Raw genomic sequence first — 72089 nt, 5'->3', positions numbered from 1 at the left:
GTGTGACCTAAGTGTAAGTAGAAGTAGCAAGACATACCTGAAATCTTGCATGTTTATTAAACAGAAAAAGACACCAGCAATCCTACCATCATGTAAAACTATTACAGGCTTTCGTTTGACACTCACTTGGAAGGACGGTAGTACCTCCCTGGGTCAAATCCATTCGTTCCCTAGGCTTCCTCAACTTATTAATCTCACTCCAGAACTTTTTCCTATTTTCAACAAAATTTGTTGATAACATCTCATGCACTCTCTCATTTGCTCTCTTTTTACAATGCTTCACCTTTCTCTTAATCTCTCTTTTTCACTCCATATACTCTTCCATTCTTGCATCAGTCTACACAGTTTTAGGAGTAGGTATTACAGGGTCCATGAGTGTGGGGATAGGAAATCTGGCAAGTAGTAAGTTGAGAGATTGGGCCAGGAGCTGAAACTCGGCTCCTGCAACAACATATACGTTAACCCCTTGACTGTCGCAACCCCAAATCTTGAGGTGTTTCCTGGTGTCGAAAAAAAATTCTTATGAAATGATGGAGAATCTTTTGCCGATGGTAATGACAGCAAAAGAACAAAATTTGTTGGAAAACTTACGGAATTATGCTCACTTGAAGTTAGTAACCTCTGCAGTATTTACGAATCTGCGATTTCGCCCACTTTGAGCCCTATTTTCGGCTAAGTCCATTGCTCCAGTCGACCAAACTCGTAGCTATTTCTTTATAACTCCATTTGTTCTATCGACTGAGTACAAGAAACTGCCCATTTACTGATTACAACTACCCAATAATGTGGTCAGAAATTTGCAATTTGGCCAATTTCACGAAAATTAAAAAAACATGCCAATTTCAAAGTAGGGTCCAGAATGAACAATGTAGACATTTCTGGCTCTAAAATAACATTTTCTTTGTTCATCAGTCACATCTCCAGGCCCCTCTGATATTACTCTTGCTTTCTATTTTGAATTTTTATTCAAACAAAAAATAGAAGTTTTACTGTTATGCAGACTACTACAATATTGTAATAATTGTATAAATAATGTCAACCCATTCATGATTGCACATTAGAATGGCTAGTTGGACATTTAGTGGACAACGACATCATTTTACTTTTGAACATCGGCAAAAATCAAACATTTCCCCTACTTTGAGCTCCATTTCAAGGTTCTTTTCATAGTAAAACCAATCAAAATCACCTCTATTTCTATAATATGTTTCCCATTCTATCAAATGAGACCAAGAAAACGAGACTACAACCACAAATACTATACGAAAATACACCACAAAGTCGACATTTTAATCCAAAAAAACAGTCGTTTTTTTTCTCATTATGCACTGCGTGATGCAGGATTTTTTATATGGTGCACACTGACTACACAGACCCATTCTCTCACATGTGGGCCTACCAGCTTTCTCCTACTTGATTTGAAGCCGCTAGAATTTTCGAGTATATATACGTCAAACACGGTGGCTCGTAAGACGTACATATACGGCCGAAACAGTCAAAGGGTTAAGTATATATAAGTGAGTACATATGGATAAGTCGAGTAACTACAGCACAGACTCATGTGACTCAGCAAAAACATCATCCTTAGTGCAACACCATTTTTTGGATCCCACACAGCAGCTCACATCACTGAGATTATGCAAAAAGCAATGCAGGAATTCGATATAGTACCAGCTTCCAAAATTCATTTGATAATAGTGCTAATGTTATCAAAGGGATTGAAGGGAGAGCATACAATAGTTTTCCATATGTTCTAGCTACACTTCAGCTTGTTTCCCATTCCTGTATTCTGAAGCAGAAAATACAAAAAAAGATATCATTTTGAGCCACTTCACTCACCTCTAGCCTGGCGTAAACTAGAAGCTCGTCAAGAACATAATGAATTACAAAAGAACAAGCTCATTTAGAAAGTACCTACCACTGGAATAGCACTCAGTGTTAGATTACATCTATGTGAAAGAAAGGGGCATTGCAATGTACTGCTCAGATAACACACACCTAGCATCATTTGATTCAAACAACTAGAATCTTATTGAAGACTGAGACACTTATGCAACATATGAGAATCTTTATTAAGGAAAAGTTTTCAGCTCATCGTATGCCAAAATTATCGGAAGGCAAATTAATTTTAGGGAGTCACTGGTCAGAGAAATAGCAAACATCGAACTTAAGCTAAAGGAATCTTACAGGAGTCAGGAATCGAAGGAAGAACTAAAAGCCATAAATGAAATCGAAAGAAACCCAAAGTACAGTGAACCCCTCCCCATAAGATATAATGGAAATCAAATTAATCCATGCAAGACACCCAAAAGTACTATGAAAAAAGTTTTACCACATGAAATATTAAGTTTAATGCACACAAACTGAAGAAGACATGCACAGTTAGTAGTACTCTACTAACAATAGAATACATGACACTTACCTTTAATGAAGATCTGGTGATGATTGATGGGATGGGAGGAGAGGAGAGTGTCGAAGTTGTTAATGTTTAGAAAGGGAATCCCCTTCCATTAGGACTTGAGGTAGCAAGTCCTTTTCCGGGGTTACTTCCCTTCTTCTTTTAATGCCACTAGGACCAGCTTGAGAGTCACTGGACCTCTGTCGCACAACAAATCTGTCCATAGAGCTCTGTACCTCCCGTTCCTTTAAGATTTGTCTAAAACGGGCCACAATATTGTCATTGTAATAGTCACCAGCACGGCTTGCAATAGCCGTGTTAGGGCGATTTTCATCCATAAAGGTTTGCGGTTCAACCCACTTTGCACACATTTCCTTAATTTTTAAAGTAGGCACAATAGATTCCACAACTGGCATAGGCTTCTCAGGGTTAGCCCCAAACCCTTCAAAATCTTTCTTAATTTCCATACTAATTCTCACCCTTTTTACCACAGGGTTGGCACTAGAAGCTTTCTTGGGGCCCATGGTGACTTAATTTGCAGAAACAAGCACCAAAAACACTGTGATAATATGGAATGTACCGAATGTATGCTTAGGTGCGAGCACACGGGCTGGCTTGTAAACACTGGCATGCACAGGGCAGTTCAGGCCTCACGTGGACGCGTCCCGGACGAATCGCGTGTAGCAGGTTTTTTAACAAGTGGCGAGGCAAAATTTTTGCGTTAAAATGTATCAATACCGGATTTAACGTATACCGATGCCATCAAATGCCGGGGGTCCACTGTATTTCTTTTCTTATGCCAAATCAAAGTCGAGAAAAGCATCCAGTATTAGGCCCCTACTTAAACAAGATGGGTCCTACACAGATGACAGCAAGGAAATAAGTGAGCTATTCAAGTCCCAATATGACTCAGTTTTTAGCAAGCCGCTAACCAGACTGAGAGTCGAAGATCAAAATGAATTTTTTATGAAAGAGCCACCGAATTTGGTTAACACAAGCCTATCTGATATTATCCTGACGCCAAATGACTTCGAACAGGCAATAAATGACATGCCCATGCACTCTGCCCCAGGGCCAGACTCATGAAACTCCGTGTTCATCAAGAACTGCAAGAAGCCCCTATCACGAGCTTTTACCATCCTATGGAGAGGGAGCATGGACACGGGGGTCGTCCCACAGTTACTAAAAACAACAGACATAGCTCCACTCCACAAAGGGGGCAGTTAAGCAATAGCAAAGAACTACAGACCGATAGCACTAACATCCCATATCACAAAAATCTTTGAAAGGGTCCTAAGAAGCAAGATCGCCACCCATCTAGATACCTTTCAATTACACAACCCAGGGCAACATGGGTTTAGAGCAGGTTGCTCCTGTCTGTCTCAGCTACTGGTCCTAGATGCACTAGAAGACAAAAAGAATGCAGATGTAATATATACAGACTTTGCAAAAGTCTTCGACAAATGTGACCATGGCGAAATAGCACACAAAATGCGTGCTAAAGGAATAACAGGAAAAGTTGGTAGATGGATCTATAATTTCCTCACAAACAGAACACAAAGAGTAGTAGTCAACAGAGTAAAGTCTGAGGCGGCTACGGTGAAAAGCTCTGTTCCACAAATCACAGTACTCGCTCCCATCTTGTTTCTCATCCTGATATCTGACATAGACAAGGATGTCAGCCACAGCACCATGTCTTCCTTTGCAGATGACACCCGAATCTGCATGACAGTGTCTTCCATTGCAGACACTGCAAGGCTCCAGGCGGATATCAACCAAATCTTTCAGTGGGCTTCAGAAAACAGTATGAAGTTCAACGATGAGAAATTTCAATTCCTCTGATATGGTAAACATGAGGAAATTAAAACTTCATCAGGGTACAAAACAAATTCCTTCCACAAAATAGAGTGAAACACCAACGTCAAAGACCTGGGAGTGATCATGTCGGAGGATCTCACCTTCAAGGACCATAACATTGTATCAATCGCATCTGCTAGAAAAATGACAGGATGGATAATGAGAGCCTTCAAAACTAGGGATGCCAAGCCCATGATGACACTCTTCAGGTCGCTTGTTCTATCTAGGCTGGAATATTGCTGCACACTAACAGCACCTTTCAAGGCAGGTGAAATTGCTGACCTAGAAAATGTACAGAGAACCTTCACGGCGCGCATAACGGAGATAAAACACCTCAATTACTGGGAGTGCTTGAAGTTCCTGAACCTGTACTCCCTGGAACGCAGGTGGGAGAGATACATGATTATATACACCTGGAAAATCCTAGTGGGACTAGTACCGAACTTACACACGAAAATCACTCACAACCAAAGCAAAAGACTCGGCAGATGATGCAACATCCCCCCAATGAAAAGCAGGGGCATCACTAGCACATTAAGAGACAATACAATAAGTGTCAGGGGCCTGAGACTGTTCAACTGCCTCCCAACATACATAAGGGGGATTACCAATAGACCCATGGCTGTCTTCAAGCAGGCGCTGGACAAGCACCTAAAGTCGGTACCTGACCAGCCGGGCTGTGGCTTGTACATTGGATTGCGTGCAGCCAGCAGTAACAGCCTGGTTGATCAGGCTCTGATCCACCAGGAGGCCTGGTTACAGACCGGGCAGCGGGGGCGTTGACCCCCGAAACTCTCTCCAGGTAAACTCCAGGTAAACTAAAATAACACTAGGTAGTAGGTTGGTGGACAGCAACCACCCTGGGAGGTACTACCATCCTGCCAAATTGAGTGTAAAATGGAAACCTATAGCTTTTACATGATGGTAGGATTAGTGGTGTGTTTTTTTCTGTTTCATAAACATGCAAGATTTCAGGTACATCTTGCTACTTCTACTTACACTACACATGTGTGCATCTGTATAAAGCACTGTACATGGCTGATGACGTGTTGAGATGTGGCTTAACAAGATTCATTCCGACCAGTGAATGTGAGGAAATATGCTAGCTCTTGTTCATTTGTTATTTCAAACAGCAACCCGAGTCTGATAGTTTTACCATGATTATGCCATCACGTGTAAAACACCAATTGTTATCATGTTTAAGTTTTCGAAGTCTGTATAGTAGGTTCTGTCACTTTCTAGTCAGGGACTCATTAACATACATATTACTCTTTTTCTTGATGGAAGAATTATTAGATCCTTTTTTACATCAATGGAATTGAATCTTAATTAATGTAACATTTTGCTTTTGACCCAGCCTGCCTTGCAGTTGGCCCTCCTTGCTATGGCTGGTTTCAACATTAATATGTATCTCGTCTTTTATTAGCTGAAGTGTTTTGTTGGTGCAGTTGTCATGGTTTGTATCTGATGGTAGGTTAGAGCTGGTTAAAATAACAGAGTCTAGGAGCTTGTCTTGTTCAATCATGCCCCTTTGATACTGGAAGCATGCACTCCATTGGGATTCCATGTTTAGCCTCCAATCTTGAGTAGCTTCTGACAGCTTAGTGGTAAGAGAATCTATCTGCTCAGTATGTGTGGCTACAGTTGTGTGTAAGTTTGTGTGTTGCATGGTCGTGTTTGTTAAGAATGTCAGTTTGTCTTCTAATTCACTAATCCCTAAGTTTTGTGTCATTAGACGGCACTCTAGGTCGCTAATCCTTGTGTTTTGAGTAAATAGAGAGCACTCTAGGTCTGCAGTCAGTTTTTCATGGGTTTCATTTTGCTGCCTCAGCATACTATTTTCCTGTAGAATTTTATCAATGGTGTCGAGTCGTTGTTGAGGACTGCATACCTGAGCTATACCTTTGGGTGTTGAGTTGTAGTCGAAGATGCCGTTTGGGGTGAAGAGGTCTCAAGTGTTTGCCATAGTTGTGAAAGAGAAGTCAGCTTGGGTGTGAGACATGGGTGAGGATGAATGTTGATCGAATCCAGAGAAAGTTTTGGAGTTGTCCGCCATTGTTGTTGTTGTGTTGGTCCAGGCTGGGGTTGGATGATGTGCTGGAGTCTTTCAGGGCAGACATTATGGGTAACAGTTTTCTAGGAGTTTTGGTACATCTTGAAACTGTTTCTTCTATTTTTCCATCCCATGAGAACACTAGCGCAGTTGATATGGAGGTATGTACTGTAGCAGTGACCGTTGCTTGGCTAGTGTTACGTCTGGGAGCAGGCTGGTGTTTGGTATGCCAGGCAGTCCTCTTTTAGTCGTAAATGGACAGCTTTTCTACATCACTAACAGTCTTTTCTTGGTCATTTTTGGTTCCATGTGGGTCAGTGCAGCAGTACAAGCATTTAGGCCATAATTGGAGCTTAGATCAGACCAGGGGACTGCAAAGATATGGGAGCAGCCACTGATGTTGTCACTGCTGCTGCTGAGAGGTGGTTCCAGTTCTGAACTATGTATAATTTTAAACTTTTAATTTTACAATAAAGCACTTTTTATTTCAGTTCTCAAAGTGTTTTTAACCCTTTCAGGGTTGGTGCCATACTAGTACGGCTTGCACGCCAGGGTTGGTGCCATACTAGTACGGCATGCACGCCAGGGTTGGTGCCATACAAGTACGCATAAATTCTAGCACCTTCAAATCTAGCGTGAGAAAGTTGGTAGGCCTACATATGAAAGAATGGGTTTATGTGGTCAGTGTGCACAGTATAAAAAAATCCTGCAGCACACAGTGCATAATGATAAAAAAAAAACTCCGACCATGTTTTTGCTTTAAAAACAGCGACTTTGCAGTGTATTTTTGTATGCTATTTATGGTTGTATTCTAGTTTTCCTGGTCTCATGTTATAGAATGGAAGACATATTACAGAAATTGAGATGATTTTGATTGGTTTCACAATGAAAAGTATCTTGAAATTCAGCTCAAAGTAGCAGAAATGTTTGATTTTGCCAAAGTTCAAAAGTAAACAAATCACGCCACGCATCCAATACACGTCAACAGGCAAGTCTAATATTCTTTCACAAGTGCGCTGATATTATTTATACCATTTTTACACTAATGCAGTAGTCTGCATAACAGTAAATCTTCTATTTTTTTGTGAGAATAAAAATTCAAAGTGGAAAGCAAAAGAAGTGCAAGAGAGGCCTGGGGATGTGACTAATGAACAGAAAAAAATATTATTTTAGTGCCAGGAATATCTGTCTTGTTTATTCTGGACCCTATTTGGAAATTGGCATCTTTTGAAATTTGTGTGAAATTGGCAAAATTGCCAATTTCTGACCACTTTACTGGATAGTTAAAATGGGTAAATGGGTGGTTTCTTGCACTCATTTGATCGAGAAAATGAAGTTCTAGCGAAATAGTTATGATTTTTGACGACTGGTACATTGGAATTGGCCGAAAATAGGGCTCAAAGTGGGCAAAATCGCCAATGTGTAAACATCATCATGACCGCTAACTTCGTGAGAGCATAACTCCATACGTTTTCCATCTCCAACCCACCCACTAGAAGTCTCGCTCATCATCAACACCCTTAAAAACTACGCAGGAGACAAACAGCTTGCCTGCTTTTATGTACAAAACAGCTTCTCAAGTATTGTCACCAATTATTGCAACACGACTTATGTCATCTCCCACCCTAATCTTGCCACCCTCAACACCATTGTTAACGAGGAGCTGCTCAAAATATCGACTTGGATGACAGCCAATAAACTTACACTTAACACTGGCAAAACCTACTATATTATGTTTGGTAGCAGAGCAGGTGTTGCACAACTTAACCTTAAGATCGACAACACTCTAATTGCCAGACATAATAAGGGCAAATTCCTTGGCCTATACCTTGACAACAACCTAAATTTCAGCACCCATATCCAACACATAACAAAAAAAGTATCCAAAACGGTGGGGATCCTCTCCAAGATACGATACTACGTGCCGCAAACTGCCCTTCTCACACTATACCATTCACTTATATATAAATACCTCACCTATGCTATCTGTGCTTGGGGTTCAACTGCAGCAACACCCCTAAAGCCAATAATAACCCAACAAAAAGCCGCAGTAAGAATAATCACTAAATTCCATCCCTGGCAACACACCCCCCCCACTCTTCATAGATCTAAAATTACTCCCTGTTCAGAACATCCACACTTACTACTGTGCAATCTATATCTACAGGACCTTAAATTCCAATATTAACCTTGACCTAAAATGCTTCCTTGATAGTTGTAACAGGATCCACAGGCATAACACCAGACACAAACATCTCTATGACATTCCCCGTGTTCGACTAAACCTTTACAAAAATTCAATGTATTTCAAAGGACCTAAAATCTGGAACACCCTACCTGAAAACTCTTAGAACTGCAGACACATTCATCACTTTCAAAACTACAGTTAGAAAACATCTTATCTCCCTGATCCACCCTGACAACTAACTACATAACCACCTGGTGGTTCAAAATTACATTCACTCACCCACTGACTATAAACCCAGAAATACTAATCTTAATCTTAAAATAATAAATCCTAACTAGTCATAAGTTTGCCTATGATACTCAAATATAGACACCTTGTATTGTGCCAAAACAAAAGCATTCACATTGCTAAACTCACAAATTATGATGTAGTCACTTAGCCTTAACCCTTTCAGGGTCCAAGGCCCAAATCTGGAGTCACGCACCAGTGTCCAAGAATTTTCAAAAAAAAAATTTTTATTTTTTCTTATGAAATCGTAGAGAATCTTTTTGTGAAGGTAATAAAACAAAAAGTACGAAATTTGGTGGAAAATTGACGAAATTATGCTCTCGCGAATTTTGATGTGTCAGCGATATTTACGAATCGGCGATTTTGCCGACTTTGACTCCCATTTTAGGCCAATTACATTATTCCAATCAACCAAATTCTTAGCTATTTCACTAGTATTACTTCTGTTCTATCGATTGAGCACAAGAAATCGCCAAGTCAACTGTTTCAACTACAAAATAAAGTGATCGGAAATTGTTAATTTGGCCAATTTAACACAAAGTTCAAAATATTCCAATTTCAAAATAGGGTCCAGAATGAACAATGTAGGCATTCCTGGCACTAAACTAACATTTCCTCTGTTCATTAGTTATGTTTTGAGGCTTTACAAATAAATTCCATTTTTATTTTTTATTCACATAATGAATTTTTATTCACACCAAAAAATAGAAGATTTACTGTTATGCAATACTGTAATAATTATATAAATATCATCACCATATTTGTGAATGTATATTAGACCCACCAGCTGGCGTGTATTAGACGTGTGAGGTCGTTTGTTTACTCTTGAATATCAGCAAAAATTTAACATTTCTGCTACTTTGAGCTCAGTTTCAAGCCATTTCCATTGCTAAAACCAATCAAAATCATCTCTATTTCTGTAATATGTCTTCCATTCTATCAAATGAGACCAAGAAATCGCAAATACAACTATAAAAAACATACAAAAAAACACTGCAAAGTTGCTGTTTTAATCGAAAAATCATGATTTCATTTTTTTTCTCTCATTACACACAGTGTGCTGCAGGATCTGTTTTATGTGGTGCACACATACCACATAGATGTATTATCTCATATCTAGGCCCAAATGTACCACTCACAGTTTATCAGAGTGAGCTGAGCTCATGGCGTAGATCTACGGTTTGGACCCTGAACGTAAAGCCGTAGATCTACGGGACGGACCCTGAAAGGGTTAATACCATAATCTGTAAGGATTTAATGTTAAGAATTAATCTAAGTCTGCTGGAAATGCCTAGCCATGCTAGGTGTCCTAGTGGCCCCCTCTGTAATTAGTATTTTATAACATGTAAACCACAAAATACCCAAAACCTGTAAACCCCACATTGTAACCATTATAGAGAATGAACTTGAATTGAATTGAATTGAATTGAATTGGAGTCATCTACCTTCCCAACAATCCTCAAAATAGCAAGGGGTCACTCCAATCCATAAAGGAGGTGACCAAGCTGACTTGAATAACTACAGACCAATATCTAACTTACCATTGCTCTATAAAATCTTTGAAAAATTAATTCATAGACGGATCTAATCCTACCTCATCTCACACAATATATTAAACCCTTGTCAGTTTGGATTCAGGAATAATAAAAGCACAAATGATGATATCATACACATGCTATAACTAATATATACTGCACTCGAAAGGAAAAGTCCCGCTGGGCATTTTCATTGATTTACGTAAAGCTTTTGATACAGTCGACCATGAACTGCTGTACTCCAAATTAACGCACTATGGTATCAGAGGCCACTCCCTCAACTACCTAGTCATACCTTGGTAACAGAACTCAATATGTGTATGCAAATGGTGCAAACTCTTCCACCCAACCAATCACAGTAGGAGTCCCACAAGGAAGTGTCCTTGGACCACTCCTCTTTCTCATCTACATCAATGATCTATCGAATACATCACAGCTACTCAAACCCATATTATTTGCAGATGACACTACATACGTCTTCTCTCACCCAAACCCAGTCATACTAGCAAACACTGTCAATGTCGAATTGCAGAAAATATCTGCCTGGATGATGACTAATAAACTTACCTTGAATACTGATAAAACAAAGCTACAAATGATCCAATTAACATAACACTAAACGGATTATCAGTCACAAGACTCACAGAGGGAAAATTTCTAGGTATCCACCTTGACAGTAGCCTTAAGTTCCGGACACACACACAACAAATCACCAAGAAAATCTCTAAGACTGTAGGTATACTATCAAAGATAAGGTACTACATTCTACAATCAGCTCTCCTGGCATTGTACCATTCACTCATATACCCTTATCTCACCTATGGAATTTGTGCATGGGGATCAACAACATTCAATCACCTAAGACCTCTAATAACCCATCAAAAGGTAGCAGTCAGAACGATAACAAATTCCCACTCCCGCCAGCATACTCCACCAATTTTCAAAAGTCTGAATCTGCTCACCATTAAGAACATCCATACTTATTCATGTGCCTACTACATACACAGAACAATACATGCAAATATAAACCCTTCACTCAAACTTCTCACCAACCTTAGCAGGACACATGACCATAACACAAGACACAGATCTCTTTTTGATGTACCTCATGTCCATATTACACTGTGCAAAAACTCTATACACATAAAGGGCCCCAAAATATGGAATTCATTACCAGAAGATACTAAAGTAACCCGGTCTGAAAATCAATTTAAGATTCTTCTCAAAAGCCACTTAATCACCCTAGACTAAATGCTAAATACTCAGTACTCACATACTCACTTATGTATTCCCACATCATAATTTCAACAATTACTTTGAACCTTTTATCCATTGTTGACAGGAATATAACTGAATCGTTGTTTTATGACATAATTCTTAGTGTTAAGTAGTCTGTAAGCCAATAATGTTAAGTCGGCACATAATGCCTAGGCATAATAGAGGCTCTCTTTGCATTGCAACCCATTGTTGTAAATATAAAATCTCAAGGTACTAATTGCAAATAAATAAATAAATAAATAAATAAATAAATAAATAAATAAATAAATAAATAAATAACTAAAATAAATTTCATACTTTTGGTGTCATTATGATTGGGAAAAGATTCTCTATCATTTCATAAGAAATTTTTTTTTTTTTCGAAAAATTTCTGACCCTGAGAACAAGTTTAGGAGAGGGCCTGTCGACCCTGAAAGGGTTAAAGCTTTAAATTAATAGTACTGTGAGTAATGGATAATTTACTTTCATGTTTCTAATATAACTGAAAATTATTCACTTATTTTTGTAATTGATTTCTGTTTTATGTTACTAAATATATAGAGCAATTAGAATAAAAAAAATTCATGTAATTTCTTTTCAATTTGAAAGCCTCATGGAATGCTGTAAGCAGTAATAACACTGACATCTTAGAGAAATTGTTATTTAATATTTAACCTTTCTGGGTTACAATACCTAACAAGCAATAAGCATTCCATTATATGCTGAATGCAGATATCATAATTTTAAAAATAAAACATAGCAAAAGTACTGTTAGCAGAATATTTGGCATTGGTATCAGCAAACATTTTGGTATTGTCCTATCTTTAATTCATACACTACTCACTACTCACCTTCAGTACTACAGCAGGATGGAAGACAGCATTTTTAAATTCACTTCGAAGAGTGAAGGCTTTCCCCAGGTCATTTCCATTCTTGCTATAATGTATCTCCATAGTATCTAAGTTGAGGTAGCAACCAATGACATCTTTGAGCCCAAAAGTCTCACCATAATCATCAAACTGCTTGCAGTTCGATTTTTTCCCGGTGCCTCCAAATCCAAATCCCGATTTACATGTTCCAAGATCTAAAGCAGCCTGAAAGAAAAGTTGTTTCTTACTTTATTAAAGACAATAAATCTACATTTAGGTAGTAGGTTGGCAGACAGCAACCACCCAGGGAGGTACTACCGTCCTGCCAAGTGAGTGTAAAACGAAAGCCTGTAATTGTTTTACATGATGGTAGGATTGCTGGTGTCTTTTGTCTGTCTCATAAATATGCAAGATTACAGGTACGTCTTGCTACTTCTACTTACACTTAGGTCACACTACACATGCATGTACACGTTTATTTATACACACTCATCTGAGTTTTCTTTGATTTTATTATTATTGTTCAAGGCCCTTAACTATCTTTTGCTAACTAGTACCAATTACCTCATATATTTTTTTTCTACTTTTTTTTATTCTTTTGCTACCTTAACTTGTATATTTTATCTTGTCAATTTAAATCTAGTTATACTCTAATTCTTGTAAACAACTTATATAAGACCTTAGTGCAATTACAATTGAGAGTCTTGTGCCTTTTTTATATTATAAGATTAAACTCAGTTGTACTATAGCTCATTCTAGCTCAATACATAGTCAGTACCAAATTCATTATATTAGACCATAGTGTAATTACTAGTGAGAGTCTGGTGCTATTTTTAATTTCTATTTTTATATTATTAGATTAAACCTAGTTGTACTATAGCTCATTCTAGCTCAATATATAGACTATACCAAAGTCATTACATTAGACCTTAGTGCAATTACAAGTGAGAGTCTTGTGCTATTTTTAATTTGTATTTTTATATTATTAGTTTATACCTAGTTGTACTTTAGCTCATTCCAGCACAACACATAGACAACACCAACTTCATTATGTGTATTAGTGACTATACTCTACATGACCAAAATGCTATAGCTATACACTTGTCCAAACTTCCCACCACTACAGATATCAGTACTAGAACTCAACACACAACTCAGGATATAAATAACCATAATTTAAACCTAGAAGATGATTGATCACTTTGACCTTGACCTAAACCTCCATAATCTGACACCCAATCAAAACCTATTGGAAAGTAACTGCCTTTACTACACAGCATCACAAGCCAGCACTATCCTAAACAATGCTAAAAGTCTATCAGTACTTAACTACAACATCAGGTCCTTAAGCAAACACTATGATGACCTCCTGGCACTCCTTGAATCACTAAAGACACCCTTCTCCTGCATTATTCTTACTGAGACCTGGCTTAAGCAGGACACAACAGATATCTACCCCCTACCAGGATACACAGCAATCCACAACTGCAGACCATACCAAGTTGGGGGTGGTATTGCAATCTATTACTCTAACCAATTATCTTGTATTAGCACCACTTGCTTTAGTGATGAATATGGAGAATACATTTTTGCTAATTTTACTGTAAAAAACCTTAAGACGCCTATAACAATCGGTGCCATTTACCGGATACCTCACACAAACATCCCAAATTTCAGTGAGAAATTAAAGGAACTAATGACAAACAGACAAATGAATAAACACCACCTTCTCTTAGCTGGAGACTTCAACATCAACCTTGGCCTACTAGATGATCAGCCTGTAACTGATTTCATCAACAATATGAACAACACACTTCTCACACCAACAATAACTAAACCAACCAGGCTCACTGAAACAAGTGCAACCATAATAGACCACATATGGACCAATATACTAGCCCCCCTTAAATCAGGGATAATCACAGATAGCACTACAGACCACTACCCTACCTTCCTCTTGACAAACATTAGTAAACCACCACTTGAATACAACAAAGTTTCATTTAGACTCCATGATGAGGCCTCAATAAGGAAGTTCACAGCTGACCTAGAGACTGTTGACTGGCCTACAGAATTCTCCAAGGCCAATGGTATTGATGACTGGACAGACATTTTTCTTAACAAATTACTTAGACTATACAACAAACATTGTCCTATAAAAACGAAACAGATCACAAGCAAACGGCTTGGTTCCCCATGGCTAACCAGCACCATTCTGAAATCCATTGATAAGAAACACCAATATGAAAAGCAATATAGACAGGGCCTAATACACAAAGATATTCTTAACCCTTTGAGGGTCGACAGGCCCTCTCCAAAACTCGTTCTCAGGGTCGGCCAAATTAAAAAAAAAAAAATTATTTTCTCTTATGAAAAGATAGAGAATCTTTTCCCGATCATAAAGACACCAAAAGTTTGAAATTTGATAGAAAACTTACGAAATTATGCTCTCGCAAAGTTAGCGGTCTCGGCGATGTTTACGCATCGGCGATTTTGCCCACTTTGAGCCCCATTTTCGGCCAATTTCACTGTACTAGTCGACAAAAAACATGAATATTTCGCTAGAACTCCATTTTTTCTATCGAATGGGTGCAAGAAACCACCCATTTATAAATTCAACTATCCAGTACAGTGGTCAGAATTTAGCAATTTTGCCAATTTCACACAAATTTCAAAAGATCCCAATTTCCGAATAGGGTCCAGAATAAACAAGAAAGACATTCCTGGCACTAAAATGACATTTCCTCTAGTCATTAGTCACGTCTCAAGGCCCCTCTTATATTCTTTTGCTTTCCACTTTGAATTTTTATTCTCACAAAAAATATAAGATTTACTGTTATGCAGACTACTGCATTAGTGTAAAAAATGGTATAAATATTATTGGTGCACTTGTAAAAGAATATAAGACTCACCAGTTGACGTGTATTGCACGCTTGGCACGATTTGTTTACTTTTGAAGTTTGGTAAAAATCGAACATTTCTGCTACTTTGAGCTCAATTTCAAGGCACCTTTCATTGTAAAACCAGTCAAAATCATCTCAATTTCTGTAATATGTCTTCCATTCTATAAAATGAGACCAAAAAAACTAGAATACAACAATAAATACCATACGAAAATACACTGCAAAGTCGCTGATTTATTAAAAAAAAATGGTCAAAGTTTTTTTTTTCTCATTATGCACTGTGTGCTGCAGGATTTTTTTTAGACTGTGCACACTGACCACATAGACCCATTCTTTCATATGAAGGCCTACCAGCTTTCTCCCACTAGATTTGAGGCCGCTAGAATTTATGAGTACTAGTACGTCAAAAACCCCTACGCGTAAAACGTACTAGTACGACCAAAACCCTCAAAGGGTTAAACACTATTCATCAGTACTCACCAAAGTAATAAAGAAAGCCAAACAACTATACTACTGCAGTAGATTCACAGACACTAGAGGAGATATAAAAAAGACCTGGAAAACACTCTCTCAGATTCTAGGGACCCAAAAACTGAAAACAACCAAGAATATTGTCCTAACTAAACCTAATGAAACACCACTGCATCCCACTGACACAGCTAACAAGATAAACGACTTCTTCTCAACCATAGGTTCTAATCTCGCCAATAAAATCCCACGTACCAATGCCCATGCCGGGGACTACGTAGATGGGAATTTCCCAAATTCCTTCTATCTTGCTCCAACTGAGCCCACGGAAGTCACCGAGATTATAAAGTCACTTAAAAATAACTCAGGGAATCTGTCTCATGTCCCACCATTATTGTACAAGAGAGTGGCCCATGTCCTCTCGCATGCTATCTCATTACTTTTTAACAAGTCACTAGAAACTAGCACCTTCCCGAAACTACTCAAGAGGGCAAGGGTTACACCAATACATAAAGGTGGTGACCCTACAGATTTAAACAACTATAGGCCAATATTAAACTTACCATTGCTATCCAAAATCTTCAAGAAACTCATGCACAGGACTCTATATTCATTTATAACGGCACAAAACATACTCAACCCCTGCCAATTTGGATTCAGGAAAAATAAAAGCACTAACGGTGCAATCATAAAAATGCTAGATCTGCTTTACACAGCATTGGAAAATAAGGAATATCCACTAGGAATTTTTAATGACCTAAGAAAAGCTTTTGACACAGTAGACCATGGCATCCTACTCCACAAACTTGGCCACTATGGTATAAGAGGCCACGCGCTTGCATATTTCAAATCTTACCTTACTAATAGGTATCAGTATGTCACCATTAAAGACACAGCATCAACAACACAGCCACTTGATACTGGAGTTCCGCAGGGAAGTGTCCTTGGTCCCCTGCTCTTCCTCATATACATCAATGATCTTCCAAACGTATCTCAACACCTGAACCCCATTCTCTTTCCTGACGACATGACTTATGTCATCTCTCACCCTAATCTTGCCACCCTCAACACCATTGTTAATGAAGAGCTGATCAAAATATCGACTTGGATGACAGCCAATAAACTTACGCTTAACACTGACAAAACCTACTACATTATGTTTGGTAGCAGAGCAGGAGTTGCACAAATTAACATTAAGATTGACAACACTCTAATTGCCAGACATAATGAGGGCAAATTCCTAGGCCTATACCTCGACAACAACCTGAATTTCAGCACCCATATCCAACACATAACCAAAAAAGTATCCAAAACAGTTGGGATCCTCTCCAAGATACGATACTACGTGCCGCAAACTGCCCTTCTCACACTATACCATTCACTTACATATCCATACCTCACCTATGCTATCTGTGCTTGGGGTTCAACTGCAGCAACACACCTAAAGCCAATAATAACCCAACAAAAAGCCGCAGTAAGAATAATCACTAAATCCCATCCCTGGCAACACCCCCCCCCCCACTCTTCATAGATCTAAACTAACCCCCTGTTCAGTACATCCACACTTACTACTGTGCAATCTACATCTACAGGACCTTAAATTCCAATATTAACCTTGACCTAAAATGCTTTCTTGATAGTAGTGACAGAACCCACAGGCACAACACCAGACACAAACATATCTATGACATTCCCCATGTCCGACTAAACCTTTACAAAAGTTCAATGTATGTCAAAGGCCCTAAAATCTGGAACACCCTACTTGAAAATTCTAAAACTGCAGACACATTCATCACCTTCAAAACTACCATCAGAAAACATCTTATCTCCCCGATACACCCTGTCAACTAATTACACGAATACCACCTGGTGGTTAACGCTTACACTCACTCACCCATGTGACCATAAACAGACATATCAATCTCAATCTCAAAATAATGAATCTTAACTAGTCATAAGTTGGCCTGTGATACTCCAATACTGAAACTATATATAGTGCCAAAACAAAAGCATTCACATTGCTAAACTCACAAACTAGTATTTAGTCACTTAGCCATAATACCAACTTACCTTACTACATGTAAACCACACAATAACCAAATTCTGTTAACTCAGCATTGTAATCCTTATAGAGAATAAACCTTGAATTTGAATTTGAATTTAATAGTTCTTGGTCTTATTACTTTTCCTTTTATATCCATGGGGAAGTAGAAAAAGAATCTCTCCCCCATAAGCCATGCGTGTTGTAAAAGTCAACTAAAATGCCGGGAACAATATATATATACGTATTTATATATATATTTATATATATTTATATATATATTTAAATATATTTATATATATTTATATATATATATTTATATATATTTATATATTATTTATTTATTATCACACTGGCCGATTCCCACCAAGGCAGGGTGGCCCGAAAAAGAAAAACTTTCACCATCATTCACTCCATCACTGTCTTGCCAGAAGGGTGCTTTACACTACAGTTTTTAAACTGCAACATTAACACCCCTCCTTCAGAGTGCAGGCACTGTACTTCCCATCTCCAGGACTCAAGTCCGACCTGCCGGTTTCCCTGAACCCCTTCATAAATGTTACTTTGCTCACACTCCAACAGCACGTCAAGTATTAAAAACCATTCGTCTCCATTCACTCCTATCAAACATGCTCACGCACGCCTGCTGGAAGTCCAAGCCCCTCGCACACAAAACCTCCTTTACCCCCTCCCTCCAACCTTTCCTAGGCCGACCCCTACCCCGCCTTCCTTCCACTACAGACTGATACACTCTTGAAGTCATTCTGTTTCGCTCCATTCTCTCTACATGTCCGAACCACCTCAACAACCCTTCCTCAGCCCTCTGGACAACAGTTTTGGTAATCCCGCACCTCCTCCTAACTTCAAAACTACGAATTCTCTGCATTATATTCACACCACACATTGCCCTCAGACATGACATCTCCACTGCCTCCAGCCTTCTCCTCGCTGCAACATTCATCACCCATGCTTCACGCCCATATAAGAGTGTTGGTAAAACTATACTCTCATACATTCCCCTCTTTGCCTCCAAGGACAAAGTTCTTTGTCTCCACAGACTCTTAAGTGCACCACTCACCCTTTTCCCCTCATCAATTCTATGATTCACCTCATCTCTCATAGACCCATCCGCTGACACGTCCACTCCCAAATATCTGAATACATTCACCTCCTCCATACTCTTTCCCTCCAATCTGATATCTAATCTTTCATCACCTAATATTTTTGTTATCCTCATAACCTTACTCTTTCCTGTATTCACTTTTAATTTTCTTCTTTTGCACACCCTACCAAATTCATCCACCAATCTCAGCAACTTCTCTTCAGAATCTCCCAAGAGCACAGTGTCATCAGCAAAGAGCAACTGTGACAACTCCCACTTTATGTGTGATTCTTTATCTTTTAACTCCACGCCTCTTGTCAAGACCCTCGCATTTACTTCTCTTACAACCCCATCTATAAATATATTAAACAACCACGGTGACATCACACATCCTTGTCTAAGGCCTACTTTTACAGGGAAATAATTTCCCTCTTTCCTATGTACTCTAACTTGAGCCTCACTATCCTCGTAAAAACTCTTCACTGCTTTCAGTAACCTACCTCCTACACCATACACCTGCAACATCTGCCACAGTGCCCCCCTATCCACCCTGTCATATGCCTTTTCCAAATCCATAAATGCCACAAAGACCTCTTAAGCCTTATCTAAATACTGTTCACTTATATGTTTCACTGTAAACACCTGGTCCACACACCCCCTACCTTTCCTAAAGCCTCCTTGTTCATCTGCTATCCTATTCTCCGTCTTACTCTTAATTCTTTCAATAATAACTACCATACACTTTGCCAGGTATACTCAACAGACTTATCCCCCTATAATTTTTGCACACTCTTTTATCCCCTTTCCCTTTATACAAAGGAACTATGCATGCTCTCTGCCAATCCCTAGGTACCTTACCCTCTTCCATACATTTATTAAATAATTTCACCAACCACTCCAAAACTATATCCCCACCTGCTTTTAACATTTCTATCTTTATCCCATCAATCCCAGCTGCTTTACCCCCTTTCATTTTACCTACTGCCTCACGAACTTCCCCCACACTCACAACTGGCTCTCATATATATATTTATACATGTATATATTTATATATATTTATATATCACATTTCATCTAATATGACATAACAAACAATATGAATAACATAGAAACATGATATATACTCTAGAATGAACAAAATATGTCATTATGTAACAGGTGAAGGCAGCCAAAACCGCTCCCTATTTGTTGTGGTAAACACTGCCATCTAGTGACGGCCTTTTGAAGCCGTCTATTATAATTATTATATGTAGTTCATTATTATTATATATGAAGAGATGCAAGGAGGGAAGAGTATATGGAGAAAAAGAGAGAGGTTAAGAGAGTGGTGAAGCAATGTAAAAAGAGAGCAAATGAGAGAGTGGGTGAGATGTTATCAACAAATTTTGTTGAAAATAAGAAAAAGTTTTGGAGTGAGATTAACAAGTTAAGAAAGCCTAGAGAACAAATGGATTTGTCAGTTAAAAATAGGAGAGGAGAGTTATTAAATGGAGAGTTAGAGGTATTGGGAAGATGGAGGGAATATTTTGAGGAATTGTTAAATGTTGATGAAGATAGGGAATCTGTGATTTCGTGTATAGGGCAAGGAGGAACAACATCTTGTAGGAGTGAGGAAGAGCCAGTTGTGAGTGTGGGGGAAGTTCGTGAGGCAGTAGGTAAAATGAAAGGGGGTAAGGCAGCTGGGATTGATATGATAAAGATAGAAATGTTAAAAGCAGGTGGGGATATAGTTTTGGAGTGGTTGGTGCAATTATTTAATAAACGTATGGAAGAGGGTACGGTACCTAGGGATTGGCAGAGAGCATGCATAATTCCTTTGTATAAAGGGAAAGGGGATAAAAGAGTGTGCAAAAATTATAGGGGGATAAGTCTGTTGAGCATACCTGGCAAAGTGTATGGTAGTTAATATTGAAAGAATTAAGAGTAAGACGGAGAATAGGATAGCAGATGAACAAGGAGGCTTTAGGAAAGGTAGGGGGGTGTGTGGACCAGGTGTTTACAGTGAAACATATAAGTGAACAGTATTTAGATAAGGCTAAAGAGGTGTTTGTGGCATTTATGGATTTGGAAAAGGCGTATGACAGGGTGGATAGGGGAGCAATGTGGCAGATGTTGCAGGTGTATGGTGAAGGAGGTAGGTTACTGAAAGCAGTGAAGAGTTTTTACGAGGATAGTGAGGCTCAAGTTAGAGTATGTAGGAAAGAGGGAAATTATTTCCCAGTAAAAGTAGGCCTTAGACAAGGATGTGTGATGTCACCATGGTTGTTTAATATATTTATAGATGGGGTTGTAAGAGAAGTAAATGCGAGGGTCTTGGCAAGAGGTGTGGAGTTAAAAGATAAAGAATCACACAAAGTGGGAGTTGTCACAGTTGCTCTTTGCTGATGACACTGTGCTCTTGGGAGATTCTGAAGAGAAGTTTCAGAGACTGGTGGATGAATTTGGTAGGGTGAGCAAAAGAAGAAAATTGAAAGTGAATACAGGAAAGAGTAAGGTTATGAGGATAACAAAAAGATTTGGTGATGAAAGATTGGATATCAGATTGGAGGGAAAGAGTATGGAGGAGGTGAATGTATTCAGATATTTGGGAGTGGACGTGTCAGCGGATGGGTCTATGAAAGATGAGGTGAATCAAAGAATTGATGAGGGGAAAAGGGTGAGTGGTGCACTTAGGAGTCTGTGGAGACAAAGAACTTTGTCCTTGGAGGCAAAGAGGGGAATGTATGAGAGTATAGTTTTACCAACGCTCTTATATGGGTGTGAAGCATGGGTGATGAATGTTGCAGCGACGAGAAGGCTGGAGGCAGTGGAGATGTCATGTCTGAGAGCAATGTGTGGTGTGAATATAATGCAGAGAATTCGTAGTTTTGAAGTTAGGAGGAGGTGCGGGATTACCAAAACTGTTGTCCAGAGGGCTGAGGAAGGGTTGTTGAGGTGGTTCGGACATGTGGAGAGAATGGAGCGAAACAGAATAACTTCAAGAGTGTATCAGTCTGTAGTGGAAGGAAGGCGGGGTAGGGGTCGGCCTAGGAAAGGTTGGAGGGAGGGGGTAAAGGAGGTTTTGTGTGCGAGGGGCTTAGACTTCCAGCAGGCATGCGTGAGCGTGTTTGATAGGAGTGAATGGAGACAAATGGTTTTTAATACTTGACGTGCTGTTGGAGTGTGAGCAAAGTAACATTTATGAAGGGGTTCAGGGAAACCGGCAGGCCGGACTTGAGTCCTGGAGATGGGAAGTACAGTGCCTGCACTCTGAAGGAGGGGTGTTAATGTTGCAGTTTAAAAACTGTAGTGTAAAGCACCCTTCTTGCAAGACAGTGATGGAGTGAATGATGGTGAAAGTTTTTCTTTTTCGGGCCACCCTACCTTGGTGGGAATCGGCCAGTGTGATAATAAAATATTATTATTATTATACATATTATTTTTCTTCTTATTCTTTTTAGTAATCTTTACAGGAAAAGGGGTTACTAGCCCATTGTTCCCTGCATTTAAGTTGACTTTTACAACACGCATGGCTTACGGAGGAAAGATTCTTATTCCATTTCCCCATGGATATGAAAGGAAAGGTATTAAGACCAAGAACTATTAAGATAAAAATCAAAGAAAACTCAGATGAGTGTGTATAAATAAACGTGTACATGTATGTGTAGTGTGACCTAAGTGTAAGTAGAAGTAGCAAGACATACAGTGCATATTTATGAGACAGATAAAAGACACCAGCAATCCTACCATCATGTAAAACAATTACAGGCTTTTGTTTTACACTCACTTGGCAAGACAGTAGTACGTCCCTGGGTGGTTGCTGTCTACCAACCTACTACCTGTAGTTGTAGCTACAGTTAGAGTAAGAGGTAGATGGGACAAGAGGAAGGTGGCAACAACAAGTAGGAGGGAAGTGAAAGTGTATAAACTAAGGGAGGAGGAAGTTCGGGTGAGATATAAGCGACTATTGGCAGAAAGGTGGGCTAGTGCAAAGATGAGTAGTGGGGGGGGTTGAAGAGGGTTGGATGAGTTTTAAAAATGCAGTATTAGAATATGGGGCAGAAGTTTGTGGTTATAGGAGGGTGGGGGCAGGAGGAAAGAGGAGTGATTGGTGGAATGATGAAGTAAAGGGTGTGATAAGAGAGAAAAAGTTAGCTTATGAGAGGTTTTTACAAAGTAGAAGTGTTATAAGAAGAGCAGATTATATGGAGAGTAAAAGAAAGGTGAAGAGAGTGGTGAGAGAGTGCAAAAGGAGAGCGGATGATATAGTGGGAGAGGCACTGTCAAGAAATTTTAATGAAAACAAGAAAAAATTTTGGAGTGAGTTAAACAAGTTAAGAAAGCTTAGGGAAAGTATGGATTTGTCAGTTAAAAACAGAGTAGGGGAGTTAGTAGATGGGGAGAGAGAGGTATTAGGTAGATGGCGAGAATATTTTGAGGAACTTTTAAATGTTGAGGAAGAAAGGGAGGAGGTAATTTCATGCACTGGCCAGGGAGGTATACCATCTTTTTGGAGTGAAGATGAGCAGCATGTAAGTGAGGGGGAGTTACGTGAGTCATTACATAGAATGAAAGGGGGTAAAGCAGCTGGAACTGATGGGATCAAGACAGAAATGTTAAAAGCAGGGGGGATATAGTGTTGGAGTGGTTGGTATTTTTGTTTAATAAATGTATGAAAGAGGGGAAGGTACCTAGGGATTGGCGGAGAGCATGTATAGCCCCTTTATATAAAGGGAAGGGGGGACAAAAGAGATTGTAAAAATTATAGACGAATAAGTTTACTGAGTATACCACTAAAAGTGTACGGTAGGGTCATAAATGAAAGAATTAGAGGTAAGACAGAATGTAGGATTGCGGATGAGCAAGGAGGTTTCAAGTGGGTAGGGGATGTGTAGATCAAGTGTTTACATTTAAGCATATATGTGAACAGTATTTAGATAAAGGTAGGGAAGTTTTTATTGCATTTATGGATTTAGAAAAGGCATATGATAGAGTGGGTAGGGGAGCAATGTGGCAGATGTTGCAAGTTTATGGAATAGGTGGTAAGCTACCAAATGCTGTAAAGAGTTTTTATGAGGATAGTGAGGCTCCGGTTAGGGTTAATAAACTGCCTGTTAATTATTAGGGTTTTAAGTTGTCACTGAAGGTGTGAGTACAGTGGACCCCCGCATAATGTTATTAATCCGTTCCTGAGAGCTCAATGTTATGCGAAATTATCGTTAGGCAAATTAATTTTCCCCATAAGAAATAATGGAAATCAAATTAATCCGTGCAAGACACCCAAAAGTATGAAAAAAAAAAAATTTACCACATGAAATATTAATTTTAATAAACACAAACTTAAGAAAACATGCACAGTTACATGACACTTACCTTTATTGAAGATGTGGTGATGATTGATGGGATGGGAGGAGGGGAGACTGGATGGTTTTAGTGTTTAGAAGGGGAATCCCCTTCCATTAGGACTTGAGGTGTCAAGTCCTTTTCCGGGGTTGCTTCCCTTCTTCTTTTAATGCCACTAGGACCAGCTTCAGAGTCACTGGACTTCTGTCGCACAACATATCTGTCCATAGTGGCCTGTACCTCTCGTTCCTTTATGACTTTCCTAAAGTGTTTCACAACAGTGTCAGTGTAATAGTCACCAGCATGGCCTGCAACAGCTGTCTGAGGGTGATTTTCATCCATGAAGGTTTGCACTTCAAGCCACTTTGCACAGATTTCCTTAATCTTTGAAGTAGGCAACTTCTTCAATTTCTCTCTCCCCTCCTCCGAAGCAATTTCCTCAGGTGTGGCCTCTTGCTGTTGAAGATGATCTAGCAGCTCATCAGTGGTTAGTTCTTCATTGTCCTCCTCCACCAACTCTTCCACATCCTCCCCACTAACCTCCAATCTCAAGGACTTCCGCAATGCCACAATTGATTCCTCAACTGGCATAGGATTCTCAGGGTTAGCCTCAAATCCTTCAAAATACCTTTGGTCTACACATTCTGGCCACAGTTTCTTCCAAGCAGAGTTCAAGGTCCTCTTCGTCACTCCTTCCCAAGCCTTACCTATAAGGTTTACACAATTGAGGATATTAAAGTGCTCTCTCCAAAACTCTCTTAGAGTCAACTGAGTTTCTGAGGTCACTACAAAGCACCTTTCAAACAGAGCTTTTGTGTACAGTTTTTTGAAGTTTGCAATAACCTGCTGGTCCATGGGCTGCAGGAGAGGAGTAGTATTAGGAGGCAAAAACTTCACCTTAATGAAGTTCATGTCCCCACAAAGTCGCTCTGCCAAGTCTGTAAGATGACCAGGGGCATTGTCTAACACCAGGAGGCACTTAAGGTCTAATTTCTTTTCAGTTAGGTAATTTTTCACAGTGGGGGCAAATGCTTGGTGTAACCAGTCATAGAAAAAGTCCCTAATGAACTATGCCTTATAGTTTGCCCTCCACAGCACACACAAATTAGCCTTGAGGATATTCTTTTGCCTGAATGCTCTGGGAGTTTCAGAGTGATACACTAATAAAGGCTTCACTTTGCAATCACCACTAGCATTGGCACACATGAGAAGAGTAAGCCTGTCTTTCATAGGCTTATGTCCTGGGAGTGCCTTTTCCTCCTGAGTAATGTAGGTCCTGCTTGGCATTTTCTTCCAAAACAGGCCTGTTTCATCACAATTAAACACTTGTTCAGGTTTCAGTCCTTCACTGTCTATGTACTCCTTGAATTCATGCACATATTTTTCAGCTGCTTTTTGGTCCGAACTGGCAGCCTCACCATGCCTTATCACACTATGTATGCCACTACGCCTCTTAAATCTCTCAAGCCAACCTTTGCTGGCCTTAAATTCACTCGCATCACCATTAGTTGCAGGCATTTTTCTAATTAAATCCTCTTGCAACTTCCTAGCCTTTTCACTTATGATCGCTTGAGAGATGCTATTGCCTGCTATCTGTTATTCATTTATCCACACCAATAACAGTCTCTCAACATCTTCTATCACTTGCGATCTCTGTTTCGAAAGCACAGTTAAACCTTTGGCAAGAACAGCTTCCTTGACTGCGGTTCTCTTGGACACAATAGAAGCGATGGTTGATTGGGGGTTTACTATACAACCTGGCCAGCTCGGAGACACGCACTCCACTTTCATACTTAGCAATGATCTCTTTCTTCATATCCATAGTAATTCTCACCCTTATTCCTGTAGGGTTGGCACTAGAAGCTTTCTTGGGGCCCATGGTCACTTATTTTTCACGTGAAATCACTATAAAAAGGCTGTAATAATACGAAATGTTCCGATTGTATGCTTGAATGTTACCGCGGAGGCTGGCTTGTAAACAATGCCACTGGCAGAACAAGTGAGGCTGGCTCAGGCCGCATGGACGTGTCTCGGACGAATCGCGTTGAGCGAATTTTTTAGCACTATGCGAGGCAAAATTTTAGCAATAAAATGTATCGCTATGCGGATTTAACACTATGCAATGCCAACGTTATGCAGGGGTCCACTGTATTAGTACGAGGTAACTTATAGACTGCTCTAGCTGTAACTGGGGTCTTAAAATTTTTGGTTGTAAATTAAGTAAATATATATTCCCCATGTTAATTCTTAATACATATGGAGTTAATACACATTAGTTCATTATAGTAGTAGACTGAAGAACCTCTCCCTATCTGATCAAGCCTACAGTTATATGGCTATGTACCTAGGTAAGGCAAAGATGTCAGTTACGTCATGTTTAGGCCAGATTTTAGTAAGAATAATAAGAGACATGTTAGCATTTAGAGAACCGAGGGGTACCGAGAGATCTAACATTTTAACTAAATACTAATATATTCTCTGAGGAACTGCTGACTTAATGTAAAAGACATTTTCAGAAGAATATTGTTGGTCACTGTGGTTAGACAGAAGATTAAAATTTGGGTCAATATCTGCATTCAAGAGAAAGGAAGTAGGAAGTGTAAAAGGGAAGAAAGCTGAAATGTAGATGGAAAAAGGACAGGAGAGATTAAGTAGAAAATAATAAAAGGCAATTAACTAGTACAACTTAACAAAGTCATTTAAGAGAATATAGACAATGTCTAGAGTAAAAAGTTTTGATAATGAATGCTATTTAAAATTGATTTTGACTTTGGTTTTGATCGCATGTTTACAGTATTACCCAATATTACACAACTGCTAACAGTGAAAACAGCTGACAACAACAGTAAGAGTATTAGAATAATACAAAGAGTATTTAAACACAACAAATTAATACAGGTGGTAAGTTACTAAAAGCTGTAAAGAGTTTTTATGAGGATAGCGAGGCTCAGGTTAGGGTGTGTAGAAGAGAGGGAGACTACTTCCCAGTAAAAGTAGGTCTTAGACAGGGATATGTAATGTTACCATGGTTGTTTAATGCAGTGGACCCCCGGTTAACGATATTTTTTCATTCCAGAAGAATGTTCAGGTGCCAGTACTGACCGAATTTGTTCCCATAAGGAATATTGTGAAGTAGATTAGTCCATTTCAGACCCCCAAACATACACGTACAAACGCACTTACATAAATAAACACACTTACATAATTGGTCGCATTGGGAGGTGATCGTTATGCGGGGGTCCACTGTATATTTATAGATGGGGTTGTAAAAGAAGTAAATGCTAGGGTGTTCAGGAGAGGGGTGGGATTAAATTATGGAGAATCAAATACAAAATGGGAAGTGAGACAGTTACTTTTTGCTGATGATACTGTGCTTATGGGAGATTTTAAAGAAAAATTGCAGAGGTTAGTGGACGAATTTGGGAGTGTGTGTAAAGGTAGAAAGTTGAAAGTGAACATAGAAAAGAGTAAGGTGATGAGAGTAAAAACTGATTTAGATAAAGAAAAATTGGATATCAAATTGGGGAGGAGGAGTATGGAAGAAGTGAATGTTTTCGGATATTTGGGAGTCGACGTGTCAGCGGGTGGATTTATGAAGGATGAGGTTAATCACAGAATTGATGAAGAAAAAAAAGGTGAGTGGTGCATTGAGGTATATGTGGAGGCAAAAAATGTTATCTATGGAGGCAAAGAAGGGAATGTATGAAAGTATAGTAGTACCAACACTCTTATATGGGTGTGAAGCTTGGGTTGTAAATGCTGCAGCGAGGAGGCGGCTGGAAGCAGTGGAGATGTCCTGTCTAAGAGCAATGTGTGGTGTAAATATTATGCAGAAAATTCGGAGTGTGGAAATTAGGAGAAAGTGTGGAGTTAATAAAAGTATTAGTCAGAGGGCTGAAGAGGGGTTGTTGAGATGGTTTGGTCATTTAGAGAGAATGGATCAAAGTAGAATGACATGGAGAGCGTATAAATCTGTAGGGAAAGGAAGGCGGGGTAGGAGTCGTCCTCGAAAAGGTTGGAGGGAGGGGGTAAAGGTGTTGTGGGCGAGGGGTTTGGACCTCCAGCAAGCGTGCATGAGCGTGTTAGATAGGAGTGAATGGAGACGAATGGTATCTGGGACCTGACGAGCTGTTGGAGTGTGAGCAGGGTAATATTTAGTGAAGGGATTCAGGGAAACTGGTTATTTTATATAACCGGACTCGAGTCCTGGAAATGGGAAGTACAATGCCTGCACTCTAAAGGAGAGGTTTGGGATATTGGCAGTTTGGAGGGATATGTTGTGTATTTTTATACGTATATATACTTCTAAACTGTTGTATTCTGGGCACCTCTGCAAAAACAGTGATTATGTGTGAGTGAGGTGAAAGTGTTGAATGATGATGAATGTATTTTCTTTTTGGGGATTTTCTTTCTTTTTGGGTCACCCTGCCTTGGTGGGGGACGGCCGACTTGTTGGAGAGAAAAAAAAAGAAAAAAAAAATCAATACAGTACTAAAACAGATAATTTGCACAAAATATTTGATTTGATTATGATGTAGGATGTCACTAATAGTAACGTATATAGATATAAAAAGACAAGTTACAGGTTGAGGGAGGACAACAGTAAACATGGAGTTTAGTGGGTACAAACTGCATCTTATTCTGCCTTGGATATGTCAGCAATACAGAAGAATTCTGATAGATTATATTCTTAGCTATGTAGTAACTCTTGCCTGTGCAAGATTTCCTTACAACAATTTTACCACGGAGTCTCCTTAGTCTATAGAGAAGGTGTCTTCTCTCTGCAATTAACTCATTTACATAAATGTCATGTTTCATACTTAGGTGTGACTGAATTAAGTTTTTGTTTTCTAGAGCAAGAGTAAAATTTTCGAAATACAGTTTTTTCCACATTTGGTTAACCTATTAATCTTGCTTCATTGATTTCATCATATTAGATGTTTACTTAAAGCTTTTCCTTGATGATTTGAAGAGTGGTCCTGAGACAAGAATCTTGAGCAATGGAGTCAGGAAGATGATTTGCTATTTACTACAACAACATTTGATAGCTGCTGCTGCTGCTGCTGCTGCTCAAGTTAGTCTTTATAGTTTGGGATGAAGCTGATGAATTATAATCCATGCTCGACTTTTCTTCCTTAACCGTTTCATTGTCTGGGCCATAGTACTACGGGTCTGAAGTCACTGTTAGTGACATAGTACTACGTCACAAGCTCAGCTCACTCAGATAAGCTGTGAGTGGTAAATTTGGGCCTGGATATGAAAGAATGGGTCTATGTGGTAAGTGTGCACTATATAAAAAAAAATTGTGCTGCATGCAGTGAATAATGAGAAAAAAGTTGACAGAGTTTTTGGTTTAAAACAGCAACTTGGCAATGTATTTTTGTATGTTTTTATGGTTGCATTTTCGGTTTCTTGGTCTCATTTGATAGAACGGAAGATATATTACAGAAATAGAGATGATTTTGATTGGTTTCAGGACTGAAAGTAGCTTGAAACTGGCCTCAGATTAACAAAAATGTTAAAGTTTTGCCAATATTCAAGAGTAAACAAATCACGTCACTCATCCAATACACATCCAACTGGTGGGTCTACTATGCAGTCACAAATGTGCTGATATTATTTACACAATTATTATATTGCATAACAGTAAATCTCCTAGGTAGTAGGCTGGTAGACAGTAACCGCCCAGGGAGGTACTACCGTCCTGCCAAGTCAGTGTAAAACGAAAGCCTGTAATTGTTTTACATGATGGTAGGATTGCTGGTGTCCTTTTTTCTGTCTCATAAACATGCAAGATTTCAGGTACATCTGCTACTTCTACTTACACTTAGGTCACACTACACATGTACAAGCATATATATACACACACCCCTCTGGGTTTTCTATTTTCTTTCTAGTTCTTGTTCTTGTTTATTTCCTCTTATCTCCATGGGAAGTGGAACAGAATTCTTCCTCCGTAAGCCATGCGTGTTGTAAGAGTCGACTAAAATGCCGGGAGCAAGGGGCTAGTAACCCCTTCTCCCGTATAAATTACTAAATTTAAAAAAGATAAACTTTCGTTTTTCTTTTTGGGATACCCTGCCTCGGTGGGATATGGCCGGTTTGTTGAAGAAAAAAAAAAACAGTAAATCTTCTATTTTTTGTGTGTGAATAAAAAATCAAGATGGAATTCATATGTAAAGCCTGGGAATGTAATTAATGAACAGAGGAAATGTTATCTTAGTGCCAGGAATTTTTTTCTTTTTAACACATCGGCCGCTTACCACCGAAAAAGAAAAACTTTCATCATCATTCACTCCATTACTGTCTTGCCAGAGGCATGCTTATACTACAGTTATAAAGCTGCAACAATAATACCCCTCCTTCAGAGTGCAGGCACCACACTTCCCATCTCCAGGATTCAAGTCTGGCCTGCTGGCTTCCCTGAATCCCTTCATAAATTTTACTTTGGTCACACTCCAACAGCACATCAAGTCATAAAAATTATTTGTCTCCACTCACTCCTATCAAATATGCTCACTCATGCTTGCTGGAAGTCCAAGCCCCTTGCACACAAAACCTTCAGAATAAACAATGCGGGAATGCCTGCATTATTTATTTTGGACCATTTTTTTTTTAAATTGGAATATTTTAAAATTTGGGTAGCTGAAATAGCTGATTGGGCAGTTTCTTGTGCTCAATCAATAAAATGAAAGACATACTAGTGAAATAGCTAAGAATTTGATTTACTGGAACAATGTAATTGGCCTAAAATAGGACTCAAAATTGGGAAAAATCACCAATGAGTAAATATTGCAGACACATCAAAATTTGTGAAAACGTAATTTCATAAATTTTTCCATCAAATTTCATACTTTTTGTTTTATTACCTTTAGAAAAAGATTCTCTTTCCATTTCATAAGGAAAGATAACAAAAATTTTTTTGAAAATTTTTTGGACACTGGGCAAGTTTCAGATCAGGGATCGGAACAACGATGTTGATGTTTGCTTAAGCTTTTATGCGAGTATCACTGGTTTGTTCTAAATTGTGAACTTTAAGCTCCAGATTAGCAATTTTACTTATGTTGAGGGTCTGAGTGTATTTAAGCTCAGTGTAGGAGGCTTGAAGGGTTTGTATGTCTTGGGTAAGAAATTTTATTCTCTCACTTTGGACTCTGAGGGATTCAGCAACCCTAGGGTGTTCTCTATAGATAGCTTCAAATCCAAGAAAGAGGTAGTAGTCATCGATTGGGGGTGATGTCCATGTTTGTTGTTTGGCGAGAGATAAGGGAGCAGCAGGAGGCAAGGGATGCATCCACCTATAGGCTCTTAGTAAATGAAGATGTAGAGGCAATACTCTCCTCACCTGTCTTCTGGGTCTTTTGGTGGTTTATAGTGATTCTTTTATTGTACTGACCAATTGTCACAGAATGCTGCTTCAGATGATTCAGTGGTACAGGGTATATAAGAGGGAACTGTGAAGCTTGCAGTAGGGCTCAGGTTGGAGTAACAAGCAGTCATCTTGGTTGATACAAAAGTTTATTTGGTTGATTTCTGCAGTTGATCTATATGATTATGGGTCTATGCATATTAGTGTTGTGTGTGTCTTTTCTAGGCTATCATAAGGGCACTAAGATGCATAGGCTACTATAAAATGAAGAAAAACTCATGCTGCCATACTGCTGCCGTTCAACAAAAACAATGGCTGTCATAGTAGAAATGTGTTTATAGTCAAATACACACATGAAAAAATTACCACTGTAGCTGCCAGAGAAAATAGATATGAAAGGTAAAATATAAGAACTTAATATTCAATGGAAGTCAGGAGAAAATGTATAACATACAATGGTGATGAGATAACAAAAGTAACGACATTATCTACCTGAGGTGTTGCCCAGCCAACACGGCACAGCCCGTCATCTGACACGATTGATTCAAAATAATATTTGCCTTTGCCAGTGACACCCTTGGTGCATCGCACACCCTGCCAGCACTTAGGATCCCGTGACTGGCACCGCAACCCATCAGGGGTCACCGCCATTCCTGCATCACGGTCGAAGAAACTCATCAACCAGAGAGGAGCTGGTAAGAACAAGCAGAGAACCAGAATTAATGCATTATTATTATTTAATAACTAATGCTAAACAATTTTATTAGTCTTGAGTGCCAATAACAATTAATAATAAAAATTAATAAGACATATAAAATTAAAAAAATAAACAAATAACAGCAATAATAACTCGAATGCTTGTTCTATCAAGAAATTCACAAGTGCTCTCACACCAAATCAAGTTTATATTCAAGAGCAAGAATATGATCAGGCTAATAAGCTCAAGAGTTCTCAAGCAAGACTTAAAAACCCAGATATTCCAGAATAAAAAAAAATTTCAGATAATGAATACAGCCTCTCCTCACTTAATGACGGATTTCCGTTCCTAAGACCGCGTCGTTAAACGAATTCATCACTAAGTGAGGAACATACTATAATGGTAGTGGGTTTGTGTCAACCATCTTTGATATTGTTTTAATGTCACCTTTGCACCATTTATAACATTTCTGGTATATTTGTAAATGCTTATACAGTAGTGTACTGTATACTGAAATAAACAGAATAGAGGAAATCAGCTCTAATATACATTATTTAGGTACGTATAAATACTGGTCAGAGAGCCCGTCATAAGTCTGAGGCGTCGGTAAACGAGTACGTCACTAAGGGAAGAGAGGCTGTACTACAATCATGAGGTACTTGGGCAAAAAACACATGTAAACACTATTAACATACTTACAAGCCTCCTTACTGACTTTTGAGGTCTTGCCAAGTTGGATATCCTTAAGAGTTTCCCAGACAATCTGCAGAATGGGAAGACAGAAAGCACCAGTCTTACCACTACCCGTCTCAGCTGCCATCAGAACATCACCGCCTCCCAAAATAAGTGGAATTGCCTCACTCTGGACATCTGTTGGTAATCTGTATAGAAAAATTATTGTGCATTAAGAACTTGAATTAAAGTGTCAAGCACTTTTAAATACAAAGTGAAAGATGTGAATATTTTTGCCTCAGTTATGTGCTGGGGAAGATGAAGGATAACAAGAATATAACAGATACCAAATTATAGATTCTTTTACTAATCCTTCATACTTCCAACAGTTTCTTAATTTGTGTATCTTAAAAAAAGCCTATAAATCTGCTATTTCAGCAGATTTGTGCTGATATACTCATGCCCATCAATCTTAGTTATTATGGTTTTGTCTCCCCTTAACCCTTTCAATGACAACCCCTGAAATTAAAAGTGCTGACTGTGCTGCAATAAAAAATTCTGAAATGCTAGAGAATATTCTTCTAAAGATAAAAACACCAAAACCATGAAATTTGATGGAAATCCTGTGGAATTACATAGGTATAAATGTGGCATTCTGCACTCAATTTTTGCATCGGCTATTTTACCCACTTTAGAGTCCCATTTTAAGCCAGTTCCACTGTTCAGTTTGACCAATTCCTAACTATTTTGCAAATATGTCATTTGTTTTATAGACTGAACACAAGAAACTGTCCATTCAAGTATCAGAACTACCCTATAAAATATTGAATACCCTATGAAGTGCAAAGAAGTCTGTAATTGTGCCAATTTTACACACTTTTACATGCATTCCAACATAAGAACAGAATCCAACCAATAAAGCAACCTATCCTGTTCATTAATCATGTCCCTAGGCCTTATCTATATAACACCTGCCCTCCAGTTGGAATCCACAAAAGAAAAAAATGAAGGTTTACCCCATTTCTCAGATAATGACTGGTCATGATTTAGTGCGTCCCAATAATTGAAGCAGACTTAGTAAAACCCCAGAAGAGAAATTGGGAAAGGTGGAGGGTAACAGGGGCCACTCAAAAAAAATCACCAAAAATCTGATGTTTCCGCTACTTTAAGTTCTAATTTAACCCTTTCAGGGTTTCTGATGTACTAGTACAGCTTAAGCACCAGGGTTTTTGACGTACAGGAAGGCCCCGCTTTACGGCGTTTCACTTTACGGCGTTCCGCTAATACGGACATTTCAAATTATGACCAAAACTCACTATACGGCTCCCCCCACCTGACTTTCTAATACGGTCACCGTGCCCCACCCTGTTTGTTTACATTCTCCATGAGCTCAGTAAGCACTAAGTCTCTCCATTTTGTCTGGAAACTCCAAAATTTCAAATGTTTTTAAAAGTTATTTCATATTTTATATATACTCTGATAATTATACTTATGTATACCTGTACCTAAATAAACTTACATACATCGAGTCATTTAAATGTCGTATATTACGTTAATATACACATTTTCATTAATCCATCCATGATATTTTTTTCAAAATTATATAATAAACACGATGCATAACATATAAATAAGATAAATACACCCCACAGTAGAATAAATAAACAAATGTGAGATGTCGTAGCAGACGACTTGCACAAGTGGTGATAATAACAATACCGAGTCTCATTAAATGTCGTATATTACGGTAATATACACATTTTCATTAATCCATCCATGATATTTTTTTCAAAATTATATAATAAACACGATACATAACATAAAAAGATGATAAATACACCCCACAATAGAATAAATAAACATAAATATAAGATGTGGGAGCCACATAACTTGTACAAGTGACGCCAAGAATAACATTTTCTCTAATCTAACATAAGAGTAAATGTGTTACTGGGGGTAACTGTAGAAAATTATTCCTTTCGTATGTATGTAAGTAAGTTTATTCAGGTATACACAAATACAGTTACATAGATTATCATACATAACAACATACGTGTAGAGAACCTAGGATAACCCAAAAAAGTCAGTGTGACTTATTTCCATTGCCTTCACTCAGAGCTTCATTTCTTCTCAAAATGATGTTACATGAGAATGGGAGTGTTCTTCTTTATTAATTCTACCGTATCAATGTAGAGACAACCTGTACACAATGTAACTTGTACACAAACCAGACGTGTACACTTCGTTTGTTTACAAAACTTACCTTCGCCTGGTTTGTTTACATAACTGCGCCTGCCCCCTCTCATGTTTTCATTCTTTCTCTCTCTCATTTATTCGTTTTATCTCATTTACTTACTCCTGACCCTACATTAAGACTACAAATATTTTAAGGTAAGTAATGAGTGAACTGTATATACATTTTATCGCTCTGGGATGCTTAAATATCATAGAATAGTATGTGTGGGTGGGGTGGCCTGGTGAGGCTATTACAATACATACCACACTTGATTTCTTACAATAAATACTACTTGTCTCACCCTAGATTAAGACTATAAATATTTTAAGGTAAGTAATGAGTGCACTATGTGTGTATTGTACCTTTTTATTGTTTTTTGATGCCTGGTTCTATTGCTAACTTAATATATGTTAGTGTAAACTTGTTATCTAGTGTTTGTATGCATTTATAAGTGGAAAAAAAGGGTGTTCCACTTTACGGCGATTTCCGCTTTACGGCGGTAGCCTGGAACCTAACCCGCCGTATAAGTGGGGCCTTCCTGTACTAGTATGCCTAAATTCTAGCGCCCTCAAATTTAGTGAGAGAAAGCTGGTAGGCCTACATATGAAAGAATGGGTCTATGTGGTCAGTGTGCGCAGTATAAAAAAAATCCTGCAGCATACAGTGCGTAATGAGAAAAAAAAAACTGACAGCGTTTTTGTTTTAAAACAACGACTTTGCACTGTATTTATGATGGTATTTATGACGGTATTCTAGTTTTCCTGGTCTCCTTTTATAGAATGGAAGACATATTACAGAAATTGAGATGATTTTGACTGGTTTTACAATGAAAAGTACCTTGAAATTGAGCTCAAAGTAGCAGAAATCTTAGATTTTTGCCAAAGTTCAAAAGTAAACAAATCATGCTACGCGTCCAATACTTGTCAACTGGTGAATCTAATATTCTTTCACAAGTGTGCTGATATTATTTATACCATTTCTACACTAATACAGTAATCTGCATAACAGTAAATCTTCTATTTTTTTGTGAGAATAAAAATTCAAAGTAGAAAGCAAAAGAATGTAAGAGGGGCGAGGGACATGACTAATGAACAGAGGAATTGTTATTTTAGTGCCAGGAATGTCTTTCTTGTTTATTCTGGACCCTATTTGGAAATTGGCATCTTTTGAAATTTGTGTGAAATTGGCAAAATTGCTAAATTCTGACCACTTTATTGGATAGTTGAAATCGGTAAATGAGTGGTTTCTTGTACTCATTCGATAGAAAAAATGGAGTTCTAGCAAAATAGTTATGATTTTTGTCGACTAGTACACTGGAATTGGTCGAAAATAGGGCTCAAAGTGGGCAAAATCGCCGATGCGTAAACATCGTCTAGACCACTAACTTCGCGATAGCATAATTCCCTAAGTTTTCCATCAAATTTCATACTTTTGGTGTCATTATGATCGGGAAAAGATTCTCTATGTTTTCATAAGAAAAAATAATTTTTTTTTTTAAATTTGTCGACCCTGAGAACAATTCTGGGAGAGGGCCTGTCGACCCTGAAAGGGTTAAGCTACTTCAAGTCCTGAAGCCAACCAAAATCATCCATCACGAGTGTCTTTCATTCTGTCCACTGATAAAAAAAAAAACAGCAGGAGACCGGGGTTCAATTCCCCGCTGGGGAGGTAGTTTTTAAAGGACCCCAATGGAAATAAGTCATTCTATCTGACTTTTTTGGGTTATCCTAGGTTCTCTACACATATGCTGCTATGTATGATAATCTATGTAACTGAATTTGTGTATACCTGAATAAACTTACTTACTAAATCACTCTAAAATTCTTTTTAACCTATGCACTCACTGCACAGACCCCTTCTCTCATGTCTGAAGCAAAATTTACCACTTACAACATATCTGAGGGCACTGTGTTTAAAACACAGATCTATGTAAGCAACACAGGCATTAACCCTTTCTGTGGCCTTTGCCTAGAACATCACTGAGGCTAGGGTCCCTTCACATATTTCTGCCACAAGCCTAGCTCACTCAGGTAAGCTGTGAGCAGTAAATCTGGGCCTAGAGATAAGAGAACAGGTCTGTGCGGCGAGCGTGCAAGGTATAAAAAAAAACCCGTCCCCACGTGGTGCCTGATGGGAAAAGCAAAACTCTGACCATGTGAAAGGTTTTAAAATAACAACTTTGCAGTGTTTTCTCAGATGTTTTTTATGGTTTTATAAGCTGTTATTTGGTATCATTTGACAGAAATGAAGAAAGATATTATTTTGGTTGGTTTCAGGACCAAAAGTAGCTTGAAATATTCAATTTTTGCTAATTTTCATGAGGAAGGGTTAAGCCCCCCCTACACCCCACCAGTTGCTGAATGAGTTTTTAATAGGTCTGATTTGATTGGTGGGGCACCGTTAACCCTTAAACTGCCCAAACATAGATCTACATTCACTTGCGTAGCGCTCCGAATGTAGATCTACATTATTTTTACATAAGAAAGCATGTAAAATTGAACATAGATGTATGTTTGGAGCGCTATACAAGTGAACGTAGATCTACATTTGGACAGTTTAAGGGTTACCCATGAGCAACCTTTCCTGGTTATATTTTATTATCAGAGAAACAGTAAATCTTCTAATTTTGTGCGATTATGAATTTAACATGGAAAGCAAGTGTAATATACGTATAAGATTCAAGGTTCAAGGATGTGAATAATGAACAGGGGAAATGTTTTTTTAGTGCTAGTATTGTTTACATTGTTAAATTTGGACTATTTTTAAACTGGCATTTTTTTGTGTAAAATTGGCCAAATTAGCAATTTCTGTACACTTAATAGGGTAGCTGCTATTGTTGAATTGGCAGTTTCTTGTGCTCGCTCGATAGAACAAAAGGCATACTAGCAAAATAATTAAGAACGTGGTTGAATGGAACAACGGAATTGGCTCAAAACAGGCCTCAAAGTGGGTGAAATTGCTGATGTGTAAACCGTGCTGAGACCACTAACTTTGCACCTGTGTAATTCTGTAAGTTTTCCAGCAAATTCATACTTTTGGTATCATTACTTTCAGGAAAAAAAAATCTACCACCTAAGATGAAAAAAAAAAAGTGGATACAGAAAGCAACATTAATTTTCAGGGGTTTGCACAGTGAAAGGGATAATAAAAAAACTACATGGGAGACAGTGAAAGGGATAATAATAAGAGATACATGGGAAACAGTGAAAGGGATAATAATAAGAGCATTAAATGGGAGACAGTGAAAGGGATAATAATAAGAGCTACATGGGAGACAGTGAAAGGGATACATGAAAGGGATACCTGAAACCAATAATAATTTTCACATCTTTCATGCTACTCAGAAAATAAAGCATAAATAAAAATAAGTGAAATTGCGTCTATCTTTAATATAACATCAGCATTCAGAAAATGAATGCTGTATATTAGTAGACCAATCAACTGTATGTTAAACCAAGTGTTACAAACTTAAATTACTGTACCTAAATTAGTATTGTACAAGCAACAGCAAACACAGTAAAAAAAACTACTCAGCATACACATTGAAATATAACATATACAGTAGAAAAACATGCTTCCATTACTGATATTATTTTAACAAGTGCTGCTAAGTGGTGAACAAAGAAGAGCACCAAACTTACGACCAATCCATCTCCTCTACAGCCTTGGCTATTTCTGGTAGCACACCCATTTCTGCAAAGTAATGATTAAACAACTTACTATTAGTTCCAGAAAATACACATTAATTTATTTGTAATATACATACCAGCATTTTCAAAACTGTTAAAAAATACCTTATCTCCCTAACTCACCCCATCATCAGTTAACTATGTGAAAACCACACATGCTATTTTCAGTACAGTATCATGAACACATCCATAAAATAGACTTACTCTCATTATCTGTAATTCTCCCAAATTTATACTTACACTCACCCAAATGACTAAACACAAAATGTCCAATATAGTTATTGCCTAACTGATCTTTAGTTAGTCCTAAGTTTGCCTGAAATACTCTGCCAACATAGGAACCTTCGATTATAGAAACAGTGTATCATGCCAAGATAAAACCATTCCCATTGCTAAATTATACTAATTGTAATACTGTTATGTGTTTTTGTACTACCTCACTGATCTCAATCTTATTAATGATACACCTTTTAATTACCTAATTTTTATATTAATATGCAATAATGAATATTAAAATGTACTGCTCCATAACCTGTGCCAATACAGAGTAGTCAATAATAATTAGGATTAGTCTGCCTAAAATGCCTAGGCATGCTAGTGGCTTTCTTGGCAATTAATATTTTGTAATATGTAAACCACACATAGTATGCTTTGCAAGGAAATAAAAATTTTCATTTTCATTTCATACTGTACTTCCTATTCTAAACACTTGCAACATGGCCTGAATGTCACAGTCACTCATTTACTTGGAATTACTAAACACCATATATGAAGTAGTTGAAGTTTTGGCAGTAAAGACTGAAAACCAAAACCTTGTCATTGTGGTTGTACACAAGCCTCCTGATGCAACTTCCCAACAATTCCAGGAACAGCTTTTAAAAACTGACTACTCTGGAAAATCTCCAGACTTCTGCCTCAAACTTCTTGCTGCTAGATGATCTCAACTTAAGACACTTAACCCTTAAACTGTCCAAGCAGATCTATGTTCACATGCGTAGTGCTCCAAAAGTAGATCTACATTTTTTTACACACTTTCAAACAAACAAAAAAAAAAGTAGATCAAAGTTTTTTTTTACAAGTTTTCAAATGTAAAAAAAGAAAAGATGATCTACTTTTTTACATACTTTCAAATGTTGAAAAAACGTAGATCTACATTTGGACAGTTTAAGGGTTAAAATGGAGGTATGTGGCAAATAATGTTTTAGCAGAGATAATCCCAGAAGGCAGCTCAGATAAAAATTCACACACATGAATTATTAAAACTTTGCAACAAATTCACCTAAAGCCAGCAAATAGTGGAGCCAACAAGACTGGAAAACACACTCTACCTCATCTTCACGAAATATAACAGTATCATAGACAATACACGCAGATCATAATATAAAAGTACAAACATATGTGAGCAAGGTTCCTAACCAGCATAAGGAGATCAGTTATGAGGATGCCTTCACCAAATTCAACTTCATTAGCAAAAACATACAGTGGGATCAAATCAACCATGTCCTAAATGAAACAAGCCAGGAAGATATCCTAAACAACATGGATCTGAGCCTTTTCCTCAAGTGTCATAGAGTTAATTTAGTATCTCGCTCATTTCTCGGCTATCATCTGTGTATGTCCCATCCCGCCTCAGCAGGGGCCCAATACTGGATGTTGTTTTTCCCTTAGATTTAGTATAAGTAGTATTTTGGGTTTTTTTCAATTTCCATTTATAGCTTTTAGGTCTTCCTGTGATTCTTGTCTCCTGTAAGATTCCTTCAGCTTAAGTTCGACATTTGCAATTTCATAGACTAGTACTTCCCTTCGTATTTCAGATATATTGACCCCACTCAGCAGCTCTGTGACTCTTCGCCTTCGTCTGTATAGGGAACGCCTCTCTTTCTAGTTTACATTTTTCTCTGTGTTTTTCTTAATGGAATGTGTCTTGAGCAGATCTCAAGAACCACAGAATTAATTTTTTAAGGCAAGCGTTCGGATTTGTGTTGTTTACCTGGAGTTTACCTGGAGAGAGTTCCGGGGGTCAATGCCCCCATGGCCGGGTCTGTGACCAGGCCTCCTGGTCACAGGCTGTTACTGCTGGCTGCAAGCAATCCAACGTACGAGCCACAGCCCGGCTGGTCAGGTACCGACTTTAGGTGCTTGTCCAGTGCCTGCTTGAAGACAGCCAGGGGTCTATTGGTAATTCCCCTTATGCATGGTGGGAGGCAGTTGAACAGTCTCGAGCCCCTGACACTTATTGTATTGTATCTTAACGTGCTAGTGACACCCCTGCTTTTCATTGGGGGAATGTTGCATCGTCCGCAGAGTATTTTGCTTTCATTGCGAGTGATTTTCGTGTGCAAGTTCGGTACTAATCGCTCTAGTATTTTCCATGTGTATATAGTCATGTATCTCTCCCGCCTGCATTCCAGGGAGTACAGGTTCAGGAACTTCAAGCACTCCCAGTAATTGAGGTGTTTTATCTCTGTTATGTGCGCCGTGAAGGTTATCTGTACATTTTCTAGGTCAGCAATTTCACCTGCCTTGAAAGGTGCTGTTAGTGTGCAGCAATATTCCAGCCTAGATAGAACAAGTGACCTGAAGCGTGTCATCATGGGCTTGGCATCCCTAGCTTCTACTCTAACATTATTATGACATTAGGGGTGATAGTACCAATAAATTAATTGAAACAAACACTACTGGCTTGGTCACCACCCAAGCCTGGCTTGTGGTGACCAGGCTTGGTCACCACCCAAGCCTGGCTTGTGGTGACCAGGCTTGGTCACCACCCAGCCTGGCTTGTGGTGACCGGGCTTGGTTACCACCCAAGCCTGGCTTGTGGTGACCAGGCTTGGTCACCACCCAGCCTGGCTTGTGGTGACCGGGCTTGGTTACCACCCAAGCCTGGCTTGTGGTGACCAGGCTTGGTCACCACCCAGCCTGGCTTGTGGTGACCAGGCTTGGTCACCACCCAGCCTGGCTTGTGGTGACCGGGCTTGGTCACCACCCAAGCCTGGCTTGTGGTGACCAGGCTTGGTCACCACCCAGCCTGGCTTGTGGTGACCGGGCTTGGTCACCACCCAAGCCTGGCTTGTGGTGACCAGGCTTGGTCACCACCCAGCCTGGCTTGTGGTGACCGGGCTTGGTCACCACCCAGCCTGGCTTGTGGTGACCGGGCTTGGTCACCACCCAAGCCTGGCTTGTGGTGACCAGGCTTGGTCACCACCCAGCCTGGCTTGTGGTGACCGGGCTTGGTCACCACCCAGCCTGGCTTGTGGTGACCGGGCTTGGTCACCACCCAAGCCTGGCTTGTGGTGACCGGGCTTGGTCACCACCCAGCCTGGCTTGTGGTGACCGGGCTTGGTCACCACCCAGCCTGGCTTGTGGTGACCAGGCTTGGTCACCACCCAGCCTGGCTTGTGGTGACCGGGCTTGGTCACCACCCAGCCTGGCTTGTGGTGACCGGGCTTGGTCACCACCCAGCCTGGCTTGTGGTGACCGGGCTTGGTCACCACCCAGCCTGGCTTGTGGTGACCGGGCTTGGTCACCACCCAGCCTGGCTTGTGGTGACCGGGCTTGGTCACCACCAAGCCAGGCCCATCATAACTACTGTGATATAAGACTCAGTAATGTACTCTGACGTACTTACCTTCAAAAGCTGCCATTGTGTTGTACTTGTGTGTAAGTGGTGACGAGGTGCAGCTGGTGTAGTAGATGGTGTTGCAGCTGGTGAAATAGATTCAAGTGGTGACAACAGCAGTGACACACACACTGCTACAATATATATCTCCTGTGCATCTCTAAGTGTCACCTCTCTGTAATAATTTTTTCAGTTATATCTATTACTTAATTATCTATTATACAAGTTTTACATAGATCTACTCGTGTATTTAATATAATTATAGAGTGAATGTTCTAGTTCTGCCCCACTAAGACATCTCCTATATTATTATCAAGTTTATTTCCAAAAACAAAAATAGATGAAAATTAGATTAATATTAATTTTAAAATTCCTACAATTTGTTTTATGAAAGAGTATGTGTATAAACAAGTGGGAAATTAGAGACAGACAGACAACTATGAATGCTGGTGGCGGCGCCATATTTTGAAAGTGATTTTATTTACTTACCTCACTGGACGTCTAAATTGCTCATTATCTTATAAATTGTTCATGATTGTAACCATGTATAAACGTAAGTTAGTAAATTTATTGACCATAAACTCATTGCTTCAAAATTAGTTGCTTAAATTTCGTTGTATTAAAGTATACTAAATTATAAAAATTTCATATTGTAAGTTGTTTTAAATTGTTTCATTGTAATATTTCCATATTGTAAATTAATCCAGATTGTACCAACCGGGCTGTGGTTCGTACGTCAGCTTGCGTGCGGCCAGCAGTAACAGCCTGGTTGATCAGACCCTGATCCACCATGAGGCCTGGTCTCAGTCCGGGTCGCGGGGGCGTTGACCCCCGACACACTCTCCAGGTCCAAGTACAAACTAATTTTGAAACTGTATTTACTGTACTCACAGTAACTCATCAATGTCCATATAATTATCTGTTATTGCCTTAGTAATCTTAAGTTAATATTAAGTTTGCCTGAAAAACTCTCCATACAATGGGACTTTTGGCATGTACAACCAACTATTACGTTCTTTTGCATAGCCATGTATCATGTCAAAATTCTTCTTATCACAACTTTGGGATCCAGTCCCAGGACCCACTATGTATCTCTGTAATCTTTGGACTACCATCCACAGGATGGGTGTGGTGTGACTACCACCCACAGGATGGTTATGGTGTGACTACCACCCACAGGATGGGTATGGTGTGACTACCACCCACAGGATGGTTATGATGTGACTACCACCCACAGGATGGGTATGGTGTGACTACCACCCACAGGATGGTTATGGTGTGACTACCACCCACAGGATGGTTATGATGTGACTACCACCCACAGGATGGTTATGGTGTGACTACCACCCACAGGATGGGAATGGTGTGACTACCATCCACAGGATGGGTATGGTGTGACTACCACCCACAGGATGGTTATGGTGTGACTACCACCCACAGGATGGGAATGGTGTGACTACCATCCACAGGATGGGTATGGTGTGACTACCACCCACAGGATGGTTATGGTGTGACTACCACCCACAGGATGGTTATGATGTGACTACCACCCACAGGATGGTTATGGTGTGACTACCACCCACAGGATGGGAATGGTGTGACTACCACCCACAGGATGGGTATGGGGTGACTACCACCCACAGGATGGGTATGGAGTGATTACCACCCACAGGATGGGTATGGCGTGACTACCACCCACAGGATGAGTATGGTGTGACTACCACCCACAGGATGGGTATGTGGTGACTACCACCCACAAGATGGGTATGGTGTGACTACCACTCACAGGATGGGTATGGTGTGACTACCACCCACAGGATGGGTATGGTGTGACTACCACCCACAGGATGGGTATGGTGTGACTACCACCCACAGGATGGGTATGGTGTGACTACCACCCACAGGATGGATATGGTGTGACTACCATCCACAGGATGGATATGGTGTGACTACCACTCACAGGATGGGTATGGTGTGACTACCACCCACAGGATGGGTATGGTGTGACTACCACCCACAGGATGGATATGGTGTGACTACCATCCACAGGATGGGTATGGTGTGACTACCACTCACAGGATGGGTATGGTGTGACTACCACCCACAGGATGGATATGGTGTGACTACCACCCACAGGATGGATATGGTGTGACTACCATCCACAGGATGGGTATGGTGTGACTACCACTCACAGGATGGGTATGATGTGACTACCACCCACAGGATGGATATGGTGTGACTACCACTCACAGGATGGGTAATGTCGGAAATCTGGCATACATTTATGGAGTTTTGAGGTTCATTCATGATGAAATCATTTGGGTCGTCGATCCTCAGACTGATTAGTGCTTCACTAAACACAGAGTCGTACTGGGATTTCAATATTTCACTCATTTCCTTGTCATGTGTGTAAGTCCCATCCTGTCTGAGTAAGGGCCCGATACTAGATGTGATATTTGCCTTGTTTTTGGCATATGAAAAGAATTATTTTGAATTTCTTTCAATTTTACTAATAGCTTTAAGCTCCTCCTTTCTCTCCTGTTTCCTGTAAGTCATTTAACTTAAGTTCGATAGTTTCCACTTCCCTGGTCAGCGCCTCCTTTTGTGTATCAGATACTCTAGCACTCCTGACGAGCTCAGTGACTCTTCGTCGTCTTCTGTAGTGGGAGCGTCTTTCTCTCTTCAGTTTACTCCTGCTCTTCTTCTTTCTTAGGGGAATATGCCTAGAACATGCTTCAGCTGCCAGGAAGTTGATCCTTTCAAGGCACTGGTTTGGATCCCACAGGATGGGTATGGTGACTACCACCCACAGGATGGGTATGGTGACTACCACCCACAAGATGGGTATGGGGTGACTACTACCCACAGGATTGGAATGGTGTGACTACAACCCAGAGGATGGGTATTACCTGGAGTTTACCTGGAGAGAGTTCCGGGGGTCAACGCCCCCGCGGCCCGGTCTGAGACCAGGCCTCCTGGTGGATCAGAGCCTGATCAACCAGGCTGTTGCTGCTGGCTGCACGCAAACCAACGAACGAGCCACAGCCTGGCTGGTCAGGAACCGACTTTAGGTGCTTGTCCAGTGCCAGCTTGAAGACTGCCAGGGGTCTCTTGGTAATCCCCCTTATGTATGCTGGGAGGCAGTTGAACAGTCTCGGGCCCCTGACACTTATTGTATGGTCTCTTAACGTGCTAGTGACACCCCTGCTTTTCATTGGGGGATGGTGCATCGTCTGCCAAGTCTTTTGCTTTCGTAGCGAGTGATTTTCGTGTGCAAGTTCGGTACTAGTCCCTCTAGGATTTTCCAGGTGTATATAATCATGTATCTCTTCCGCCTGCATTCCAGGGAATACAGGTTTAGGAACCTCAAGCGCTCCCAGTAATTGAGGTGTTTTATCTCCGTTATGCGCGCCGTGAAGGTTCTCTGTACATTTTCTAGGTCAGCAATTTCACCTGCCTTGAAAGGTGCTGTTAGTGTGCAGCAATATTCGAGCCTAGATAGAACAAGTGACCTGAAGAGTGTCATCATGGGCTTGGCCTCCCTAGTTTTGAAGGTTCTCATTATCCATCCTGTCATTTTTCTAGCAGATGCGATTGATACAATGTTATGGTCCTTGAAGGTGAGATCCTCCGACATGATCACTCCCAGGTCTTTGACGTTGGTGTTTCGCTCTATTTTGTGGCCAGAATTTGTTTTGTACTCTGATGAAGATTTAATTTCCTCGTGTTTACCATATCTGAGTAATTGAAATTTCTCATCGTTGAACTTCATATTGTTTTCTGCAGCCCACTGAAAGATTTGGTTGATGTCCGCCTGGAGCCTTGCAGTGTCTGCAATGGAAGACACTGTCATGCAGATTCGGGTGTCATTTGCAAAGGAAGACATGGTGCTGAGGCTGACATCCTTGTCTATGTCGGATATGAGGATGAGGAACAAGATGGGAGCGAGTACTGTGCCTTGTGGAACAGAGCTTTTCACCGTAGCTGCCTCGGACTTTACTCTGTTGACGACTACTCTCTGTGTTCTGTTAATGAGGAAATTATAGATCCATCGACCGACTTTTCCCGTTATTCCTTTAGCACGCATTTTGTGCGCTATTACGCCATGGTCACACTTGTCGAAGGCTTTTGCAAAGTCTGTACATATTACATCTGCATTCTTTTTGTCTTCTAGTGCATTCAGGACCTTGTCGTAGTGATCCAATAGTTGAGACAGACAGGAGCGACCTGTTCTAAACCCATGTTGCCCTGGGTTGTGTAACTGATGGGTTTCTAGATGGGTGGTGATCTTGCTTCTTAGGACCCTTTCAAAGATTTTTATGATATGGGATGTTAGTGCTATTGGTCTGTAGTTCTTTGCTGTTGCTTTACTGCCCCCTTTGTGGAGTGGGGCTATGTCTTTTGTTTTTAGTAACTGTGGGACGACCCCCGTGTCCATGCTCCCTCTCCATAGGATGGAAAAGGCTCGTGATAGGGGCTTCTTGCAGTTCTTGATGAACACGGAGTTCCATGGTGACTACCACCCACAGGATGGGTATGGTGACTACCACACACAGGATGGGTATGGTGACTACCACCCACAGGGTGGGTATGGTGACTACCACCCACAGGATGGGTATGGTGACTACCACCCACAGGATGGGTATGGTGACTACCACCCACAGGATGGGTATGGTGACTACCACCCACAGGATGGGTATGGTGACTACCACCCACAGGATGGGTATGGTGACTACAACCCACAGGATAGGTATGGTGAATACCACCCACAGGATGGGTATGGTGACTACCACCCACAGGATGGGTATGGTGACAACCACCCACAGGATGGGTATGGTGACTACCACCCACAGGATGGGTATGGTGTGACTACCACCCACAGGATGGGTATGGTGACTACCACCCACAGGATGGGTATGGTGTGACCACCCACAGGATGGGTATGGTGACTACCATCCACAGGATCTGTATGGTGTGACTACCACCCACAGGATGAGTATGGTGACTACCACCCACAGGATGGGTATGGTGTGCCTACCACCCACAGGATGGGTATGGTGTGACTACCATCCACAGGATGGGTATGGTGTGACTACCACCCACAGGATGGGTATGGTGACAACCATCCACAGGATGGGTATGGTGTGGCTACCACCCACAGGATGGGTATGGTGTGACTACCACCCACAGGATGGGTATGGTGTGACTACCACCCACAGGATGGGTATGGTGACTACCACCTACAGGATGGGTATGGTGTGACTACCACCCACAGGATGGGTATGGTGACTACCACCCACAGGATGGGTATGGTGACTACCACCCACAGGATGGGTATGGTGACTACCACCCACAGGATGGGTATGGTGACTACAACCCACAGGATAGGTATGGTGAATACCACCCACAGGATGGGTATGGTGACTACCACCCACAGGATGGGTATGGTGACAACCACCCACAGGATGGGTATGGTGACTACCACCCACAGGATGGGTATGGTGTGACTACCACCCACAGGATGGGTATGGTGACTACCACCCACAGGATGGGTATGGTGTGACCACCCACAGGATGGGTATGGTGACTACCATCCACAGGATCTGTATGGTGTGACTACCACCCACAGGATGAGTATGGTGACTACCACCCACAGGATGGGTATGGTGTGCCTACCACCCACAGGATGGGTATGGTGTGACTACCATCCACAGGATGGGTATGGTGTGACTACCACCCACAGGATGGGTATGGTGACAACCATCCACAGGATGGGTATGGTGTGGCTACCACCCACAGGATGGGTATGGTGTGACTACCACCCACAGGATGGGTATGGTGTGACTACCACCCACAGGATGGGTATGGTGACTACCACCTACAGGATGGGTATGGTGTGACTACCACCCACAGGATGGGTATGGTGTGACTACCACCCACAGGATGGGTATGGTGTGACTACCACCCACAGGATGGATATGGTGTGACTACCACCCACAGGATGAGTATGGTGTGACTACCACCTACAGGATGGATATGGTGTGACTACCACCCACAGGATGGGTATGGTGTGACTACCACCCACAGGATGGGTATGGTGTGACTACCACCCACAGGATGGATATGGTGTGACTACCACCCACAGGATGGGTATGGTGTGACTACCACCTACAGGATGGGTATGGTGTGACTACCACCCACAGGATGGGTATGGTGTGACTACCACCCACAGGATGGGTATGGTGTGACTACCACCCACAGGATGGATATGGTGTGACTACCACCCACAGGATGGGTATGGTGTGACTACCACCCACAGGATGGATATGGTGTGACTACCACTCACAGGATGGTTATGATGTGACTACCACCCACAGGATGGATATGGTGTGACTACCACTCACAGGATGGGAATGGTGTGACTACCATCCACAGGATGGGTATGATGTGACTACCACCCACAGGATGGGTATGGTGTGACTACCACTCACAGGATGGGTATGGTGTGACTACCACTCACAGGATGGGTATGATGTGACTACCACCCACAGGATGGATATGGTGTGACTACCACCCACAGGATGGGTATGGTGTGACTACCACTCACAGGATGGGTATGGTGTGACTACCACTCACAGGATGGGTATGATGTGACTACCACCCACAGGATGGATATGGTGTGACTACCACTCACAGGATGGGTAATGTCGGAAATCTGGCATACATTTATGGAGTTTTGAGGTTCATTCATGATGAAATCATTTGGGTCGTCGATCCTCAGACTGATTAGTGCTTCACTAAACACAGATTCGTACTGGGATTTCAATATTTCACTCATTTCCTTGTCATGTGTGTAAGTCCCATCCTGTCTGAGTAAGGGCCCGATACTAGATGTGGTATTTGCCTTGTTTTTGGCATATGAAAAGAACTATTTTGAATTTCTTTCAATTTTACTAATAGCTTTAAAGCTCCTTCTTTCTCTCCTGGTTCCTGTAAGTCATTTAACTTAAGTTCGATAGTTTCCACTTCCCTGGTCAGCGCCTCCTTTCGTGTATCAGATACTCTAGCACTCCTGACGAGCTCAGTGACTCTTCGTCGTCTTCTGTAGTGGGAGCGTCTTTCTCTCTTCAGTTTACTCCTGCTCTTCTTCTTTCTTAGGGGAATATGCCTAGAACATGCTTCAGCTGCCAGGAAGTTGATCCTTTCAAGGCACTGGTTTGGATCCCACAAGATGGGTATGGTGACTACCACCCACAGGATGGGTATGGTGACTACCACCCACAGGATGGGTATGGTGACTACCACCCACAGGATGGGTATGGTGACTACCACCCACAAGATGGGTATGGTGACTACCACCCACAGGATGGGTATGGTGACTGCCACCCACAGGATGGGTATGGTGACTACCACCCACAGGATGGGTATGGTGACTACCACCCACAAGATGGGTATGGTGACTACCACCCACAGGATGGGTATGGTGACTACCACCCACAGGATGGGTATGGTGACTACCACCCACAGGATGGGTATGGTGACTACCACCCACAGGATGGGTATGGTGTGACTACCACCAACAGGATGGGTATGGTGTGACTACCACCCACAGGATGGGTATGGTGTGACTACCACCCACAGGATGGGTATGGTGACTACCATCCACAGGATCTGTATGGTGTGACTACCACCCACAGGATGGGTATGGTGACTACCACCCACAGGATGGATATGGTGACTACCACCCACAGGATGGGTATGGTGTGACTACCATCCACAGGATGGGTATGGTGTGACTACCACCCACAGGATGGGTATAGTGTGACTACCACCCACAGGATGGGTATGGTGACAGCCATCCACAGGATGGTATGGTGTGACTACCACCCACAGGATGGGTATGGAGTAGCTACCACCCACAGGATGGTTATGATGTGACTACCACCCACAGGATGGTTATGGTGTGACTACCACCCACAGGATGGGAATGGTGTGACTACCATCCACAGGATGCGTATGGTGTGACTACCACCCACAGGATGGGTGTGGGGTGACTACCACCCACAGGATGGGTATGGTGTGACTACCACCCACAGGATGGGTATGGAGTGGCTACCACCCACAGGATGGGTATGGGGTGATTACCACCCACAGGATGGGTATGTTTTGACTACCACCCACAGGATGAGTATGGTGTGACTACCACCCACAGGATGGGTATGTGGTGACTACCACCCACAGGACGGGTATGGGGTGACTACCACGCACAGGATGGGTATGGTGTGACTACCACCCACAGGATGGGTATGGTGTGACTACCACCCACAGGATGGGAATGGTGTGACTACCACCCACAGGATGGGTATGGGGTGACAACCACCCACAGGATGGGTATGGGGTGACTACCACCCACAGGATAAGTATGGTGTGACTACCACCCACAGGATGAGTATGCTGTGACTACCACCCACAGGATGGGTATGGTGTGACTACCACCCACAGGATGGGTATGGTGTGACTACCACCCACAGGATGGGTATGGTGTGACTACCACCCACAGGATGGGTATGGTGTGACTACCACCCACAGGATGGGTATGGTGTGACTACCACCCACAGGATGGGTATGGTGTGACTACCACCCACAGGATGGGTATGGTGTGACAACCACCCACAGGATGGGTATGGAGTGACTACCACCCACAGGATGGGTATGGTGTGACTACCACCCACAGGATGGGTATGGTGTGACTACCACCCACAGGATGGGTATGGAGTGACTACCACCCACAGGATGGGTATGGTGTGACTACCACCCACAGGATGGGTATGGGGTGACTACCACCCACAGGATGGGTATGGGGTGACTACCACCCACAGGATGGGTATGGTGTGACTACCACTCACAGGATGGGTATGGTGACTACCACCCACAGGATTGGTATGGTGTGACTACCACCCACAGGATGGGTATGGTGTGACTACCACCCACAGGATGGGTATGGGGTGACTACCACCCACAGGATGGGTATGGAGTGACTACCACCCACAGGATGGGTATGGTGTGACTACCACCCACAGGATGGGTATGGTGTGACTACCACCCACAGGATGGGTATGGGGTGACTACCACCCACAGAATGGGTATGGGGTGACTACCACCCACAGGATGGGTATGGTGTGACTACCACCCACAGGATGGGTATGGTGTGACTACCACCCACAGGATGGGTATGGTGTGACTACCACCCACAGGATGGGTATGGTATGACTACCACCCATAGGATGGGTATGGTGTGACTACCACCCACATGATGGGTATGGTATGACTACCACCCACAGGAATGGGTATGGGGTGACTACCACCCACAGGATGGGTATGGGGTGACTACCACCCACAGGATGGGTATGGTGTGACTACCACCCACAGGATGGGTATGGTGTGACTACCACCCACAGGATGGGTATGGTGTGACTACCACCCACAGGATGGGTATGGGGTGACTACCACCCACAGGATGGGTATGGGGTGACTACCACCCACAGGATGGGTATGGTGTGACTACCACCCACAGGATGGGTATGGGGTGACTACCACCCACAGGATGGGTATGGTGTGACTACCACCCACATGATGGGTATGGTATGACTACCACCCACAGGAATGGGTATGGGGTGACTACCACCCACAGGATGGGTATGGGGTGACTACCACCCACAGGATGGGTATGGTGTGACTACCACCCACAGGATGGGTATGGTGTGACTACCACCCACAGGATGGGTATGGTGTGACTACCACCCACAGGATGGGTATGGGGTGACTACCACCCACAGGATGGGTATGGGGTGACTACCACCCACAGGATGGGTATGGTGTGACTACCACCCACAGGATGGGTATGGTGTGACTACCACCCACAGGATGGGTATGGGGTGACTACCACCCACAGGATGGGTATGGGGTGACTACCACCCACAGGATGGGTATGGTGTGACTACCACCCACAGGATGGGTATGGGGTGACTACCACCCACAGGATGGGTATGGGGTGACTACCACCCACAGGATGGGTATGGTGTGACTACCACCCACAGGATGGGTATGGTGTGACTACCACCCACAGGATGGGTATGGTGTGACTACCACCCACAGGATGGGTATGGGGTGACTACCACCCACAGGATGGGTATGGTGTGACTACCACCCACAGGATGGGTATGGTGTGACTACCACCCACAGGATGGGTATGGTGTGACTACCACCCACAGGATGGGTATGGGGTGACTACCACCCACAGGATGGGTATGGGGTGACTACCACCCACAGGATGGGTATGGTGTGACTACCACCCACAGGATGGGTATGGTGTGACTACCACCCACAGGATGGGTATGGTGTGACTACCACCCACAGGATGGGTATGGGGTGACTACCACCCACAGGATGGGTATGGTGTGACTACCACCCACAGGATGGGTATGGTGTGACTACCACCCACAGGATGGGTATGGTGTGACTACCACCCACAGGATGGGTATGGGGTGACTACCACCCACAGGATGGGTATGGGGTGACTACCACCCACAGGATGGGTATGGTGTGACTACCACCCACAGGATGGGTATGGTGTGACTACCACCCACAGGATGGGTATGGTGTGACTACCACCCACAGGATGGGTATGGGGTGACTACCACCCACAGGATGGGTATGGTGTGACTACCACCCACAGGATGGGCATGGTGTGACTACCACCCACAGGATGGGTATGGTGTGACTACCACCCACAGGATGGGTATGGTGTGACTACCACCCACAGGATGGGTATGGTGTGACTACCACCCACAGGATGGGCATGGTGTGACTACCACCCACAGGATGGGTATGGTGTGACTACCACCCACAGGATGGGTATGGGGTGACTACCACCCACAGGATGGGTATGGTGTGACTACCACCCACAGGATGGGTATGGTGTGACTACCACCCACAGGATGGGTATGGGGTGACTACCACCCACAGGATGGGTATGGTGTGACTACCACCCACAGGATGGGTATGGTGTGACTACCACCCACAGGATGGGTATGGTGTGACTACCACCCACAGGATGGGTATGGGGTGACTACCACCCACAGGATGGGTATGGGGTGACTACCACCCACAGGATGGGTATGGTGTGACTACCACCCACAGGATGGGTATGGGGTGACTACCACCCACAGGATGGGTATGGTGTGACTACCACCCACATGATGGGTATGGTATGACTACCACCCACAGGAATGGGTATGGGGTGACTACCACCCACAGGATGGGTATGGGGTGACTACCACCCACAGGATGGGTATGGTGTGACTACCACCCACAGGATGGGTATGGTGTGACTACCACCCACAGGATGGGTATGGTGTGACTACCACCCACAGGATGGGTATGGGGTGACTACCACCCACAGGATGGGTATGGGGTGACTACCACCCACAGGATGGGTATGGTGTGACTACCACCCACAGGATGGGTATGGTGTGACTACCACCCACAGGATGGGTATGGGGTGACTACCACCCACAGGATGGGTATGGGGTGACTACCACCCACAGGATGGGTATGGTGTGACTACCACCCACAGGATGGGTATGGGGTGACTACCACCCACAGGATGGGTATGGGGTGACTACCACGCACAGGATGGGTATGGTGTGACTACCACCCACAGGATGGGTATGGTGTGACTACCACCCACAGGATGGGTATGGTGTGACTACCACCCACAGGATGGGTATGGGGTGACTACCACCCACAGGATGGGTATGGTGTGACTACCACCCACAGGATGGGTATGGTGTGACTACCACCCACAGGATGGGTATGGTGTGACTACCACCCACAGGATGGGTATGGGGTGACTACCACCCACAGGATGGGTATGGGGTGACTACCACCCACAGGATGGGTATGGTGTGACTACCACCCACAGGATGGGTATGGTGTGACTACCACCCACAGGATGGGTATGGTGTGACTACCACCCACAGGATGGGTATGGGGTGACTACCACCCACAGGATGGGTATGGTGTGACTACCACCCACAGGATGGGTATGGTGTGACTACCACCCACAGGATGGGTATGGTGTGACTACCACCCACAGGATGGGTATGGGGTGACTACCACCCACAGGATGGGTATGGGGTGACTACCACCCACAGGATGGGTATTATGTGACTACCACCCACAGGATGGGTATGGTGTGACTACCACCCACAGGATGGGTATGGTGTGACTACCACCCACAGGATGGGTATGGGGTGACTACCACCCACAGGATGGGTATGGTGTGACTACCACCCACAGGATGGGCATGGTGTGACTACCACCCACAGGATGGGTATGGTGTGACTACCACCCACAGGATGGGTATGGTGTGACTACCACCCACAGGATGGGTATGGTGTGACTACCACCCACAGGATGGGCATGGTGTGACTACCACCCACAGGATGGGTATGGTGTGACTACCACCCACAGGATGGGTATGGGGTGACTACCACCCACAGGATGGGTATGGTGTGACTACCACCCACAGGATGGGTATGGTGTGACTACCACCCACAGGATGGGTATGGGGTGACTACCACCCACAGGATGGGTATGGTGTGACTACCACCCACAGGATGGGTATGGTGTGACTACCACCCACAGGATGGGTATGGGGTGACTACCACCCACAGGATGGGTATGGTGTGACTACCACCCACAGGATGGGTATGGTGTGACTACCACCCACAGGATGGGTATGGTGTGACTACCACCCACAGGATGGGTATGGGGTGACTACCACCCACAGGATGGGTATGGTGTGACTACCACCCACAGGATGGGTATGGTGTGACTACCACCCACAGGATGGGTATGGGGTGACTACCACCCACAGGATGGGTATGGTGTGACTACCACCCACAGGATGGGTATGGTGTGACTACCACTCACAGGATGGGTATGGTGTGACTACCACCCACAGGATGGGTATGGTGTGACTACCACCCACAGGATGGGTATGGGGTGACTACCACCCACAGGATGGGTATGGTGTGACTACCACCCACAGGATGGGTATGGTGTGACTACCACCCACAGGATGGGTATGGTGACTACCACCCACAGGATGGGTATGGTGTGACTACCACCCACAGGATGGGTATGGTGTGACTACCACCCACAGGATGGGTATGGTGTGACTACCACCCACAGGATGGGTATGGTGTGACTACCACCCACAGGATGGGTATGGTGTGACTACCACCCACAGGATGGGTATGGTGTGACTACCACCCACAGGATGGGTATGGTGTGACTACCACCCACAGGATGGGTATGGGGTGACTACCACCCACAGGATGGGTATGGTGTGACTACCACCCACAGGATGGGTATGGTGTGACTACCACCCACAGGATGGGTATGGTGTGACTACCACCCACAGGATGGGCATGGTGTGACTACCACCCACAGGATGGGTATGGTGTGACTACCACCCACAGGATGGGTATGGGGTGACTACCACCCACAGGATGGGTATGGTGTGACTACCACCCACAGGATGGGTATGGTGTGACTACCACCCACAGGATGGGTATGGGGTGACTACCACCCACAGGATGGGTATGGTGTGACTACCACCCACAGGATGGGTATGGTGTGACTACCACCCACAGGATGGGTATGGTGTGACTACCACCCACAGGATGGGTATGGGGTGACTACCACCCACAGGATGGGTATGGTGTGACTACCACCCACAGGATGGGCATGGTGTGACTACCACCCACAGGATGGGTATGGTGTGACTACCACCCACAGGATGGGTATGGTGTGACTACCACCCACAGGATGGGTATGGTGTGACTACCACCCACAGGATGGGCATGGTGTGACTACCACCCACAGGATGGGTATGGTGTGACTACCACCCACAGGATGGGTATGGGGTGACTACCACCCACAGGATGGGTATGGTGTGACTACCACCCACAGGATGGGTATGGTGTGACTACCACCCACAGGATGGGTATGGGGTGACTACCACCCACAGGATGGGTATGGTGTGACTACCACCCACAGGATGGGTATGGTGTGACTACCACCCACAGGATGGGTATGGTGTGACTACCACCCACAGGATGGGTATGGGGTGACTACCACCCACAGGATGGGTATGGGGTGACTACCACCCACAGGATGGGTATGGTGTGACTACCACCCACAGGATGGGTATGGGGTGACTACCACCCACAGGATGGGTATGGTGTGACTACCACCCACAGGATGGGTATGGGGTGACTACCACCCACAGGATGGGTATGGTGTGACTACCACCCACAGGATGGGTATGGTGTGACTACCACCCACAGGATGGGTATGGGGTGACTACCACCCACAGGATGGGTATGGTGTGACTACCACCCACAGGATGGGTATGGTGTGACTACCACCCACAGGATGGGTATGGTGTGACTACCACCCACAGGATGGGTATGGGGTGACTACCACCCACAGGATGGGTATGGGGTGACTACCACCCACAGGATGGGTATGGTGTGACTACCACCCACAGGATGGGTATGGTGTGACTACCACTCACAGGATGGGTATGGTGTGACTACCACCCACAGGATGGGTATGGTGTGACTACCACCCACAGGATGGGTATGGTGTGACTACCACCCACAGGATGGGTATGGGGTGACTACCACCCACAGGATGGGTATGGGGTGACTACCACCCACAGGATGGGTATGGTGTGACTACCACCCACAGGATGGGTATGGTGTGACTACCACCCACAGGATGGGTATGGGGTGACTACCACCCACAGGATGGGTATGGTGTGACTACCACCCACAGGATGGGTATGGTGTGACTACCACCCACAGGATGGGTATGGTGTGACTACCACCCACAGGATGGGTATGGGGTGACTACCACCCACAGGATGGGTATGGTGTGACTACCACCCACAGGATGGGCATGGTGTGACTACCACCCACAGGATGGGTATGGTGTGACTACCACCCACAGGATGGGTATGGTGTGACTACCACCCACAGGATGGGTATGGTGTGACTACCACCCACAGGATGGGCATGGTGTGACTACCACCCACAGGATGGGTATGGTGTGACTACCACCCACAGGATGGGTATGGGGTGACTACCACCCACAGGATGGGTATGGTGTGACTACCACCCACAGGATGGGTATGGTGTGACTACCACCCACAGGATGGGTATGGGGTGACTACCACCCACAGGATGGGTATGGTGTGACTACCACCCACAGGATGGGTATGGTGTGACTACCACCCACAGGATGGGTATGGTGTGACTACCACCCACAGGATGGGTATGGGGTGACTACCACCCACAGGATGGGTATGGGGTGACTACCACCCACAGGATGGGTATGGTGTGACTACCACCCACAGGATGGGTATGGGGTGACTACCACCCACAGGATGGGTATGGTGTGACTACCACCCACATGATGGGTATGGTATGACTACCACCCACAGGAATGGGTATGGGGTGACTACCACCCACAGGATGGGTATGGGGTGACTACCACCCACAGGATGGGTATGGTGTGACTACCACCCACAGGATGGGTATGGTGTGACTACCACCCACAGGATGGGTATGGTGTGACTACCACCCACAGGATGGGTATGGGGTGACTACCACCCACAGGATGGGTATGGGGTGACTACCACCCACAGGATGGGTATGGTGTGACTACCACCCACAGGATGGGTATGGTGTGACTACCACCCACAGGATGGGTATGGGGTGACTACCACCCACAGGATGGGTATGGGGTGACTACCACCCACAGGATGGGTATGGTGTGACTACCACCCACAGGATGGGTATGGGGTGACTACCACCCACAGGATGGGTATGGGGTGACTACCACGCACAGGATGGGTATGGTGTGACTACCACCCACAGGATGGGTATGGTGTGACTACCACCCACAGGATGGGTATGGTGTGACTACCACCCACAGGATGGGTATGGGGTGACTACCACCCACAGGATGGGTATGGTGACTACCACCCACAGGATGGGTATGGTGTGACTACCACCCACAGGATGGGTATGGTGTGACTACCACCCACAGGATGGGTATGGGGTGACTACCACCCACAGGATGGGTATGGGGTGACTACCACCCACAGGATGGGTATGGTGTGACTACCACCCACAGGATGGGTATGGTGTGACTACCACCCACAGGATGGGTATGGTGTGACTACCACCCACAGGATGGGTATGGGGTGACTACCACCCACAGGATGGGTATGGTGTGACTACCACCCACAGGATGGGTATGGTGTAACTACCACCCACAGGATGGGTATGGTGTGACTACCACCCACAGGATGGGTATGGGGTGACTACCACCCACAGGATGGGTATGGGGTGACTACCACCCACAGGATGGGTATGGTGTGACTACCACCCACAGGATGGGTATGGTGTGACTACCACCCACAGGATGGGTATGGTGTGACTACCACCCACAGGATGGGTATGGGGTGACTACCACCCACAGGATGGGTATGGTGTGACTACCACCCACAGGATGGGCATGGTGTGACTACCACCCACAGGATGGGTATGGTGTGACTACCACCCACAGGATGGGTATGGTGTGACTACCACCCACAGGATGGGTATGGTGTGACTACCACCCACAGGATGGGCATGGTGTGACTACCACCCACAGGATGGGTATGGTGTGACTACCACCCACAGGATGGGTATGGGGTGACTACCACCCACAGGATGGGTATGGTGTGACTACCACCCACAGGATGGGTATGGTGTGACTACCACCCACAGGATGGGTATGGGGTGACTACCACCCACAGGATGGGTATGGTGTGACTACCACCCACAGGATGGGTATGGTGTGACTACCACCCACAGGATGGGTATGGGGTGACTACCACCCACAGGATGGGTATGGTGTGACTACCACCCACAGGATGGGTATGGTGTGACTACCACCCACAGGATGGGTATGGTGTGACTACCACCCACAGGATGGGTATGGGGTGACTACCACCCACAGGATGGGTATGGTGTGACTACCACCCACAGGATGGGTATGGTGTGACTACCACCCACAGGATGGGTATGGGGTGACTACCACCCACAGGATGGGTATGGTGTGACTACCACCCACAGGATGGGTATGGTGTGACTACCACTCACAGGATGGGTATGGTGTGACTACCACCCACAGGATGGGTATGGTGTGACTACCACCCACAGGATGGGTATGGGGTGACTACCACCCACAGGATGGGTATGGTGTGACTACCACCCACAGGATGGGTATGGTGTGACTACCACCCACAGGATGGGTATGGTGACTACCACCCACAGGATGGGTATGGTGTGACTACCACCCACAGGATGGGTATGGTGTGACTACCACCCACAGGATGGGTATGGTGTGACTACCACCCACAGGATGGGTATGGTGTGACTACCACCCACAGGATGGGTATGGTGTGACTACCACCCACAGGATGGGTATGGTGTGACTACCACCCACAGGATGGGTATGGTGTGACTACCACCCACAGGATGGGTATGGGGTGACTACCACCCACAGGATGGGTATGGTGTGACTACCACCCACAGGATGGGTATGGTGTGACTACCACCCACAGGATGGGTATGGTGTGACTACCACCCACAGGATGGGTATGGTGTGACTACCACCCACAGGATGGGTATGGGATGCATAATAATGATATTAAACTCTCAGCGATGAAAATAAAAATATTTATTTCCTCGCACACCTTAAATATCTGGTTTACATACTATTTCATATTACGTATTACAAGGTAAGATATCTTATAAAGTATTAATTACAAAGGAGGCCACTAGCATGCCCAGGCATTTTGGGCAGACTAATGTTAATTCTTACTCTATTATTAGAATCATGGGGGAGTGCTAAACCCGTGGATTATACAGCGCTTGGGAGGAAGTGGAAGGTATTCAGGCTCAGTTCAGGGAACCAGAGCACAGATTTAATTCCTTAGTTCAAGAACCCCTCACCAGTGTCAAGGAACCTCCCTTGAGGGGCCCTAGATCAAGAACCCTTCATCAGCATCAAGGAACCTCCCTTGAGGGGGCCCTAGATTAAGAACCCCTCACCAGTGTCAAGGAACCTCCCTTGAGGGGCCCTAGATCAAGAACCCCTCACCAGCATCAAGGAACCTCCCTTGAGGGGGCCCTAGATTAAGAACCCCTCACCAGTGTCAAGGAACCTCCCTTGAGGGGCCCTAGATCAAGAACCCCTCACCAGCATCAAGGAACCTTCCTTGAGGTGCCCTAGATCAAGAGCCCCTCACCAGCATCAAGGAACCTTCCTTGAGGTGCCCTAGATCAAGAGCCCCTCACCAGCATCAAGGAACCTTCCTTGAGGGGCCCTAGATCAAGAACCCCTCACCAGCATCAAGGAACCTCCCTTGAGGGGCTCCCTCAGCATCATACGGATGCCTTCATCCATCATGACAATTGATACCCCCATGCCCCTCCATGCAATAGATTTAGCGTCATCTAAACAAAACCGAGACAGACCAGAGGAAGAGGATTATGACCATAAAACAAAGCATGTGGGAAAGACAACAACAGCTTTCGTTATAACTGCTCTTCACATCCTTAAGTTATGTACTTACCTGTTTTAACTTATAAAGCTTAAATAATAAGTTATCACAAGGACCCAAGTGGGAAATAAGCCACTTTGTCAGGCTTCTTTTTTTGGGGGTTATTTTATGTGATCTACACATATGCTGCTATGTATGATAATTTATGTAACTGTATTTATATGTACCTGTACCTAAATATACATACTTAAGCTTCCCATCTCGTACTTTAATATCTACATTATGCACACCATACCCATGGTGTGGGCGGTAGTCAAAAGATTACACACACACATAATGGGTCCAGGGACTGGGCCCCAAAGTTCTGATGGCTAGATAAGTTAGTGGTAATGAATTATTTATATATTTATATTTCGTTACAATCGTAATGATTATTTATGCAGACATGAATTAAGTCACGAAAATGTTACAAAAAAATATTACCTCATATTTTTAAGACCATACGTTCTTAAAAATGTTTAATGCTTATGCGTTATTTAGTGTGCAAAGTCAGGATATTTTTTTTTCCAGAATGATTGGTAATACACCACTAGATAAAATACTATAACATTTCTTGAAAAATTCTGAGTAAGTCATCTCTCAATTCATTAGTTTTATTTCGTATTGGCACATAATGATGCAAGATATGACAATAGTCCATCAGACAAAATTTACACTGGGTTATGTTTAGGTCAGCTGGTGATGTTGATGCAACCTGCCAGAGATAATAATAATTTTATTTCAGCATGATACATGTTTGTACAAAGGAATATAACAATTGGGTGCACGTACATGCCAAAAGCCCCCCTTTATATGCAAAGCATTTTGGACAAGTTTAAGACTAACTTAAGATTAATAAGGCAATAACAGTGTAGTAATTTTGTACATATGGTCATCTGGTGAGTTACAATGAATACAGGAGAATTGAATATTCTATAATTTTGGCAGTATGAGGGCATCCTAGAATAATAATAATAATAATAAAATATCTTTTATTCACTACAAGTACATGTACATAGTATACAGGCCTAGCTGACATCAGTGACATACTACTATATAGCAAGCCCCTTGTTATGCTGAGCATTTCGGGCAAATTAGGTCAGTGTCCCAGAATGCGACCCACACCAGTCGACTAACACCCAGGTACCCATTTTACTGACGGGGAACATAGACAACAGGTGGAAAGAAACACGCCCAATGTTTCTACTCTGGCTGGGAATCGAACCCAGGCTCTTGCTGTGTGAAGCAAGAGCATTAGCCACCAGAGCCACCTCATTGCTTTGTACTGCAGTTTTTCCAGCCCTTCAAGCTTCCAGTCAGACACAAGAGCAAGTAGTGGCACAGCATAATCAAATAATGCTCTAATATAAGCAAGATACATCATTTTCAAAATTTTAACATTAGCACCATACCTTGGATGAAAACCTGCCACAACTCTAAGTGCCCTCAGCCTTTCTTCATACTGGCAACAAAATCTTGTTACAATAGTTCCAAGCAGTGGGACCTCAAAGCCTAGATACCTGTATCCGGTTACATATTCTAGAAGAGACCCATCATGTAACTGGATCTGGCGAACTGCTCCTCTCTGTCGAGGAAGACGCCTATTGAGTATCTTTGTTTTATCAGTAGAGATTATCAGCCCCAGGTCCTGACACAAGATTAGTACATGGTTAAGGTTCTTATGGGTGCTGGAGAATCTGGTGGTGCGAATCATTATATCATCAGCAAAACTAATCATATAATGATGGGGCTGGGTAGGCATAGCATTAAGTAAAGTATTAATTAAAATATTGAATAGTGGGGCTGAGCACACTTCCCTGTGGGGTTCCTAATTCAGTCTTCAGTTACGCTTCTATGTCCCTGAAACAACACAGAAGACTTTCTGTTGGTCAGGCAGCCTTTAATCCAGTGGAGAAGCCATCCTCCAACATCCATTCTGGCAAGTTCACTAATGATTACATGTCGGTTGGCTACATCAAGAGCAGATTTAACGTCAAGCAAGGTAGTGTATTAGCTGTCAGTGTGCAGTGAGAAAGGTGGTTATGCAATGATGCCCCGCGCCTTTCGTACATGAAACCATGCAACCGGGGAGACAAAAACTGCTTAATTCTGTGCATGAGACAATTAAGAATATCCTCATGAATGTTTTACAGAAGCAGCTAGTAAGAGATATTGGGAGAAATGGGTTTTGTTGATTGGTCTTTGAAACGAGAATGATGAGGCTGTTGGTCCAAGGTTTAGGGAGCTCCTCAGTTACATAGCTCTTGTTATATAATTCAAGTAAAGAATTACCTGGTACTCTACATAGCAATCTGAGTATGTTGTAATATCATCCTCCCCAGGCAACGTGGAGTTGCCCTTTGTTTGTGCTGCATCAAGTTTAAAGTTAGTGAAAGGAATGTTACAGTCATCTTCCTTGCTGAGCATAAAACAAATCAGTCTCTCCCTTGCATCATGTTTGTCCATTAATTTTGCCTGTGTAATACTGATAAGATTGCCATAGCTAGATGTACCAGCCCAAGCACTGAATCACTCATTTGCCCTATGTAGGGGATGAGGGTGAGCAATCTGACTAGTTCTGGTACCCTTAATTCTGTTTATGTCCCCCTATGCCCAGCTAAGTTGGGTGTGGGTATTGAGATCATTATCCATAAAACAAATTTCAACCACACAATAGAGCAAAAAACTAATGTAAAAGACCTTGGCGTGATAATGCCAGAGGATCTCATTTTCAAAGACCCAACATTGTATCAGTCGCATCTGCTGCAAAAATTGACAGGATGGATAATGAGAACCTTCAAAACTAGGGATGCCAAGCCCATGATGACACACTTCAGGTTGTTTGTTCTATCTAGGCTGGAATATTGCTGAACACTAACAGCACCTTTCAAAGCAGGTGAAATTGTTGATCTAGGAAATGTACAGAGAACCTTCACATCTACTCCCAAATATCTGAACATATGCACTTCTTCCATACTCCCCCCCTTCAATCTGATATCCAGTTTTTCCTTACCTAACTCGTCTGATACCCTCACCACATTCTCTTATCTATGTTCACATTCAACTTTCTTCCTTTACACACCCTCCCAAACTTGTCCACTAACCTTTGCAACTTCTCTTAATGAATGTCCCAAAAGCACAATATCATCAGCAAAAAGTAACTGTGTCACCTCCCATTTTATTATTTGATTCCATATATTTTAATTCCACCCTCTCCACACCACTTCTTTTACAACCCCCTCTATAAATATGTTAAACAACCATGGTGACTTTACACATCCCTGTCTAAGACCTACTTTTACTGGGAAATACTAATTTCCCTCTCTTCTACACACCCTAACCTGAGCCTCACAATCCTCATTAAAAGCTCTTTACAGCATTTAGTAACTTACTACCTATTCTATACACTTGCAATATCTGCCAAGGTTTGATTATATTAAATGTTTATTAGAACTCCCTGAACTATCTTTAACATTACTTTTACTGTTTTGTTTACATGTACATAAATGCCCGATAAATATACTGGCAGCTACAGCAGACAACAGCTGCTCTTCACATTATTTTGGCTATGCCGAAACTATGCTAACCTGTTGACTGTTAGGCAACTCTTTGTTCTATTTAAATGTTGCTTTCAGAAAATACCAAGCTTTAGCTTGGTGCCCTCCAGAGGCTCGTACCGACTGTCAAAATTTGGGGACTGCTTCATGGATTTTCTATAAGTTTTTACTCACACTAATTTAAATGCAGATTTCACGTAGGATAGCCTAGTAAATAAAAACAGTGTTACATGTATTTCTTTCCATACATCTGTTTCCATACAGTGGTCCCTCAATAATCGTCCGGCTCGATAGTTGTCCTTTATGGAAATCGTAGCGTTATTCTTGTCCAAACATTGGCTCGCAAATGGTCAGTTTACTCGCTAATCGTTCTTCATCCGGGACGTGTACTCACACTCTGAGCCGCTTCGGCCTCCCTTTCCAGCCAGTGTGCCATTGTTTACCAGTGAGCGACGGTCCCCTCACTTGTTCATACGAAATATTTCATAATATTCCATTCATTTTAGTGCTTGCAAGTGCTAAATAAGCTACCATAGCTCCAAAGAAAGCTCCTAGTGCCAAGCCTTTGGTAAAGAAAGTGAGAAATACGATTGAATTTAAGAAAAACATCATTGAACAATATGAAAGTGGCGTACATGTGGCCGAACTGGCCAGGATGTATAACAAATCCCGTACAACCATATCTTCCATCGTGGTCAAGAAAAAGGAAATCAAGGAAGCTGTTGTTGCAGGGGTAAATATGCTGACAAAATTGAGATCACCAGTACTCGAAGATGTTGAGAAGTTATTATTGGTGTGGATAAACGAGAATCAATTAGCAGGAGATACTCTTATGACGTCGATTATTTGTGAAAATGCTAAGCAGCTGCATGACGATCTGGTAAAGAAATTGCCTGCAACGAGTACTGATAATTGTGAATTTAAGGCCAGCAAAAGTGGGTTTGAGAGATTTAAGAAGCGTAGTGGCATACAGTGTGATAAGGCATGGTGAAATGTGGGGTAGGATGGAAAGATTTATGGAGAAACATCACCCTGAGAAGGATGTTGCAAGCCATATTGGCAATTTGTACAGTGACAGAGTCTTGGCCCATTTTAGGGAAGTTTTAATGAGATGCCAGAAACAGAGCTCTCTGGACACTTTTTTTGTGAGACAGGACTCCAGTGACTCTCAAGCTGTTCCTAGTGGCATTAAGAAACAGAGAAGTAACCTCAGAAAAGCACTTGGTGCCTGAGGTGTTGATGGAAGGGGATTCCCTTTCCAAACAGTAACTAATCCAATCTCTCTCTTCCTCCAGTCTTCCATACACTAAGAATCGCCAATAAAGGTAAGTGTTATGCTGTTAATGTTTCACTCATCATGTCCCATTGTATTATTTATGTACTACATCTATATTTCAGGTAAAAAAAATTTTTGTTTTAATACTTCTGGGTGTCAGGAACGGATTAATTGTATTTACATTATTTCTTATGGGGAAAATTGATTCGAAAATTGTCTTTTTCGATAATCATCGCACTTCCAGGAACGAATTAACGACGATGAGGGACCACTGTATTTATTTTTTAGAGAAAAGACTACTAAGAGATAACACCTCTTTCCATCCATTCTTCCACGACTGAGATGATACGGGGTTTAAGCAAAGGGTTTCTGTCTACCATTACTAATACATCATCTCTCTCCGCATTCCTGGCATCTTCTGTGCGGTCCAGGATATCCATCATATCCTCAGGCTGGCGAACCGTGTTTGGCAGCCACATGAGGCATTCGAGGATGCCGTAGTATCCCCTGTCAACATACTCTTGCTGCAGCTGCTCCAGAGTGAAGGGTACGATGGAGCTGCCCTTCTGCATGACGCTGGTGAGGGTGGCATGGTAGGAGGCCAGGAAGGTGTTGAGGTTGGGTCGACGGACAGGTCCTGTGAGGTTCAAATTGAGGAAGAGGAGGAGGTCTGTTGCTACTGAGGCCACACGGCAGCACTGTAGATCCAGCATTTTCACCTCTACTGGCCTCTTGTCTTTGTCATACCTGATTATATTATTATTATTATTATGGTTCTTATTATTACATTCTGTCATTTTTTATGTTATTTGTGTGGATAAAATAACCAATACATGATGAAAACACAGCAATACCTTGGGAAGGAGTTTAAAGTTTTGCAGATTGTCAGAAAATCGTTGACAGAATAGTCACAAATATATTTATCAAGGAATAAATGGCAAACCATACCATGGACGGGGATAGAACCCACAATCAGAGTGTCTCAAAACTCCAGACCGTCGCGTTAGCCACTGAGTTTTGAGACACTCTGATCGCGGGTTCTATCCCCGTCTGTGGTATGGTTTGTTTGCAATCGTGTCATTATGATTTCCTGAGTCATTAAATGGCAAATATTGAAACATGGAAATACTAAAACCTATAAAACCAAAGAAAATGCATAAAACATATTTCAAAAAAAATAATACAACAATGTTACAGTTGCATTTCATAAACCAGGGAACAGGTGGTTGTGTGACCCCATAGCGAGTGAATCTCAATCGCAAAACTCGCCATGGGTTCCAACCCCACCTGTTCTGTGGCTTGTTTGCAATTGTGTTACTACGATTTTGTGAGCCAGATACACTTCAAAATTACAAGATGCTATCAGAAATTTCTTCGACTGCTACGAAAAAAATATGTAGGCTGACCTAATCATCGAGAGGGTACTAGATATGAAGAGGAGGAGAGGTAGGGGATGACTGCTATGTTGTTTTGGGCCAAAAAACAGTGGTTGTTCTGGTCTTGAGTCAGCAGATGGGGCACAAATTCCAGTCACTCGCCTCATCTTCATATTTTCAGTCAAAATGCTTTGACACGACCCAAAAAAAAATTCCCACAACTCTTACAATGTCCTGGATACTTCCAGGACAATCTTCGTGAATAGTAATTACTTTTCGTTGTTGTGTTTTTGATGTTGATAAACGACCAAAGCATTCATCATCATCAAGTGACATTTGTCCTGATTTGAACTGAGAAAACCATTCAAAATACTGTGTACAACTCAGTTTTTTTGCCCAATGCTTGCTGAAGCAATCTGAATTTAACTGCCATTTTACCGAGCTTCAAACAGAATTTTACATACATGCTGTTTTTTCTTTAAAGGAGTCCATTCTTCTACATAAAAATCACACTGACATGACAAAAAGGGCTCATCTGATTTTAATGGAATAAATGACTGCACTGAAACGTTCATTGTTACAAAGGCCTTTATTGCACCATATGATCTACACCATCGCCATATTTTAACTCATAAAGTGAGCGAAAATTCGAGTCCAGGAACTTTCTGATAGCACCTAATATACTTAATAACTGTTTATCAAGCACTCACTTGAACAATAAGTTATTTATCCAGCAGTCGCCATGGTTGATGACTGCAAATGGTGGAGTAGCGACCAGTTGCTGCTTGTACAGGGTCCAGGCCTCAGGCTTGATCTTCCTCACCCACGCCACCACCTCCTCACACCCGCCCATCTTCTCAAACATCTCGACTACATCGTCCAAATGATTACTTATGAATGTCTCAAAATCTCCCCCTATGTTAAACTCTTTCGTCCATTCTTTCTGCAGTGCCTGAAACCTGTGTACCAGGGGTTGGTGAGGTGTGATGGCCTGCAGGAGCAGAGAAGCTGCATGCAGCCTGGCTAGTTCCTGCAGCACCAGCAGGCTGTGAGCAGCGTCTATTCCCACTGTTCTATCTTGCATGCTGTAACCCTGTTCCTGCAAGTTCTCTAGCATGATCATCTCCTTCCCCGGCTCCAGGCTGGAGTAAACACATTTGGGAAATCTCAGAGGCTTTTCCCCGATGCCTTTGAGTACAGCATTAAGGGCAGGGATGATCTCAGCATAAAAGTTGCACTCTTTCGCAAAAATGATGCTGTAAAACTCTTTTTCTTGTGCCCTGCTCGGCGTCACCTTCACCACATAGGACACCTCTTCGGCTGTCCCTGCCAGCGTGTACTGTATCCTGACGTTGGCGATTTCGGAAGTGGCACCATCGTAGGCAGCAGTGAAGGTCTCAGTGGTCCAGGAGACCAAAGTAGCCTCGGCACCCTTGTCAGAGACCAGTGATGCCTGCACTACGTCCTCCGTCACCACCCTCAACACACCCTCACTCACTGCAAAGGTACAACCAGACACTTTAGACTACTTATATGGTAGTTAGGTCTAGGACTCATTGATAATACTATGATCCTTTAAGGTGGATGGGCTGCCTTGATGCTGGGGAAGGGCTCTTTACCCAATGAATTAAAACTACCCACCCCTTTCTCAGATTAAACCTAATTACCTTCTTTCCCAGGATTCTGTATGACTCCTGTGGGTTAAACCCTTTCCAATGAATATAATACTGTGAAATATAATTAATTTTCTGGTGCATTTGTTGTAATTTACATAAACATGTGATAGAATAGAGAAATCCATTATTAATTTAAGAATATATATCTGAGGAAGATAAATTGATGTTTATGTGGGTTTCAGTTAAGCATAAGGGGGCCACTACACGAAAATGGGTCTACTTTTTTATTTGTCGACCGATTACGTTCATTTTTGGTGTACTATTAGGAGCTTATATCGACCATGCTTTGATAAAGTTTCAGAATGATAGGCCAAAAAGTAAATGAAAAAAAAAGCAAAATTTACTAAATATTACATTTGGCAGGGCACTCCTAAGAAGTATTACTTGGAAAAAGTGGTTCTGACACTTGCTGCTGATAGAACACTTCTAATTCCATCACCCTAAGTCAACCAATTCTGTAATAAACTTTATCTTCATTATAAAAAAAAATACAGTTTATAAGTTGTATGACATTTAGGAAGATACCGGCCTTGTTTACCCGCACAAATCTGAAAATATTTGGGATACTTCAAAAAGACCAATTTAATCGTGTACAGCAATCATTCTTTTATGTTTGTTGTGAAAATCGGGTTAATTCGTTCATAAATAATGATGGACTGCCCCCAAATAGGTAAATAACTTACTTCCGAGATAATGGCCGATACGCACGCCTGCCCAAGTACGCGGGGAAATATTTTTTTCCCCCGAAAAATTCGCTTTCTTTACACTTTTTCCCTAACCTACGTGTTTATTACAGTTAGCCATCGTCTACAAACGTTTTCTTTCATTATAGTGACGAGAGAACGAGTATAACCTTGTGGCGGGTTGTGTTCATGAAGTCCCTTTCCTCTCAGGGCTCGATATTAAGAATGTACAACAATGCATACAACCATATGACCTGTCTTTGTAATACTCACTTGTGCTTTATAGTAATCTGTTTACATTAAAGTTTTATCACTGATGTCATCATTGCTTAGTTCATCTTAAGTTAATTTTAAGCCAGCCCGTAATGCTATGCATAGTATAAGTGGCTTTGGCATGCTGCTCTTATCTGTATTTTTTGTATTAAGAATGTACAACAATGCATACAACCATATGACCTGTCTTTGTAATACTCACTTGTGCTTTATAGTAATCTGTTTACATTAAAGTTTTATCACTGATGTCATCATTGCTTAGTTCATCTTAAGTTAATTTTAAGCCAGCCAGTAATGCTATGCATAGTATAAGTGGCTTTGGCATGCTGCTCTTATCTGTATTTTTTGTACCTCTGTATGTGTGCTCAAATTTTTAAATAAATAAATAAATAAATAAGATAAGATTTCGTTCGGATTTTTAACCCCGGGGGGTTAGCCACCCAGGATAACCCAAGAAAGTCAGTGCGTCATCGAGGACTGTCTAACTTATTTCCATTGGGGTCCTTAATCTTGTCCCCCAGGATGCGACCCACACCAGTCGACTAACACCCAGGTACCTATTTGCTGCTAGGTGAACAGGACAACAGGTGTAAGGAAACGAGTCGAAATGTTTCCACCCGCCGGGAATCGAACCCGGGCCCTCCGTGTGTGAAGCGGGAGCTTTAGCCACCAGGCCACCGGGCGTACTCTTGTGGCGTACTCTTTTGTTTCTATGCTATTATTTTATTGCCTTATGTCGTATTAGATCAATTGTGATAGGTAAATAAGCCTTATTATTAGAGTAAGAATAGAACATTTTGTTGGTTGCTGTCTTGGCCGAGACAATTTATGCACAAATAACCCGCACATCAAAGAGAGGAGCTTACGACAACGTTTCGGTAAGACCTGGACCATTTACAAAGTCACACTAACGAATAGGAGAGCAGGACGGGTATATACAGGCAGGAGGTGGTAGTAGTAGTGGAGGTGGAAGGAAGTAGTAGTGGATAGGTAGTAAGAGTAGAAGGGGCCAGTCAAATACTAAAAAAGAGGAGCACTGGAAGGGAGCTGGTGCCCACAGAGGGTAAGAGTAAGAACATCGTGGGGGGGGGGATAAATAAATAAAGAAGGAACAAATACACAAATAACCCGCTAACACCCAGCATTCTCAAATCCATAAATACAAAACACCGATATGAAAAACAGTACAGAATGGGTCACATAACCAGAGACCAAACAAAACGTTGCTTGTCAATCCTAACCAGCCTGATAAGAAGGGCAAAAAAATTGTATTATGAGAACAGATTATCCAACTTACGAGGTGATATAAAAAAAGACCTGGAAAACCCTATCGGAAATTCTAGGAACAAAAAAGATATCACGAAATAGCGAAATAAAATTAGCAAAATCAGATGAATCCCAACTCTCACCAACAGAAACAGCAAACAGACTCAATGATTTCTTCTCCACTATAGGACAAAACCTTGCCAATAAAATCCCAAGCTCAGATACCCCACCAAATGACTACCTCACTGGCAATTACCCGAACACACTGTTCCTAGCTCCGACTAACCCATACGAAGTCTCCCTTATTATCAACGCACTAAAAAAAAGGCAGGAGATTTAAATACCTTACCACCCTTTTTATACAAAAAAGTGTCACAAGTGCTATCACCAATCATTGCAACACTCTTTAACAAATCCAATGAATCCTCCACCTTCCCTACAGTTCTCAAAATAGCAAGGGTCACCCCGATCCATAAAGGAGACCAAACAGAATTGAATAACTATAGGCCAATATCCAACTTACACCCTCTCTCAAAAATCTTCGAAAAATTAATTCATAAACGAATCTACTCCTACCTCATCTCCCAAAACATACTCAACCCCTGCCAATTTGGATTCAGGCCTAATAAAAATACTAATGATGCTATTATACACATGCTAGAACATATATACACTGCAATAGAGAAAAA

General features: G+C 42.6%; 2 protein-coding genes across 2 annotated transcripts in view; both read right to left on the bottom strand.

The window, feature by feature from the left end:
• Positions 1–12397: 12397 nt before the first annotated feature.
• On the bottom strand, positions 12398–42739 carry LOC138853357 (ATP-dependent RNA helicase Ddx1-like). The gene is made up of 5 exons (XM_070089562.1): positions 42573–42739; positions 38897–38948; positions 33047–33228; positions 32143–32342; positions 12398–12670 (listed from the first exon to the last, which is right to left on the bottom strand). Exons 1-5 carry the CDS (start codon positions 42586–42588, stop codon positions 12413–12415), a joined length of 708 nt encoding a protein of 235 aa, XP_069945663.1. The 5' UTR covers positions 42589–42739; the 3' UTR covers positions 12398–12412.
• A 19273-nt stretch (positions 42740–62012) lies between these two features.
• LOC128699812 (uncharacterized) overlaps positions 62013–72089 on the bottom strand; it is an 11332-nt gene continuing 1255 nt past the window's right edge. Inside the window, exons 2-3 of the mRNA XM_070089363.1 lie at positions 68213–68999; positions 62013–66873 (exon numbers count right to left, since the gene is read on the bottom strand). Of these exons, the coding sequence (XP_069945464.1) occupies positions 66426–66873; positions 68213–68999 (1235 nt within the window). The 3' untranslated portion in view covers positions 62013–66425. The remainder of the gene's footprint in view (positions 66874–68212; positions 69000–72089) is intronic.

The sequence above is a fragment of the Cherax quadricarinatus genome, chromosome 2, assembly GCF_038502225.1.
Source record: "Cherax quadricarinatus isolate ZL_2023a chromosome 2, ASM3850222v1, whole genome shotgun sequence".
Lineage (NCBI taxonomy): Eukaryota > Metazoa > Arthropoda > Malacostraca > Decapoda > Parastacidae > Cherax > Cherax quadricarinatus.
The sequence above is the reverse complement of the archived record's forward strand: the minus strand, read 5'-3'. Positions and strand labels throughout refer to the sequence as shown.

Bases quoted from the DNA above. Each gene is read 5' to 3' on its own strand.
- LOC138853357 (XM_070089562.1), bottom strand. The intron at 32,343-33,046 runs GTAAGTATGTTA...TGTTCTTACCAG, and splicing joins AAAAGTCAGTAAGGAGGCTT to CTCCTCTCTGGTTGATGAGT. The intron at 12,671-32,142 runs GTAGATAATGTC...CTTTTCTTTCAG, and splicing joins TTGGCTGGGCAACACCTCAG to GCTGCTTTAGATCTTGGAAC.